This window comes from Malus sylvestris, chromosome 17, assembly GCF_916048215.2.
Source record: "Malus sylvestris chromosome 17, drMalSylv7.2, whole genome shotgun sequence".
NCBI lineage: Eukaryota > Viridiplantae > Streptophyta > Magnoliopsida > Rosales > Rosaceae > Malus > Malus sylvestris.
In genome coordinates, this window is record NC_062276.1 from 15062654 (window position 1) to 15134045 (window position 71392).

Genomic DNA, 71392 nt, shown 5'->3' on the forward strand with positions numbered 1-71392 from the left:
ATTTGAAAAATGAAATGAATCCAATCAGCTACTCAGCCTTTGAATATGTTTACATCTTATAGTGCTTACTTTAAATATGTTAATTTGTCCCCGTTTCTATAAAATTTTGTGCGATGTGAACAAATTCTAAATCTTCAGATGGTGATTATTTGGCAACTTTTGCAAACATGGCTACTCGCCTTTGAAATACATAGCTGAGAAATTTTTCATTGTGATCAGAACATAGGTGGTATACCCAGTGTTTTTATATATACGGTGGGAAATATTTAATTTTTCATCACACATATCTAATCATTTATATAGTGACACATGATGTACCATCCTATATACCAGTTACACTGAAAAATCTCTCGTACGAGGGAGTTTTGGATTCTAGGGATGAGAGCAAATTTAATTGCAGCTGAGCAGAAACGAAAAGAGCCATTGTGAGTCTCTGAATGCGATCCCAGATGTCAACAGGGGTCAGTGGCATAAATGAAATAGAAGATACTAAGTGGGGGAAAAAACAGAACAACAATGTGCTCATAAACAGCGTTTCAGCGTGTTTTCAATTTTAGTGTAGATTGAATTTCTTTGCCTATTAAGAATTAGGGTGAGTTCATTAACAGTCTTCTAGTATGTAGCCGCTATTGCACAGTGTATGGAGACCCTATCAAAGGAAGTAAAAATGAGTTTATTGTGATGATCCAATAAACTAGTACATGCTTTGCCAGAGAAGGGTACATAGAGCCAGCTGTATAATCGACATTGCTGAGGTCCTTTTCCTGAATGTAGCGATTCATACATTCTTGTGAATCATTTGTTTAGAAATGACAGCGAAATCACAAAAAAATATCCAAAGTGTCATCCTAAAATAATTGCCTTGTCATTGTTGTTGACTCCCATCTGAAACTTGAACCATTTCGACGGTCCGGATTCCTTTCTCCTAATCCATTAAGTTCGGGAATCCAGACCATTGAAATTTGATCAATCGGTTAAAGTTATTATAATTTTTAAAGTGAGCTCATGTTTGTAACCGTTAGATATTAAAATTTAATGGTCCGGATCTCCAAACTTAGTAGATTAGGAGGAAGGGATCCGGAGATGATCCATTTTCCATTTCGACTACTTATGTTACTGTTGACCCTAAAAACTACCAAGCCTACGTGGCGCGTAGGCCGAGTAACTAATGAGCTAACTATGTCCTTCAGTTGATGTGGAGCGTGCCAACTCGTCAGCTGAGTTCGGTTGAGGAGTAAAATGTGTTGATGTTGCATTGAGCGCACAGCTGACTTCTCGATCTTGCAACTACGGGCGAGGAAGGAACACGTCTCGGCCTTTGGGTTCTAGAGCCTGAAGACAAGGCTGCTAGTTTTGCGAAGTTCACAAATCGTCAGCACCGAATTCAGTCACAGTGATTATATTTGTAATGGCATAAGCACGCCAAATTGACACTAAAGTATAGGGGCACATATAATCAAAGATATATGTCTTGATGGTAAATATGGTTTGGCCGTCAGAATGCCGAACTCTAAAGCTTAATTACGAGTATCCAATCATAAGACAACTCGGCGTTCAATGTGCCGAGCCCTAATAAACTGCAACACCTCACGTCACTGAAAAGGCTAATGAGATGACATCTGCCAATAAAGACCCGAAAGTCTTTCTCAACCTAGACTTGGATAAATAACCAGTCGGCCTTGACACAATGCTGTTTATCCAAATGAAGGTGTTTCGCGGTCGGCTGGTTCTACAGTGATAGTGCTGTTTATCCAAACTGAAGATGTGTGGCGGAAAAAGAAAATTAAAATCTCGTTGAGAGAGTTTGCGCAGGGCAATTTGTGTGTTGAATTGGAGGGGCTTTTTCGTTGTTTGTAGCCTTGTATTTATAGGGACGAGTATGCGCTAGTTGATAATTAGGTAAAGACTACCATGTTATTAGAACTCTTCTATTGATTTGAGCTTCGGATAAGCCTTACTCCCCCCAAGACTCTAAACTTAGCCAAAAATACAACCAAATACGATCCTTGTGTTTAGTCTTATCAGTTATCATATCGAATCCTCAAATAATCCGCATACTTAGAGATGACAAATATATAGCCACCAATTATTATTTATACCAAATCTGATCCTTGTGTTTAGTCTTATCAGTTATCACATCAAATCCCCAAATAATCCGCATACTTGGAGATGAACAAATAAATAGCCACCAATTATTATTTATACCAAATCTGATCCTTAACAGCCACCAATTACTATTTATACCAAATTTGATCCTTGTGTTTAGTCTTATCAGTTATCACATCGAATCCTCAAATAATCCTCGTACTTGAAGATGAACAATAAATAGCCACCAATTATTTTTTTATATACACACACACACACACACACACACATATATATATATATATATATATAGTTAGCCCAGTCCACACGGCATGACTATATGGCCTAATCCCATCATCAATTCTTATGGCCTTGTACTCAATCCGACAACACCATCACCATGCATTAAAAACCTAGCCTACCTAGGTTTCTCATCTCGTCCTCACATAATCACCAAAAGCCATCATTTCTAATCAAATGCATTTCAAATTCATTTTAAACTTTCAAGTGCGGTCAGACATTCCAAATCAATTTGAACTGTATTGCTTTATTTGAGATATAAATCGTATCCTATTTATCTTGTTTAAGAAGATACCAAGAAGATAATTATTATGATAAAATTCATAATATTATCCTTTAGCAAAAATATCTCCATTTTTCCATCCGACGGTTGAAAACCATACTCACTCAACGGTCTCGATTACTCGGACCAATAGTGTAAAATCAGGTCCAAACAGTTACTCGAAAAGATTCCCCGTATATCACTTTATTTTTTGTCTTTATACTCCCCCTAACAAAAGTAAAATGTTGAGGGAAGTTGGCTTAGCTACCTAGCCAGCTCTCCCTTATTTTATCTTCCAAACGTCCCCTTCATCCAACTGGCTATTACGTCATTTTAGTCTCCAACTCCTCCTTATAAATTTAGAAGTTCTCTTCTAGTCTTTTGCTCACAAAACCTAAACCATATAGAAGTTAACTAGTTAATAAAAAACATGGCGCGAGCAGAGTTCAAGGTGACTATGAGCAAGCAAGAAGTGGTGGCAGCTGCCCTGCCATTGCAAGAGCATTGGCTACCACTCTCCAACCTTGACTTGCTTCTGCCACCTGTGGACGTGGGAGTTTTCTTTTGCTACAAAAATAAGCAAAGCATGAGCTTTGGGTCCATGGTTGGGGTTCTGAAGAAGGCCATGGCTCAAGCTCTTATGACTTTCTACGCCTTCTCCGGTGAGGTAGTGCCGAACTCTGTCGGGGAGCCTGAGATTCTATGCAACAACCGCGGCGTTGATTTCGCTGAAGCCTTTGCAGATGTTGAGCTTAAGGAGCTCAACCTTTATGACCCTGATGAGAGTATTGAGGGGAAGTTGGTGCCCAACAAGAAGCATGGCGTATTGGCTGTCCAGGTCTGTGTCTTATTATCTCATGTCATTTACATGTTACACGTTTCGAACGTTTATACTGTATAGTTGAAATATGTAACTTGTTACGGAATCTAGGTATGAATATGAACTTGTAACACAAGGCATATTTTAAACAAGGAAAAATTAATATCATGTCCTTTGTTACTAATGTTCATTTACTGAAACTTTATTAGTTTTCAGATTTAATCCAAGTTCCTAGGATTAATGTAATAATAAATTTACATGTTAGCTACATTTTTTTAAAATAAAAATTAATAATTGATTTAGAATTTTAATACTCACACTTTTATTAAACTCCTAACTAATTTTTAATTCAAAAAATTTCCAAAATAAATAAAAAAATTAGAAAAAGTTTGTACCCATTAGCTTTTTAAAAAAAATGTTTTCAATTTTTTAATCTTATATGTACCCATTCATGTATATTTTTCAAATTTTTAATCTTAAAATGTACTCATTCTTAAATATACCATTTTGTTACAAATAAAATGTACCATTTTTTTTTTATATAAAATCTATTCAATTTTTTCTAATCCATTTTTTAACTTATATGGGTACATTCTTTTTTATTTATTTATTTGAGAATGTATCTATGTCAAGTTTAATCGAATAAATTTACTAATGTTATTAAGCCTAAAATCTTTTTGTTTTTTTGTTTTTTTTTTTTTTTTGTGTGTGATTTTGAAGAATGTACCCATGTTTATACACACACTGACACACACAATGGTATAATTTATATTTTAATATTTTTACCACAAATTATGATTTTTTATTTAAATTTTCATTAATATAAACAACTATAAATTTCAATTTTTAATTTAAAAAATATAGTAACATACATAGAATAAATTATCACATTAATTTCAAAAACTTCGATTAAAAATTGAAAATCAACAAGGTTTCAGTCAAAGAATATTCATACCTAAGGACCACATCTAAGTCTCCCTTTAAACAAACAGTGCCTGCCACTTAATCTACAGGGCACCCACCAAGTTTTTATTCCCTATGTATGGATGGTTTTTTTTTTAGGAAAACTAATGAAAAGGACTTGAAAACTTTGAGTTTTAACGATAAGGACAAAATAAAGGGTAAAGTGAATAGTATCATGATTGACTTTTTAGTGTAAAAATGTGGTTTTTCGTTGAAGTGAACAGTACCGAAAAATTTTCGTTAAAGTTATCTTCTTCTTTTTTCTCTTTAAAAGGAGACAAACTAGTGGCTAGCCACTGTTATCCACCCCTTCCGGGGGGGCCCTATGTATGGATGGTTTGTTTTGAGAAATATTTTCAACCACAATGTGAGAGGGACAATATTTTATAATTCCTAACATTATGGAAACAAATTAAATTGCAGGCAACTTTGCTTAAGTGTGGTGGGATAGTGGTGGCATGCACATTTGATCATCGCATAGCAGATGCCTACTCAACCAACATGTTTCTGGTGTCATGGGCTGAGATGGCTCAGTCCAAATCCCTCACTATCCAACCAACTTTTCGTCGTTCTTTGCTTAACCCTCGTCGTCCTGGTCACATCGACCCCTCCCTAAACAACATGTACGTGCCCCTCACGGCGTTGCCACCTCCCAGTAAAGGCAGTACTACTGATGATCACGACCATCTCATCAGCCGCATATACTATGTCACATCCGAGCAGCTTGAAAATCTCCAAGACCTAGCTACCTCCAATGGCTGCAAAAGGACCAAGCTCGAGTCTTTCTGTGCATTCTTGTGGAAAATGGTAGCAAAAAGTGAAACTAGTAATGATCGTGCCCAAAAACTATGTAAAATGGGCATTGTGGTTGATGGACGGGCAAGATTAAGTGAGGGAAATTACCAAAACGACCATCCAACATTAATGGCCACATACTTTGGAAATGTGCTGTCTATTCCATTTGGTGGGGAAAAAGTTGAAGACCTAACTGAGAAACCGCTAAATTGGGTAGCTGAGGAAGTCCATAATTTTTTGGAATGTGCTGTGACGAAGGAGCATTTTTTAGGGTTGATAGATTGGGTTGAGGCACATAGGCCAGTGCCAGGCTTGGCCAAAATATACAGCAGCGGAAGCGATGAGGGGCCAGCTTTCGTTGTGTCGTCTGGCCAACGGTTCCCCGCTTCGAAGATGGACTTTGGGTGGGGCTCGCCGGTTTTCGGGTCATACCATTTCCCGTGGGGAGGCAATGCCGGGTATGTGATGCCAATGCCAAGTCCAGTTGGTAATGGTGACTGGATTGTGTACATGCACATGCTGAAAGGGCAGGTGGAGTTGATAGAGAAGGAAGCTGCTGATGTGTTAAAGCCCTTGACTTTTGATTATCTTAGTTAAATTTAGATATAATCAAGTAGTATTGCCTATGGCTACGTCATTATCCCTTACTTGTAATCTAGCTCTTGCTGCAAATATATTGTATCTTGATTGTATCAAAGCATGCAAGAGACTGTTGCTTTATTACGGTTTAGCGTTATTTTTTTATTTGCAAATGTCGCATATAAGATTTGAATCTCTTAGATAACGAGTTTAATACTAATTTATTTCCCTACCTCTTAGTATAAATATATTATCGTCTATAAAAAAAAATAGCATGAACTTAGACTGACTACATAAAAATTGACAATATAAAGCCGCTAACGGTAGTTATGCAGAATAAGGTGGGTAAAGAGTAAAGACTCATAATGAGGTGGGTAAAGGCCGCAAACCTACCCTTAACCACTGATAAGAGTTTACCCACCCCTATTATCGTCTATGAAAAAAAAGTATGAACTTAGACTGACTACATAAAATATTGACAATATAAAGCCGCTAACGGTAGTTATGCAGAATAAGGTGGGTAAAGAGTAAAGACTCATAAGTGGCTAATGAGGTGGGTAAAGGCCGCAAACCTATCCTTAGCCACTGATAAGAGTTTACCCACTCCATCTTGTACAACTAATGTCAGTTAATATGTCAAGTTTTTATGTAGTGACTTGTAATAATATTATAATTTTTACCACACTTTTTCATGCAAAGGTCTTTTGCTTTTAACTAGAAGCGCAAACAGATTGCTTTGGAAAAAAAATATAGAGGGGTAACTACAAAGAAAATCTAAAGAAAACAAGCTTCCACACAAAAATTAGCTAGTCAGTAAATCTGTTGGGAGGGATCGGGTGAGCCACTTTCGTACGTATTACTCGTTTTTAGCAACTGCATGCATGGAGGGTTTGTGCATCATTTTACGAATTATACGCACATGAGATAAATGGGAATGACTTATATATAGTAATAATAATACATGCAATCACTTTCATGTTTAAAATTTGATCCTTGCTGACGCTTTTGTATACCAATGGCCACCACCTTAATTATTATATAATTTTGTTCACGTTATTGTTCATTAGTCATGGCGCCATGAATACCGAAGTTGACATATTCATGCATGCATGTCTATACGGTTTGTCAAGAAAGTTGGCATGGATAGAAAATAAAATATTGGAAAAGAGAGTTCTTTAATTATTGGATATATGTTTAGTTTGGCCGTCACAACAACCTATGGGTTGGTCCGAGCTACCAGAAGAAATATGGGACTGTTTGTGTAAATTAGGGTACATATTATTCATGCACTCAAGAAGGTTAGAATCGCATCATATCACCCAACCCCCATTTTTGTAATGATTTATTAATGGGATTTGATAGAAGTACAAAGTAGTTCAACCTTTACTATATATTGGGTTTAATTTTTCTAAATTAAGAAATCAATCAAGAAATAAATAATGAGCTTAATCTAAGTAGTACGTATTACCCAATAAGATAAATGGGACATTGTGGAGGGGCTAATGAAGTAGTTCACCAAGCTATCATAGTTGGTATGACATTTGTAACACTAGAAAGACCAACCCATCTTACATTAATTAGATCACATATACGTACTAAACTAAAATCCCCTAATAAACCCTAATTTTACAACACCTTCCCAATTTGCCTCAGAAGGTGAAGCAAGCAAGGGTAAAAAATTAAAAAGAAAAGAAAAGAAACGAAAAAGGGAAGTCCCTAAAGTTGTAAGGTGGTGATTTGAGGGTTTGGTTGCTAATATTGTTGAGGGAGGCCAACAGAAGGTATTAAATAAACATATATAATCAGGTTAACAACTCTATAGACCTTTAACTAATTCACAGTTTTACTGAATTGGTGCATTATTCTTTGCGAGTACTAATAAAAAAATAATGTTACTGAATTGGGTCAATAATTGTGAGGATTGAACATAATTAAACAAAACTTATATTTTGATTAGTAAATTAGGAGAAGAAATTAAGTAGCTTTCACTGGTACTATTCCACGTTCGCCATGATTTGTTAATGGTTGTGTCAATACGCCAAATAGAAGAATCTTTCACCGAATAATATGCTATTAAAAGTACAGTGGTGGTAGTAACAACAACACTATTGACTATAGACTAATAATTTCAAAAAATGAATAAATAAATTATGCTGGTTTGGTCACACACACACAAGTGGACCGTCTTATCCAATTGGATGTTGCTTATCTATATTTTTCTACAATTATATTTGTTCAAAATTATACAAGTTTTCCTACGTTTATTCATAATATATCATAGTTCTTATCGAAGGCTTCAACCAACTTCACTACTTCAGTTCAAGTTTGGTCTCAATACCATTAATTGGGCTCTAATTTGTGCAGTTTTTGGAAAATGGTTTGCCGAACATTTCGCGAACTCATAACTTCTCAAAATTGAAATGGCAATTAAATCTTGAAAATAATGATGTTATGTCTCCTTTGGATGTTCCCAAACGACGTTTTCATCATCCATTCTTCGGAAATTTGTATCAATGCGTCGATGAACGTGAAAGATTATGGAATTGAGTTTTTTAGGGTTTGGAAGGAGGGAGGGAGTGAGTCGTGACTGTTGTCCAATAAATGAGGGTTTTGGTGCGAGTGTTGGGCGAGAAGAGCTTTCTGTTTAGTAGTTTTTGTATTGTCCTCATTGTCTTTTCATATGATCGGCACGATTGAAATTAAAAATTTCTTTAAAATTTGTAAGTAGGGCCTCAAGAGATAAAAGTTTGGTGTAACTAGAAACTCCGAAAGCAAAAATGCAAATTTGTTGTAGGCCCCTTGTGAGAGAATAGGGAGAAGGTGCGAAGCATGAAGAGAGAGAGTTGGAGAATTTTTATTATATTCTGGGAGAGAGGGAGTTGGTCAATTTTCATGATGTTCTTTCTCAATATTTTGTGTCTTTATTTATAGTAAACATAGCAGGCCTCTTTGCTCTACAAGTAATACAAGGTCCCATTTGAAAAGATCTAGAACACAATCCTAAATACAATCTACTAAGATGTACATAATCACACTTCTAGTTAAATTAGAACTACAACACTCCCCTTGAGTGTGTAAGTACTGAATTAGTTGGCGCATCAAGTCTTCATAGATGATGCAGAAGCAGTTGATGAAGTTGTCTCATCTAGTCAAACACAAGGGCATAGGTGAAAAGTGAGGTAATGCAATATGTCAACACTTAATGCCTTCAGGACGCAAGTAGAACACACACAAGGGTATGACCAACTTGGAATGAGTGCCTTATCAAAACCTCATTTGGCAACAAAAACCCAATGGGACAAGACAAGGTTCTAAAAGATGTTAAGTGCTAGTCGGGTGGCGGGTCTAACGCCTAAGCAGCTAGGTAGGACGTGGGCGGAGGCCGAGACGAACTAAACGAATTTACGTAAATTTATTGTATATTGTATCAATAAATGCCTATTGATACTTAAAAAACACATAAGTGTATTGGCATACATAAATTGCAAAATAAAATGACATAAAGATTATAAAGTATTAGAACATATTGAAAACATGATGAACAAGCAGATAATGAGTGTTTATCCAAGTATTCAACAAGTCTCTTACATTTTATTGACAAAATAAAATGCAAAAAGAAAATTATTCATTTTCTGTCTATATGAAAGTCGCGACCTAGGCGGGTTTAGACAGGCTAGACGGACGCCTAAGCAGGTATAGACATACTTTCTTATTTTTCAAATGCCTAGAGACTCATTGAGCCGGTGGCTAGCCACTTAGTACTGGGGACCTAGGCGGCGATATGCAGGAATTTTTAGAACACTGGGATGAAATAATCCTGATCATAGGAAAAAAGTACATTAAGGTCACATAAGTATACTTGGGATAGTTCTCCTAAGTTTGACAAAACTTATCAATGAGAATTAGAAGCATTGTAACTCAAACTATTTCCGCATACCAATTCCTTAAACAAGCTTCTGAAATGTGGACTTCAGCAGTGACTTCGTGAAAAGATCATCAAGGTACTTGGGAACGAACCCGTTTGAATTGAATCGTTTAATGCTCTTGCTGCTGTATACAACAAGTTTAGTAAATTTGGGTTACTTCGGAACCTTAGTCCGAGTAGTCAACGTGACTATTAAATAAATGTCATGATCTAAAGATAAAGAATAAAATATTGGGTCACAATATAAGGTGGGTTGTGCCAAAAACATATTGAGGCTGTTGGCCCAACTAAGTTTCTAGACTACACGTTCAGTGGGCACAATAAGCCCAGACCCAATCAATGGCTGACTGTGAAGCAAGGTAGCGTTTGGTACGCAGACGGGACGAGACGGGACGGGACAGAACGGGACGGCCATTTGAAGATTTAACATTAAACACACATTACACACACAATGCCTCAATTCCAAAACATGAAAAACCTCAATTTATCTCTCACAATTTTAGGATTAACATTTCAGATCACTGTGATTATTCAAATCAACAAACGGATAATACAAATTTTAAACCCAGAGAGAAAGAGAGGGGGTGGGGGCTTACGGAGAAGGGGAAAGAGCCATTGAGGAGCAACAGGGGTTGACAGAAGCCATTGGAAGGTGGACGTGGAGCTGCTGCTTTCAGGCTTTCAGCTTCCCGTCGAATGTTAAGAGCTTGATTTCTACGGGCATGCTTGATGGGGTTCCTGTAAAATATGTTTCCTTGGCACGTGAAGTAAGCTCCTGAGCTTCTTGTCCATTTTTGTTCAGTTAAGAGAGAGAGAGCCGGCGAAAGAAATAGAAGAGAAGAGGAAAAGAGAGCCGACTCAGCCCGGAAAGCCCGAAATCGAGCTCGAATTCATCTGGGTTGCTGGGTAACGAAGCTATGTTTGGGCAACGAAGCATTTGGGTTGCTGGGTTTGTGGTGGATGAGGAGGCTACAAGAGAGAGAGAGGGTAACGAAGGTACGGGAAAGGGAGGCTGCGGGAGAGAGAGGGAGGGTAGACAGTGGAATTTTTATGTTCCACATACGTGGAACAACCCGTTCCAGGGGGAGGAGGCGGGACGCAAAAACACCCAATTTATGTCCCGTGGAACAGCGCGTTCCACCCATTTTTGGCGTACCAAACGCGGGACGGAACACCTCGTCCCGTTCTGTCCCGTCCCGCGTACCAAACGCACCCCAAATGAACGCCCAAGCCCAAATTTAGGCTAGGTTTGATGCGGGTCAAGCAAATGAGAAGACCCACGGATTCTCAAGTGGGGCAAGATCAACCCAGCTAAGCTGGGTGGGGGTTTCCGTCGGGAAATCCAACGGCGTTGCTACTGGCGATGGTGATCTCAGGAAGAGAGCGAGCTAGGGTTTGAGAAAAAAAAACATAGAATCACGACGATGAAAATTCTCGACTCAGAGTCACGATGGAAGGGGCAAAACCCTATAAGATTCATTCGAATTTCACGAAATTCGTCAAATTAGACTGTCGAGGCTTCGAAATCAACGACATGCAAGTCGTCAAAGGTCTGTAAAGTGTCACGCGGTGGGTGGTCCACGTCTGCGGGTGTGGGTAGTTCGACTACGGGTCTGGGGGGTTCGAAGCTCAAAACCGTTGGACATTCATTGGGAATCTCGTGTTTCACCATGGAAATTTGAGGTTTATGCATCATAACGAATCTTGCATGCTATAAGGCTAATTATAATATCGAAATTGAAACCCAAAGCCAAAGCCAAAGCCCGAATCCCAAACCAACTCTTTTCGGGATAGGATTCTAAAACCCGAAACCTTTTGGTTTTTCGGTTCGAGATCGGGAATTAATGTAGTCAGATGATATCAACCTAATTTAGGAAGATCGAATGAATGCAGTCCCCAAATAACAAATTTCCAATCCCCTATCCCAAATTTGCAAACAACCCCTCCAAAATCGGACAGTCAAGGATCGAAGAAGTTGTCGATCAAAATTCAAAAGCAGAAAAATACAAAGAAATCAAGCAGTAAATGAAATTAGGGGATTTTCAAAACAAAAATCCTAATTTTAATTCTAAATCCACAAATTGAAAGTTCAAAACCCTAATCCTCAATTTCAGAATCAAAATCGAATCAATGGGCAATAATTTCATGAAGTTTGGCACCTTCAGATTAGAGAAGCTTCGGTTTGGAGGTCGTTAGAGGTGGAACCGTGGAAGTCTGGATCTGGAATATGGGGTAGTGGTCGATGACTCAAGCTCGACGGCCGACGTGTTGAGTCTGTTGACAGAGGGAGTAGGGGGAGAGCAAAGAGTGCAGAGACTCGAGGAATTAGAGAGAGTGTTGAGTCCAAGTATGCTGACATAGCGAAGGATGAGAGGAGAGAGTGCAGAGAGACTCGAGAGGTTAGAGAGAGTGCAGGTCTGTCTGAGGGAGAGAGAGAGGGAGAGAGAGAGAGGGAGCGCAGAGTCATTTGAGAGATAAGAGAGAGGTCTTTTAGCTAACGGTTGAGATTTAATCTCAACAGAATCCAATGCTTACGGTTTATTCAAATATGTGTGTGTGTATCCAGGCCCTTTAACAGAAGGGATCCCTATTTTTAAAACAAAAATATGAACATCCTCTTGACTATTAGATTTGGTTTTGATGAAATTCTGTAGTTGAGATTAAATCACAGGCCACATAATTTCATTAAAATCAAATCTAACAGTTAAGAGGATGTCCCTATTTTTTTTTTTTTTTTGGAAAATGGGGATCTCTTCCCTTAAATGCTTTATATATATATATATATATATATATATTAGTTCGAGATTACTGAACATTTGGCAACCCTAGTCCCAATTCCCGGGAATCGGATCCCCTCCGGATCCATTTGAACTAAGCCCAAGGATCAAATGATTCGGGCCATTGAAATTTGATCCAACGGCTACAATTATTATAACTTTTAAAGGGGCCCCTGTTTGTAGCCGTTGGATCAAATTTCAATGGTCTGGATCATTTGATCCTTAGGCTCAGATTTTTTGAGTCCGGAGGGGATCTGGTTCTCAATTCCCGTACCAAAGTCTCCAGATTTTTTCAGTCGGGTTCGAGTAATTAAGGATTTTTTTCCAACCCTACTTATGAGCTTGGTTGTAGAAGATCCTTCTCCAAATATATAACTCAACATCAAGAGCATGTTAATAACATGTTGTAAGCCTATTTTAATAAGAAAATAGGGAAAAGGTGTGGCACATAGAGAGTTGGGAAATTTCCATGATGTTCTTTCTCACCACTCTTATCTTTATATATAATAAACATAGCATGGTTCATTGCCTACAAGTAATACAAGGTCCACTAGGAAAGGTCTATAACACAATTCTATATACAATTTAAGATTTATACAATCACACTCCTAATTAAATTAGAACTTCAACAAAATTAACTTTTTATAATTTTAATTTATATTTTGTTCAAAATCGGTATTTCACATCTCCTTAAGACTTGTCCATTAAAGAGATTTCTGATCAACAAAAAGTACAAAATGCCTTTCCCAAGACAGTTTGTATCGAGTTATTATCATTAATAGCCAAAATTTAACTCTTAATTTTAAAAATGTCAATTTTTATCAAAACTTTCAAATATACCAAAAAATTCATTTAAATAGATACAATCACCCTCATAATTTAACCTAATTACACCCAAAACCAAAACCCAAAGAGGAAGGAGAAAACAGTGGAGCCACACACCAATTACCAAGCAAACTTCCGAATTCAAAGGTCGTCTTCTCAAAATTACCATGGATACAATTTATCAAGCGATGCTTTGCCCACATTTATTGAATTGTCTTCAACTTCTCTCTCTCAAAATTCCTATTTATTTATTTTTTTCAATTGTAATTATTTTTACTGATAATATCCTCTTAATCAAGATCATCGGTTCCCCTTTTATAAACATGCATCTCTACCTTTCTCTTTGAAAGCACAGAAGTGAAAAGTCAAAAAGTCAATTTCATCCCAAGACATCAAACACTATTTTGATTTGAGCAACACCCATGAAGAACTTTTCATCTGATAAACAAATCCATATCCTTTTCACAATTTTGGCTCAACTGTAGTTTGTATTTTAACCGTTCTTGAAAATAAATAAGAAATATTATGAATCCTACAAGGTTCTGGGTTTTTGTTTTGGCATGAAGTTCTTCCCTGGATAGTAGAACAATGGCTTTGCATTCAATGACACAACAGAGATAGCAGCTTCTGCATTTGAGGGTCAAATTTTGAGGGTATTTGGGTACTTTTGCATGAGTGTTGTGTCATATTTGAAATTTTTTATAAAACCTAACATTTATGAAAATGGAGGTCAAGTTTTGGCTATTAATGATAAAATCTTGTTTGCATCTCCCATCGAACCTCTTCTGAAGGAGGGGAGGAGCTCATTTGACAGGACAAATACAGACGGGTGCTTAAGAATGGCATGAAAAAGACATACGAAATGATCTCCTTGAATCATCATCATCCTATCAAAAATCCAACTTAGCTTTCCATCCTCAAACATCTTAAGCAAACCTGGGCAGTTGTGTGTCTTAACGCATCACATAACATTGTAAACCAACTCTACACAAGAACTTGAACAACCAAAATCCCTCTCAAGGCTTATGATTCATATGTAACGTGGGAACCGGATGTATTACATTTAAGCAATGAACATTATACCGTCTCTTATTTTTGCAATCGTAGAATACAAGCAAATACAGACGTCAGTCACCTACAAACGTTGTATCTCAACTCCTGTTAACTTATCCATGAACAAAATGTACAGCACCCTATTGAGGGTATATATGAGGTCTCTGAGCTGAAAGACCCTAACTGCCACCGTATTGTCAACTAATCCGATCTTTTATATCATCACACCATATAGGGCGTCAAGCTAATCCCAGGTATTTAACTAGCAGTACAGTATAACGGGATCATAAAGGAATTTTGTCAGGCAGGAAGAGGTACCGGAAGTGCGAATCAAATGGAAGAATCCCACAGTTACGTGAACCAAGAAGTTTTTGTCGCCTCTGTGATATGCATTGTTCAACAAAGGCAGCTTGGTGGGGCTGAAGGTAATGTGATATCCACACAGCTAAATTTGAATCATCCACAATGCCCTTGGCAAAGCAGTGCACCATTTTTGGCACCAACAACCTCCCCCTGCTGCTAACCCCAACCGAAGCTCGAACAAAATCACGCTGGGCTTCCTGAAGCTCTTCCCTCACATTTTTAGCAGTGTACATTCTTACCTGCATTTATGTATTTCATGTCAAAACATAAAAATACAGCTCGAGTCCTCGACTTCCGAGAGGAAACAAAAATTAAGCCTTCAGCACACAGAAGAAGTGTAAAGATTACCGCTGGTGAAGAGTACATTCCACAGCTCAAAGCAAACGTTGCAAGTGGTTCATAGGTATCGATTGCAGACTTCCGTTGCTCATCTGACACCTTCAGCTTGTGAAGGGCAAGAAGCAAAGCCTGATATATTTCACTACAATTGTCAGTCAGGGAATGAAGTATATTAATGGACTAAAATCAAAATTAGTTCATAGCGATCATTAGGCAAAAGTTCATACAATTTGTGGTCTATGGAGTGGTGGCTTCATCTTCAGAATTGCATACTCAATAGCAGCTGCATTGAAAGAATGACCACCAACAGTATAAGCTGCCTGCAAAAGTACGACACCAATCAATACACTTGGCTGGTAATTCTTTGTCAAGCAACCAAAATTTGGCATTATTTTTCCACTGTCATCCAGAACTTAAGAAATGCAAAATTATAGAGAGAACTATCAAAGAAATCGGACCTTTTGCATCAAAGAGAAGAGCTTCAAGTCACTTCTAGGGACTCCATAAGCCAAGTAAGCCTGTTCAAAGTAGTAAACATTTAACTCCACAAGTTTTGCATGGATGCTTTGCAAAGTTGACCAATGTGACATATACTACACATTTAAGAAAATGAAGGAAACTTACATGCATAATCAGTGCATTGTACAAGTTAATCCAGAAAGCTAGCTTCTCATTGTAACTCAGATGGATGGGGTTTACTTTTGCCAATTGCTCGACAAGTACTCTGTTCAGTTTCGGGAAAAAAGAAAGGAAGAAAAGAAAAAGTTTTATGATGAGCTTTATATTCAAACAACAATTTTAGAAATTCCAAGACAAACGGTAAGAATTTAAATGTGCAACAATAGTTTATACTTGTCTGACCTATTTTACAAAATGATAGGCTTAGATGCCCACATCGTGTAAGTAAACTATTTTGCAATTACGAACCAACATATTTATTACTTCATATTTACATGTAAACTCTTTTGAGAGTTAGATGGAATCTATCAACAACTTCGGTATTGTTCCAAATTAAGACTTTATCCAATCAAAGGGAAAACAACAAAGTAAAGAAAAAGGCACGATGAGTTAAAGGCTGCAAAATTCCTAGAAGATTTTTTGAATTCAGACTGTTTGTAGTATATTTTATATTTTTCACAAGAGAATTTTCTTGATGCACAACATCAAGTATAGTTTGCCAAAGAGAGACAAAACAAGAGTATTACCTGAACCTCCTCAAGGCCCCTGCAGCATATTCTAATTGCTTCTTCCCAACTGACATCCAAGAAACTTCAGTCGCTAATCCATAGTTCCCAATGTCCGCCCAACTCAGTTTTCCTCGAACTTTGTAGGGATCACAGGCATTCTCTGAAGCTAATACTTCAGAGTTACTCTGTATATCAACCTGTGGGCTCTGCACCCATGATGAAATCATCGACCGTTCAGATGATGACCACCAAGAGGAATTGGAAAGATGTCCACGGGGAGACATAGACGAGCATTGGCTCTCTTGTGCTGAAGATTTTGATGGTGTAGCTGAATCAGCCAAAGATATGAATATATTTTTCATACATCTAACCATCTCCTCTGACAGTTGGTTTGGATGATCCCAGAGGCCCTTGGGGCGCATCCCTTTAGGAAGCTTCCCGAACTCAGCAGGTTGAAAAGATTCAGAATCCATCTTCCTAGACATTTTCATATCATGGTGAATTGCAATGGAGTCCACTGCATTCTGATAATGAGTCCAAAAAAAAAATGTTATCCCATGGGTTACCGCTTAAGCTTGCTGAACATTACTCCGCAAATAATCAATCGAGAGAGAGCAATATCTGAGCATGAAAAACTAACAGATACCTCAGTTAATTGTTGATCCTTTGGCTCCTGATATGAGTCATCTTCAGAGGAATGATGTAATTTACGATTGGTGTGCTCTGAAGTCCTCAAAGAAGATGAAATCTGGATGAGGTTAAAAGAAGTTAAATACACTACAACGAATTTGGTAAAGACTATATGTTATGCCATCACTTATTAATTCAGGTTACCAGCTGCCTGAAACAAAAAGCTTCTAAAGGGTGTTTGATCACCCAGATATATCTTATAGAAAAAAATTTCTGGTGTTTAAAAAAAATGAACCTGCAAATGGCCCATAGAGTTCACCTTTTCCAACCATCATTTCAGGAATTGGAAATAGCTCTACCCTTTACTTATCTTATTAGAACAAAATATATAAAATAGTAAAAACCGTTTCAAGTCATTGACATCAGCAACATTTTCAGTTTTCACTCTACTTTCAAGACACTAAAAAAATATTGAAACAATTTAATAAGACATCAAAAGAAAACAAGGGCATGGAGTAATGACAAAGACAGCATACCGTTAGTTTCATAATGTCAGAGGAGTGAGGAGACATGGACTGAGGAGATGGATGCCTCAGACGATATTCAGCAAGCCTTCGTTCATTTCTTTCTTGACTAAGTTGGAATTGCAAAGCAACCAACTCTTGTTCAAGTTTTGAAACTGTAACCTCCAGCGCAGAAATATTGCTCAGGAGCTCTTGAGCCTGTATAAATGGGACAGAAGACTACATCACTGCCTAAAATCCCAATTTGAAACCTGGATGATAGTTAATATGGGAGCAGAGGTGGAATATGGAAAAGAATAGTTAAGGAAAGCGTTCTAACTCAAGGGAAAACTAACGCAAGGTTCAACTTAATGGGTTACAATCTTTCAAACATTCAGTGTAAATCCTAAACGCTCAAAAGCCGTGCCATAATATGGAATATGAGTTTGATGTTGCCCCTTTCCAATACACTGCTTTCATGACAATCTTGGGGACCTTATAGAAGTTATCAGAGCCATGACTAGGCAGCAGACAAATCAATAGTATATAGAATAGAGGAAATGTAGTTTGCATTAAACTAGCCTGAACTCCATGATCGAAATGTCTCGCAGAAGTTAATTTAGAACTATCACAAGGATGCCCAGATAATGATTTATGAAGGGATGAAGTTAATTATGAAAACAAAATAAACAAAACAAGATAAAGGAAAACATACATAGTAAGGGAGGCATGAAGGGCTGGAAAATTTAACAGCATTTTTCTCAATTGCATTTTCCAGGATAGTATGCAGTTCTACTTCTTGCCGCAGCTGCAGTTGCAACCTTTGTACCTATTGCGGAAGCACTTACATAGGTCAATTGTAATTTGTGACAATGACAAATATGTCCTTTAATAAACATATGTATTAGCTCTTAAGACTCTGTTGCAGGAGTTTTGAACAATGAGATGGTCCCTAGCATGTCCCAGGAAATACCTTTACCATTATACTGGAACTATGACATGTTATCTAGCATAACCCAAACTAGGAATTTAGCAAGATTTGAACAGAAGCTGTTTACTGCAGTTAAAAGGAAATCCCTTGAGATCAAAACAGACATAGAGAATGGATGATGAAGCATCCAGGAAATGACAAGCAAATTTACAGCATGCTCTCTGGTTGACAATGCTATACCAATGGCTGCTAAGTCAGAAGTATTATTCAAAGTTGAAAACAAATTTTCTGTTAACTTCTACAATCCCCCAACTTTTGGAAAGAAAGAAGATGCATACGTATAGTATTACAGACACACAAATAGCTGCTTCTTGTTTTCAGGTAGGAAGGAAACTTACATCCTGTTCAAGCTGGAATCTGTAATGGTAAGTATCACTACCTTTAGAGCATGACCCAAATCTTCCAATACCTTCATCGGGATTGGTCACCTAAAGATAAACAAATTATCAGAATTACAATCAATAGGAAGTGACTTAACCACCACATAAACAACAGACAGTAATCTCTATATTCAATAAAATATTAAAATGTTATGTAGTTATTGATTTGAACCACATAAACAACACTCTTTTTTGACCCGAATGAATTCATAAGTTGTAAAGATTTCAATTTATACTTTGTTTGTGCAAAGATTTCAATTTATATTACAAAGCTAACCTGGGAGTGTTATCATTCTTAAAGAGAGGGAAGTGTAATGTAGGAAATAATGAACTCTGGATTCTGTGGATTCTGCAATTTGATACTTTGTTCCTAAATGTACGAAATAATCTATTTGATTCCAAATGCAGCATTGGATCAGAAAAACAATAAATTTGAAGGCATTTGCAATCAAACCTATCTAAAAAATCAATTTAAGAGACGAAAATATATTTTCCTTGCATAATCAAGCATCTCCTAGCCTAAATATTTACCGTTGGGCTGGTTCCTAAGTATTTTCATTACAAACATAGTATTGAACTTAATTCACAGATTTGATAAAGATCAGAAAATTATACCTCTAACAGTCATTGAAACATGAATATGAAACAAGTGACTTCAACCATAGAGCATAACTCGAAAGGAAAAGGAGAAACTGAGGTGGGGAATCTAACAGCATAAATTCAACTAATATAGTTTTTGAAAAGGTCTAAATTTGCTGAAACACAAATCAAGTTTATGGAAGATTTTCTTACCTGTGAAAATGAGCTCTCACTCTGAAGTTCTTTTGCAGAAAATGACTGAATTTCCGAATTACTAGTGATGCTAGAATGCGAATATTTACAAAACGAAACGCTTCTGGAAATTGCAACCAAACAAAACAAGAAATCATTATCAATGAAATATCTTAAAGACCCACTTCATATACCAAAAAACCGTGGAGTAACAACAAAGAACATGAATGCACACTCACTGGCTCAAGGCAGTTTGCACAAACGGTGAGTCACACATCTTGCGATCATGGAGTTTGGATTTTATCCCTTAAAGCACATCCTGAAATCACCGAAAACAGCTTGGTTTCGGGTACTAGAAGCTATGCCTTCCCAGTTCCCACACATACAAACAAGCATCACAACATCCTGCAAATCCCACTTCAAATGTAAAACACCTGTCTTTTTTCCAATTTTTAATGAAGAGTTTCAGGATGTTTTGTGGAAGACAACCTCAGTATATCTCAGAAACAAGCGTGAATGAGATGTATAAATTAGAAACAAGGCACTGGGCACCTGTGAACCATATGAGGACAAACAAACTCATGAATGCCACAGCTACCAGTCATTTTCAACACAACCATACAAACATTATCAGGACCAGATTCGTTAACCCAAATTCGGTTTCGAATTAAGGCACAACCACCTCAAATCATTGCAATAATAAAAGGGAAATTTGGCAAACTACCTTCTGCACTTCCATCATACAGCAATCAATTACAAATTTACTGTTCACATTCCATCAAATTTAGGGCTTCCAAAAAAAGCAGTCAATTTGGAAAAATCATGAGGTTATGATATTCTACAAAAAGGAAAAGACAGAATGATTAGGTTTTAGATTATCAGAGTAAAGGGTTTTTTGCACAGTGGGTGGTAGGACACCAAATGCAAAAACACAAAATTGCTAAAGAACAAAAGTGGGGGCACTTCCTAAACCCTCGTGGGAGCCAAAAGTAATTCCATGGTGAATTAATAGGACTGCAATCATCAAACCTACCCTCTGAGAGTCTTCCAAAGTTCTTTTGGAGAGGAAATTGGTTGCTTTTTGCCCCCATTACCTTCATTTCCATAGAATTTTAGAAGATAATAAATAAAAAATTGATAGAAGCGGGAGAAAAATCGTTACCGTGGCATCTTAGACTAATAATGCAACGACAAACTCAGCGAGATTTCACTTATACCATAGTCTGACTGAGATTCAAAAGTGCAGGTCAATAAAGGCCAAGGCGTTTACTTTGCCTTGCAAAAGCTTCCAATCTATACGTCATGAACTAGATTACTCAAAGAAATAAGCAGCACAAGATACAAATCCAGAGGACGGATCTCAGTGGTCCCCCATTAGCCCAAAAGACCCTATCAATTTTTCACAACCGACCTATAAAAAATTAAAAGATGCCTCCCTTTCTGAGTGGTCAGTAAGACTACAAGCACAACAAAACAAGAACATGCAGATGCAAATTGAAATCAAAAACCAAAAAATAGGACCGGAAATTAAAAGGGGTTGTTACTTGATACTTGTTAGCTCAAAAAAAATAAGCAGAAAAGCAGAAAGATGCATACATATAACCTAGAGCAAGATTTCACCAACTGACCCAAATTTCCTGCAGCTGTAAAGACCCCAACTTTCAACTCAAATGCTTCTCTCTCACTCTCTCTCTCTCTCTCTCTCTCTCTCTCTCTCTCTCTAGAACTTCAACCAATTCTCCCTCCTGAAACTCAAAGCTTTGTGCACCTCAAAAGTGACAAGGATGCGGCTGGGCAGATTAAGACTTGATAAGTAACAAGGATTTTGTGCAAATATAGAAACAAAATGTTTGGAGAACGGAGAAAAATACCTCCAAACAGCAAAACACTAAAATAGTAGCTGCCCTTTGACTAACAGTGGAGCCAAGGGTTTGACACTTCGGTTCAATTTGATCTTGCAAAAAATTTGCTTTTTTCAGAAGTGCTTTTGAAATTTGAAATTTCTAGGAGAAACCCAGTTGCCAGAAAACGATGCTGATTATGTTACATGGCCACATGTGTACATGGGCTGGTTGTGTTAAATGAAATCGCATCCTCCATCTGGAGATGTGTGAAGTAAAAGCATTTATTTGATACTTGACAGCAGTAACAGTTTTGCAGTCACGGTTACCACAGCACCAAGAATATAATAAAGGGGAGGCATGGGCATAATGGGTAATTAAAATTAGAAGTTTTGGGCTGAATTTTTTTAGTGGTGTTATTTTTGTGACACGGCATTTTTAATACGATTTTTATGGTGAAAATAAACTTTTATGCTGAGCTCGGTTAGCAATTGAAGTTCAAATACAAATTTTTGTTAGTCTTTCGTTAAACAAACACAGTTGATTATAACGTGAACGGGGTCAAATTTGTTGTTTCAATCTTAATTACATTTTTTTTTTGTCAAAATAGGAACAACTGGTGGCAAACCATGATTATCTACCATTTTGGGTCTAGAAATGTTATGGGAAATTTTCACCATGTCAGTGATCACTGTTAAACAGATTCACCAACTCGAAGCATCAAATCCATAATCTCACATATTTTTGTGTTTATTAGAGGCCGCAATTTTACCGTTAAGCCATTAGTTGTGGTTAATTACATACAACTTATGTTGATGTGATGATTGATTCCTTAAAAATTTGGTGGACGACCCATATCTTCTCCACCTTCACTTGGCGATGGATCCCACAGGACACTTGTATCTCCTAGATTTAAACATGTAATTCAGTTTTTTCTTTTTTAATATTAAAATAAGTTTCATTGGTGGAGCAAATTTTTTCATTTTTAGGAAATACACTTTCCTTTTACTAAAGTATAAAACGACACCTTCATTTTCTATACAAACACATTCACCATTTGAATACTCAATATTTCAACTTCAAGAGCAGAAGGAAGCAACCATCGCCAGGTGATGGAGGAGAAAAAAGAGGTCATCAACCAAATTTTCACGGGATCAATCACCAAATCAAACATAAGATGTAATTTGAATTGAATGATGAATTTGATCCCTCTACATACTAGTCACGTGAGTTTGTTTAATAAAAGACTAACCGAAGTTTGGGTTTGGACTTCAATCCTTAAGAAGACTCACCACAGGAGTTTAGTTAACAATTTTTTTCACCATAAGGGTCACATTGAAAGCGTCATGCCATCAAAAGGAACACGAAAAAAATTTGTCAAGTATTTATGTTTTGACTTAAGCATCGTTTGGCAGCTCGTATAAGACACCAGATAGTATTAATCATTGTGTATTTATGTGTAAAATAGCCACCAGATTGAGTAAGGAAATACCCTAACCGCATGAGCGCTTTCTCTTTGGTTTTCTAAACATTGCAAACACCCTTGCCACCTGCCCTAGCCTTAGGCTTGGGTGCCCGTGGTTACCCCCCCCCCCCCTCTAACCTCTTTGTTCTCACTCTTTCCATCCTTCTCCTTTTCCCATTCTCTTTTTTTCAATTTTGCCCGAAGTTTTATCTCAAATTCCTTAGGCTTTGTCTTATATTTTCTCCTGAGCTTGTCTCAGATTTGGGCTTCATGTCCTTTCTCTCATTCCATCCCTCTCACCCTTCCAAACCCAAAAATCCATCTCCTATTTGCTTTTTCCTTTTGCCTTTCTTCCTCATAATCCATCCCCACACTCATCCTTTGCTCTAATTTGCGGGCTCAGGTGAAAGTGGTTGCCAAATTCATTACCCTCCCTCACTTTCCCTCCCTTTACTGGCATGCCAAAATTCCCTCGAGGCCAAATGTTCTGCAGCTTCAGCCAAAGTAAAGGTATTTTACTATGTATATATTTCAGGGATTGGTGAATGGGATTTGGATTCAGTGACTATCTCTTGGTTAGGCGTTTTAGGTGACAAAATCTAGATGTGAGTGCTTTTGGTTGCATGTTTGTTATTTTTGTGCTGCGACATCTTGGTCGAATTGACCACTTAGTTGTTTTCTCTAGTGTAATTGCCTGGGTGGCTGCTGGCAAGACTTTTGTGGCAGTGACAGCGGTAGGCGTTGCTTTTTGCGGTTGGAGATTAGTGATTAAGGGTTTTGTTTTTGTTTATTTGATTCAGCAGGGCTGTTGTGTATCTGTTTCCCCAATGTATTTGGGTTATTTTGCCTTCCTTTAAGATATTACTTTTCAACCAAAAAAATAAAAATAAAAATAGTTACCGAATAAAATAATATTGGCCTACAAATCTAATACAGCTCACACGTGCTTACTTATCCTTTCCAAAACGTTTGTATAATTAGTCGGGTTCTCACCCTCACTCGGGCTCTCCATGACTGGAGAAGAACCAACCGGCCCTGGACTTGCCCTAACAAAACACACGCTCGCTCGCACTCTCCATCCCTCTCTCGCGAATCTGGTCATTCTTTGCAGATCTCCTTCACGTGGCCGTCGTTCAGCCGTTGTCTCAACCCCAGGTATTACCATCGCTCCCCCTCTTCTTCCCCAAAGTCCCAAACCCATCTCAACATACTCGCAATCACCATAGCAACCCTTCTCCAGTGACCCCAACTCAATTGTTACCACTACCCTCCCCTTCCCAAATCCCAGTCTGCAATCTACATAAGAACAAAAAAAGGGTTTTTTCCATTCCAACAACCAGAGAGCAAAAAGAAATTCAAAAATTAACGGAGAAACATATGAAGAAGGAGAAGAGGGGATGATTTTGGTTAAAGATTGGCATCGCCATGGTGTTGGCGAGATGCTCCATTACTCTGATTCTTCTTCTTTTTCTGATCTTCTCTTATCTGGTACATACAAAACACAGGATAAAATAATTTGGTATTTAATCTAACACAGTACTAAACACCTGACTATCTAGTCAATGCTATCTAATGCCCAAATTAGTCTATCGGACTGAAATAGTCTGTACACTCCAATGTGTGTACCAAACGTGGCCTTAAGGTTTTTCTGACTTTTAACTAATTACCTAATACAATTGTAAATTATGACTTTGATCGCTTGGTAAATAAAGTCCAGGATTAGACAAGATTGTGTGAGAAGCTAAAAGTGATGAGTGTGTATTGTTTTTCTTGATACATACTAATGCCCTCATTCAACAGAATACTTGGCAGCTTGTTCGTCTTCCAGAACACAAGAATCTTGTAGGGTGTAAGTGGATCTACAAGATTAAAAATAAATGCACGTGGTTCAGTTACTCGATACAAAGCTCGTTTAGTTGCTAAAGGGTTTTCTCAAGAAGCTGGGCTGGACTATTGTGAAGTCTTTAGTCCTGTAGTGAAAACAACTACCGTCAGGATAGTTTTGTCATTAATTGTTACACATGGCTGGAAACTTAAACAATTGGACGTCAAAATTGCTTTTTTGCATCGTTTTCTTGAAGATGAAGTGTATATGTCCCAGCCTCAAGGATTTGTTGATTCTACACATCTAGATTATGTGTGCAGATTGAAAGTATCATTATATGGCTTAAAGCAGGCTCTTCGAGCCTGGAATGAACTTTTTTCAAAATTTCTTCTTCACTTGGGTTTCAAAACATCATATGATGATCCTTCTCTATTTGTTAAGTCTAGTGGCACATCAATTGTTGTCCTGTTGTTGTATGTGGACGATCTAATCTTGACTGGGGATACCAATAATGCTATACAATCTGTGATTACTCAATTGACACAAGAGTTTGACATCAAAGATCTGGGCATTCTATATTTTTTTTCCTTGGGTTACCAATTGAATATCAACCTCAGGGTTGTTTTGTTCATCAAACCAAGTATGTCAAGGAGTTGCTCCAATAGGCTAATATGGTTGATTGTAAACCATGTCTAACTCCCTTCCATCCTAATCAAAAACTGTTCAACCATGGGAGTCCTCCAGTCTCAGATCCAGTTGCTTATCGAAGTCTTGTACGAGCTTTACAATATCTTACTTTCACACGGCCAGACATTGGTTTTTTTTGTTAATCAGGTATGCCAATTTATGCATTGTCCTATGGAAACTCACTTTGTTGCTGTCAAGCGAATCCTAAGGTATCTTAAAGGTTCCTTAACTCTTGGTTTGTGCTTTAGACATGGACCTGTACATTTGAGAGCTTATATAGATGTTGATTGGGCTGGTGATCCCAATGATAGACGATCCACGACTGGTTTTGTTGTGTCTCTTGGCTCCAACCCTATCTCTTAGAGTTCTAAGAAGCAATATGCAGTTAGCAGGTCTTCCATCGAGGCAGAATATAGGGCTATGGCTACCAGCATTGGAGAGGTTGTGTTGGCTGCAACAATTACTCAAAGATTAACAGTTGTCTTGTTGAGACATTCCTTTGCTTCATTGTGACAATATCTCAGCGATGGCTCTTGCCACCAATCCTGTTTTCCACTCTAAATCCAAACATAATGAAATAGATTGTCATTTTGTGAGAGAGCGTGTTCAGCAAGGGACAATTTTATTGTAGTTTGTGAATTCTGCTGATCAAGTTGCTGATATGTTTACAAAAGGGTTATGTTCTCCAGAGTTTAGATTCAATTGTTCCAGCCTCATGCTTGGTAGTGCCCAGCATGAGTTTGAGGGAGGATGGATAGTGTGTATTGCTAGGATCATGACAAGTGTCACTAGCTTAGAGTGAAGCTGTCTTAAGGTTGTTATAAGGTGCTAGCTATAAATACTTGGTTGTGAGATTATTACATTCATTAAGGTGAAATACAGAAAACAATTATTCCATCTCTGTCTCTCTAAACTCTGTGCTCTCTACATTTACTTATCTCACAAGAATATGCATACAGTTGACAGAATGAACTGAAAAGATGATCTCTTCATTACTAATTTTCTGTCAAGAGATACAAATCAAGCAATATTAATTCAATTGCTAGTTTTAGCTACAAAAAGCTGGGAAGTTCTATACATGATACAAACAATGGACTTGAGACCTCCGAGGTGGAGTAGGTGTTGTGGAAGCAGTTATAATTGAGGATTTTCGACCACACCCTCATCCGGTCTCTCTTCAAGACGGGGCTTTTTGGTGCACGTCGGCGGCTCAGAGGCACTACAGTCAGTAGCTTTATGCTTCAGTGATTGAGGCGATGATGAGTCGGACACGGCAGGTTGTGGGGGTGATACACAGGTTGATGAAGGCGGTTGTGCGGACACATGAGCGGAATTAGTCGTCTGTGATGACAAAGCTTGCGGAGAAAGTAAAGCACCGCCGGCTTTCTGCTGATTCTCCAAGATCTTCCGCAAGTATTTTGCGTGTTCCTCTATGCGTAGCTGAAGGACCCTTTGAACCTATGTTTGCAATCCAGAATTATACAAGATCAAAACCTAGACTTTCTTAAATGACTCAAGATCTGACCTACCATGAAACCGATGTGCAGCCAAAAGAACAGAAGGAAACATCAACTGTGATCTATTTCAAATGAATTCTCACCTCAAGCTGCTCATGCAGTTGCTTCTGAACTTCCATTTGCATGCGCAGAGCCTCGGTGATGTGAATGCTCCTGAGACAAGAAAAATGAAGTTTCACAAATTAAACAAAATAATATCCAAACATTTGCTGAGAAAACTAGATATGTATGAGAAGCAATACTGACCCTTTTCTACGTCCATCGCTTTCGTTAATGGTTGAAGTTGCTTTCTTTTCTTCAGAGCTAGAGGCCTTCTTATCTAAGGAGTGAGGGAGAGTGCAGGTCAACAATTTGTAAAAACATTCAACCATGTACATTACGGAAAACAGATCTAATCTTCTTTTTAGCTGAAAAACCATCATGTCAAACTATCTAGTGACATTGGATAAACATGATCATCGACGGCCCAAACTGAAACTATCAACCAAGATCACTTTCTAACTCGCTCAAGCCAAGATAAACCTAAAACTATGCCCTTCAAGAAACGAAGGTTTCAAACCAACCGTATGATCATATCCAGGCCTGGTTAGTTCAGTTCTCGTGTCGCAGCCAACTAGCAAATAAATTGTACTTGTGAAACAAAACTCAATAGCTGATATTACGACTTCACAAAAGCTACGATTTACTTTCAAAATCTGTTCCTACCTTCCTTTTTCTCTGGCATATACCTGGCAAGTCGGTATTTCTGCAGATAACAAGAAATTAGCAACATAGGTCAAATAGCTACATTACGTACCAGATTTGACTCTTATATCACTGAAAACTTAAAGATGAGTACCTGTAAGTGGCTTTTCACATGATAAATGGTTAAGCCCTCAACATTCATAGCCTTTAATACACCTTTCGGAGTGGCCTCTGCATGTCAAAGTACACTCATGAGCTCTTCGTAAAAATCGAAATAATGTTGGTAACTTCTGTAAACATCAGCTTAACTAGATTAAGTAATAAAATGAGAAAACTGCTAATTTTATCACTAGACTAACTTATACAAATAGGGCTCCCCACATTGAAACGGAACAAAACCCCAGTTTAAAGTAGAATACAAGGTGTGGTACTTACTTTCAGCCCCATCAAGCCTGTTAACGGCCTCTATAAAACGCTCATGGAGCTCAGGCGTCCATCGCATTCTTGGCCTATGTGCAGAGGCTGGCCCGGGAGAGGGGTGACTTGTAAGAGCATCAACGAGCGGTGTTGTCAAGCGACAACCCTCACTACATGTTGTCAGTCCTATAGCCGGTTTTGGTGAGGGTTGAGGAATCTCATAAATTTCCTATAAAACCGACATCATGGAAAGCAATAGTTACTTGTAAATATATGACAAGAAAATATCACCAAGAAATTTGAAACTGATTAAAAAACAAGTCATTTACAGTTCATCCAAATCTAAAACTTATGTGGTTAAAACTAGAATCGAGTAACATGTATAATTTTTTAGCAAATAGTATTTGATGACTATAATTTACTTACGTCAAGCCCAGGATTCTCTCCATTGTCCGTGATAGCTATGTCAAGTTGATCTGACAAAAATTGTAACTCTAATTGTTCTGTAAGTGCTAGAGTGTCACTTCCATAACTAATACCATGGAAGTTTCCGTGTGAGGAATCTCCATGCAAATTAAGAAAGTCTTTCATGAGATCCTCCGATTGTTCGTCATCATATTGATTGCTTTTATCCTCGCTAAAAAGCAATGGAGATTTTGAATCAACAGCAGAAATGGACTGGCCATATGTTGGAGGATGTGGAAGAAATGGCAAATTCCCAAGCTGACGAGAGGTTTCGGAGCTCGATGAAGAAGACTGATGCAAACTGGTACAGAAAACAGAAGAACGTGAAAACGCGCTCTTGGAATGCTGAACAGGGGATCCTTGCATATTAGTAGGAGATCCAAAAGATTTTTCCCGTATGAAAGGAGACACACGTGGAGATGAACAATCACTGGCTGTGACACTCCTGCCTTGTGATTCACTACCCAAAAAATCATGGATTGGGGAAGGGGAATTACAGTATGACGGTTTGACTCCTTTTGTAGTCTCACTTTGTGCTACACAGATGACACCATGGTGACTCATGATTGCAGACGAAAGCTCAGCCTTCTTCAATCTATCAAATACGTGGTGCAATATACCGACTTCTACTGGTGGAAATCTATATATCTAGATTGAGAATGGATACACCGAATTAGAATTGAAGCTTCAACTCGATGAGCAAAATTGAAATATGGTAAGCAAAATTTATTTTCATATTCCACCCGAGGGGCCAGCAGAACTAAGAAGCTACATTTCCACAGATAAAGTATATTCCCACACCAGATGCTAATTTCTTAAATATAAAAAAAAAAAAAAAACCCTGAACCAGTAATTCGGGTACACCAAATTATAGGGCGAAGATCTGCAGAAAAGACCACCGAAACAGGTGATCAGCATTATTTCACGGCATCTAATAACAATACGAAAGGGATAACAAGCAAATACAGCCATTCTGGTCATTGATGACGCACTCGTCGTACCCAGTGCACAAGGCTCTCGCTTTACGCAGGGTCTGTGAGAGGTGAATGTCGGCTAGCCTTACCCCCATTTATGGAGAGGCTGCTCCCAAGTCTCGAACCCGAGACCTCCCGCTTTACGCAAGGTCATTGATGACGCACTAACGTAACAAAACCAGAAAACCGTTCACAAACACCTCTACAATGTTCCCGGATTCAAACAGTTCTCAAAAGGTTATTTCCCCCATTTCTCACTCACAATTTAAACATTTCAAATATTAGTGCCACAACTTCATTTTGTTGTCAAATGCCCTCCACATGATTCTTAACAGCTAACACTGACACCATCTTCTCCAATATATGGAGGTAAAAAATTGCATTCATCAGTCACAAAAGGAGTTTCAATTTTGCTACTTCAATATCAAAAACTATGCCATAGAGTTCACCATGTAACTCCGGTTAGGATTTCTCTAACCTCGGCCGATGATTCAAATAACGACTTAAACCAGTAAAATTCAAACAGAAAATGGACTCCTCAACTGAGGATTACTAATAGCTTATGAAAAAATGTTCTGCTTTGGTCACCTGTAGAAAGTTAAAACTGTCCAACAGGGTCAACAGTTAAAGATTGAACTCAACAGCCTATCTACAATCATGGGATAGCATGATTCACTTCACCCGACTATCAAGTCTTTCCAGAATGGGAAAGTTTTCGTTCTACTTTATATTTTCGAAAATCAAGTTCATAATTATTTTGAGTAATTTGGAGCTCTACGCTCTTCGACTCACATTTCTTTTCTACTGAATTTCCACCATAAATAAAACCATAAAAAAACTCGTCAAAAATCAAAAGAAATGAAAACAGTATAGCACGGCAAAAGGTTGTTAGTAATTTGAAAATCTTCCCTCATATTATAAATAATTAAACAGAAAAAAGCCATATGACTCACCACAGAAAAAATGAAAATTTACAAAATTTACAAAAACCCAAGTTGGAAAAGATCCCCACAAAGAAAATCTTACAGAAAAAACCAGACATATACATATAAACACACAGATATACATATACGAAGGAAACAGAACAGAGATAACAATCGAGAGAGAGAGAGAGAGGGATTGGATAAGAAAATATACTGACCTGGAGGAGGCGAGAGATCTTTGTACATCCAAAGATTCAGGAACAGAGCAAATGAAATGCTGACTCACAGAGACACAGATATAAATGTCCCGTGATGTAAAACCAACAACGTTAACATGTAAAAAAAATGTTTTCAGAAACGTCTCTCTCTCTCTCTCTCTCTCTAAATAAAAGGATGAAGCTTTAACTTCTAAACTAATGGCCTTGAGGCTCTCTCCTGTTTGGCTGCGCGCAAATGATTGAGTTTATGCTTGTGAGGACAAGATGATGAACAAGATGGTGAACTTGGCTCACGCGCTTTTTGAGGGGGAGATCAGTCCACGCGCCAATGGGATGTGTCAGGTGATGTCTTTTTAAATTTTAGCTAGCCTTTCATTTGTCACAGTTGTCTAGTGGTTGTTTGTCCCTTGCAACAATTTGATGTCGTCACCTTCGATTTATTCCCTTTTTGTAATAATTACAAAAGCACCAACCTAATCTAATAAGAGAAGACTTGATTAATCATTTTCATCAGCTTTTTAAAACTCTTTTCTTTTCTTAGACTTATTTTTGTAACTTACTCTTTGTTAATAAAAAAAAGATAAAAAGATAAATTAATCTTCTATTACACCAAAAAAAATGATGGGCAATTTCACAGTTCCAAATTTTATTATTTTTTATTGAAATCTCACCTACAAGTAATGTTAAAATATCTCCAATATTTATAAAAATAAATAAATAAATAAAACCAAAAACAAAAACCTCCAACTTCCCCACCTTCTCTCTCTCCCTCTCTCCTTCTCATTTTCTAAAAATATGTGTTCATACACATAAAATGTGTAGGTAAATCCTAATACTCTTTTAAATTAATCCTATTTTAATAGCTGACGGTAGCCTTCATTATTCTTTTGCTCTTATCAGCTTACAATAAAAAGGGTTTGTACATGTTAGACTGTCAACAGAATTGGATAAGGATACATTTTCAAGGCAAGGCAATGGAATTTTGACACGTAAGCTAGTTTATTTACGTATTATTCTAGGATACGTAAGTCTAAGTGGGATTTGTTGGCGTGTGTCAAATATATATTGAGTGATTCATTTTATATTTGGGATTCTTATTTTTAAAATTATAGGACCTCTTGTATAACTATATATATACCTTCAAGAGAGAAGAATAAAGCATACGATTAAACCCTAAACATATATACCAAGTTGGAGACAATACCATGTTGTTGGAAGTGAGTGAGAAATGTAGAATAAGATTTTTAAAGTACTAATAACAATTTCCTTTTAAAAATAAAAAAGAAACACCTTTTGTCTTTTGATGCGTCAAAAGATTAGTAATACTAGTACGATTGAGCTTGAAATACCCCATCAATTGCAGTTATATCTTCTTCTTTTTTAAGGGGACAACGAGTGACAAGTCACTGTTATCCACTCATTCTGAAGGTTGGGAGGACTCACAGAAATATTTCAATCTCCCTCCTAAGCACAACTCTGACTTCCAGACCAACATTGGGTTTCGAACCCGAAACCTAGCGCTTTACCAAAGATCCCATAAAAATGTTACCACCATGTAGATTCTCTAAGCCAATTAGACGGCAGTTTGAAATTAATTGTAGTGTGAACATAACAAGAAGATGAATTAATTATTTAATCAGTATATGATTAAAAATAAGGAAGTGGGGCTTCTCATACGCATCTTGGTGAATAACTATTCTTGTTTCTTCAACCCCAAACCTCCATCCAAACATCCAATTCCAATACCCATGGTGTACTTGCTATCTCAATCAATCTATCACCCTTTATATCGTCATCAACTTGTTTATTTTAATTTGTGTCCCCTCCTCTTTCTGTCGGTCTCACTTTCACAATTATTTTAATATTAAAAACAATATTTTACATTAAACTACACTAAAAAAATGAAGATTTGATATGGAGTACAAAAGAATCAAGGAGTAAGCTTTATTGTCACTTACGTGCAAAATATGAATTAGATATGCATGCATATTTACGCACATTTCTTTTATGTGCAACATTGGTTCTTTTGCATCATGCATGCGAAAACGAACAAGTGCATTGTTTTTTATGTAATTCACGTATTGCGTATAGCATTAGGAATTTTTTTAATAGGAGCATAGGAAGGCTATTAGATGCCAAAATGATCGTTACTTTCTTTATCCAAATGCCAAACTTGGTACCGTGGGACTAAATCAATGTTTTAGAAGATAAAAATTAGCACGTGGGTCTAGAAGACTCCGCATATAATTTTGACTGTATCTTCTATGATGTATCCAACGTTGAGACATGTCAAGAAAACTATCTCAATAGTAGGACTTGTTGACAATCAGTTTAACATTTGATGGAATGAGAGATTTTGCATGAGCTTATAAGTAAGTTGGATTACTCCTCATATTGCCAATTAGTTTTATGGTGGAATCTCAACTTTCTTTATGGTATCAGAGCAGGTTGTCTCACGTGTGAAGCCAAACCGCCACACGCACTCCACGTCACCTCGTTGTGTTGTCTATGTGTTAGACTTGAAAATTCATCACACGTGAGGGGCATGTTGAGAATGAATCTCACATTGATGAGAGGAGGGACCTTGCATGGGCTTATAAGTGGTTGGGCTACTCTCCATATAGCCAATTGATTTTATGGTGGAACTTTAATTTTATTAATGGTATCAGAACAGGTTGTCCCACATGTGAAGCACAACAACTACATGTGCTCCACATCACTCCATTGTGTTGTCCACGTTTTAAGCTTGAAAATTCGTCACATGTGAGGGAGCATGTTGAGAAAGAGTCTTACATTTGATGAGATGAGAGACTTTGCATGAGCTTATAAGCAAGTTGGGTTGCTTCTCATATTGTCAATTGGTAGTTTCACTTTTGAGAGAGTTTCCTTAGCATTCACTACTACAAAATTAACTTTAGGTGTCAGATGATGGTGGCCATTTAATAAGTCATTATGTCAGATAAAACATATCCAACACTAAGAGCGGGCGTGTTGAGAAAAAACAATTTTGGCACTCGTCTTTTGACCATTATGTGCTCCAAACTGGATTGCAAGTTTTGCAACATTTATCTCTAATTTGGATCTGTCTTTCCGCAATTTAAGTTAATAATTAAGATTAGAGTAAATTGTAGATATGGTCCCTTAACTTTAACTCAATTGGAGCAATGGTCCCTCAACTAAAAATTCATTACCATTGGTCCCTCAACTCATCAAAACATGCAGTTATGGCCCCTCAACTAAAAATCCATTACCATTGGTACCTCAACTTTAATTCAACTGAAGAAATGGTCCCTTAACTTTAACAAAATTGTAGCAATGGTCCTTCCAACATAACTCGTTTTGACAAAAATTTTGACGTAGTTGACGAAAATGACCATGATTACACACTTTGATGAGTTGAGAGATCCTAATTATAGAAATGATTATTCCAACATAATTTATTTTGACAAAATTTTGACGAAATTGATGAAAATGACTATAGCTACACATTTTCATAAGTTGAGGGATCAATGGTAATGAATTTTTAGTTGAGGGACCATTGCTCTAATTTGATTAAAGTTGAAGGACCATTGCTACAATTTACTCTTAAGATTATCGCTTGATAAAAAAAAATGTATTAAAATCACTACATTTCAAGCAACAGATGTGTTGATCGTTCAAAGATTTTTCTAACATCGAAGGAAACAATTCACATGAATTTTCACCAAAACTAGTATTTTAGTCAAACCATTTACGGCAGCAGATTAATGCCTAATCCATCGCTTCGATTCAATCTTGAGAAATGCTAAGAATACTCTCAGTGACTCTTCATTGATTCTTTGTTAACTCACATTTTAATGTTAATTTTTATATTAATATTAGAAAATTTTATACTAAAAACATGAGATGACAAATAATTCATAAAGAATATCACTTTAATATAATTTTGTTAGCATTTCTCTTCAATCTTTCTGATATACTACCATAAGAAGACCGACAAAGTGACAAGCTACTTGAAAATAACAGTCAACCTGCCAACCAATAAAAACCACCAAAATAGTTAAAGATGTTGCATGATCACTGGTTCATTTATATTCCACTTTCAGCTAATTGGCTTCCTCGACAGCATACTGTAATTAGTGGTCTAATAACCAAATGCATGAATAGACTTGAGATTTTGGCTGTTGCAATTATTTTATTTCTACGTCACTAACAGTCCCCACTTTGCGTTATACTTAGTGGTACTAGTGGCATAGCTTGTCAAACATGATCTAACAAAATAAAAATTACAAAATTTATGCAATACATCAGTGTATAAGATGCACCGATTTATTAGACAGTTAAATTTTTACAACCTTAATTTAGCCGTTTAGATACCGATGTATGAACAAAAATCTTAAAAAGTGATTTAGATTGCATTAGATTGTTCAAACTTCGAAACATTAGACAGTTTAATTTGTAAATATATATTGAACCCATACTTGCATGCGTGACAAATATAGTGTCCCAAACGATAATCAGTATTACTTGATATTTGCTTTGTCTTGTACTCTCCGAGCATCATAGCATTAGAGCAATGCCATGGATATTGCAAATTGGGATAGCATTAGAGAGCAATGCCATGAATATTGCAAATTGGACTAGATTTGCGAATAGTGTAAGAAGAAAAGGTTAAAGGGGGAGGAGGAAGTTTGTATAGCTTGACTGCCTAAGAATAGTTTTTGCCTTATGGAGCTTAGTATTGGCTATTCATATATATAAAAAGGGCAATAGTTCACTTTCTTGTAATTTTTTCTATGGTCGGATGTGTGGTCACTTAGATGGGTCTCAGTCTATAGCTTTTTTTTCTGGTACTGCATGATTCCTCAGTTCCTTGTCCTACATGTAAGCATGCCAAATGTCCTTGGGCCTAGATGGGGACACAAAGTTGATTACTGTTTTTAGAAGCAAATTGATTTTTCATTTTTTTTTTTTGGTTGAAATAATTTATAGGAGGAGATAGAGAATGTCATGGTAACAGGAGGGCAGACAATCTGCCTCCTTCACCCCTCCACCTCTACGGCTCCATCCAGCCAGCACCCAACAATCACTACTTCAGAAACAAAACACATTAAAAAATGTTTATTTTGTCGCAACTTCAGCATGAAGTATCAAGGAAAGAACACCCTACCTCATGTGCTTTTTCAATGTCCTCTCTCTCTTTCTCTCTCTCTCTCCATTTCTACTTTTTATGTATTCGCTTCTTTTTTTCTCCTCCAAATAGACACGCATCGAGGAAATGGATTGTAAATTTGTAATGGTGAGTGGTTGATCTACGGTCCTGGTAGTGGTGGAAGAACGCTGACGCCGGCGATAAGAAGCTTAAGCTCGTCGAAGACGCAACACCTGAAGCCGACGGGGAGATCCTGCCATTGGAAGCGGTGTTGAACCTTCTCGGCTCAGTGGAAATCTCGAGGTTTCCCAGGAATTAGTTTCCGGCGAACTGGGGACATGGATTCGGTTGCTAGCAGTTATAAGGTTTACAAAAAAATCTTGCCTGAAATAAATTGAAACAAAACAATGGAGCTGACTTCGGCCGGATATGGAAGCAATTGAAAAGGAATGATTGAAAAGGTCAAAGTATTTGAGGTTGGGGAGGTCGGGTAGGGCGCTGGTGTGGAGGTTCTCGACAAGCACTAAAGAAGGAAGATGGGTTTTGGGGAGAAGAGGAGAGATATTTTTTAATTGTTTTAATTATTAAATAAAAACTTCATAATTTATTATTTATTCAATTTATTTTAATTATTAAATTATTAAAAACTAATTAATTTTTTATTCATGTTGGCAAAGATGTGGGCCCCGTTCTTACCATGTCATCATTTAATTGCTAAATTGATAGAAAATATATTGGAGGTCTGAAATTACAACGAATTTATAAGTTGAGGTATGACATTGCAATATTTAAAACATGAGATTGTGATTCGACCTATAATTAATGTAGTTTTATGTAATTTATCTTATTTTTTAGGTCTTTTAGGTCTTTTTCAAAGAGGTATATTTGTCAGTAAAAGTTTTAATAAAAAAGGGTTGGGAAAATAGGGTTGAGGGGTGAGCATAAAAGTACCCTTAAAAATATGATAAATTCTTCTATACTAAAACTCAGTTACTAAGAATTGTTCAATAACAATGAAATGACCAAAGTGACCTTCAGTTGCTATGCATGCTTTTTTTAGGGAGTTTTAATGAAAAAAGCTTGGGCCAACAAATATTTAACCAAAAACCATCCAAAAATGTTATTTAACCAAAAGGGCTCAAAGTTTAATAAAAAATCATCCTCTTCTCACCCTTTTCTGGCTTAAGCGATGCAAGCTTCGCACAGCACTTGGGTTTTTTCAACTTCTCCAACAATGGCGACCCCAACAACAACATCTTCGATGTCGAGTTTGATGTCTTCGAAAACCAAGAGTTCTAGGATCCTGAGGGAAAATAGGGTTGAGGGGTGAGCATAAAAGTACCCCTTAAAAATATGATAAATTCTTCTATACTAAAACTCAGTTACTAAGAATTGTTCAACAACAATGAAATGACCAAAGTGCCCTTCAGTTGCTCTGCATGCCTTGTTTTTTTTTAAGCTTGGTAGTTGGTACAATGAAATGAAGCTTCTGCCCATGTTGTCCACGCATATCATCGTGGATGGCAGCTGAATTGGGTCTTCTTCGAGTACAAACGCACCTATTTTGCTTTCATTTCGGCTTCTCTCTCTCAAAACCTCACGTTCTCTTTCTTAGAATTGAACAACAATAGCACTATCTTGCTTAAAAAAACACCAACTCAGCAGAAATATCTTTAGACTTCGAAGAGGGTTTTCTGTGCAATTTTTTGTTTTTGTTTTTTGGGTTTTGAACTTATGTGAATCGGAATTTGTGTAGAACTTCGCGTTTGGAGTTGTTTCCTGTGTTGGTTATAAATTTTAGGGCAAAAGACTGTTTACTACTCTCATGTTTCATGGTTTTCAACATTTAGTACATCAATTTTTTTCGTCCTAAAGTCATACCTAAAGTGTAAATTTTGGGACAGTTTCATACATCCGTTAGTCAAACTGTTAATTCTCTCGTTAAGTGATGACGTGGCGCCTATGTGGACAATGACTGGGCGCCACGTGTCATTAAAAATATTAAAATATTATTATTATTATAAAATATATATATATATATATATAAAATATAAAAAAAACCTGTCGTCTTCCCCACCCCGACCCCTCATCCCTTCTCTCTCCAACCCCCAACGTCTGCACCTTCCCCCACCCAGAAACTGGACTCGACAAAATACCCTTCTCTTCTTTGCACCTACCCAACCTCAACCTCTGTACATTCCCCCACCCCGAAACTGGACTTAACAAAATGCAAGATCCAGCCAACCCGAATCCGGATCTGAGCTCCAGCTCTCAAGACACATGGCGCAGCCGTTGCCAGACGCAACTCCGAGCGCCCCGTTCCGGGGCTTCTACCACCGTCGAACCCAATCCGAGATCCATTTTCTGATCCCGACGACCTGGATCTGCTTTAGGACCCGTTCGAAGCCCGTCCTGCAGCTTTGAGGAGTTGGGTGGCTCTGAGGACAAAATCTTCGGCACCTGCTGGACATGGAGAAGCTCGGATCCAAACTTGATGATGGACCCTCCAATCAACTGTGCTTGGGAAAGAGAGGTGAAGAGGGAGGAATGAGGGGGATCAGGGAAGAGGGACAGGGGGTGGGGTTGGGTTGGGGTGCAGGATAATGAGGAGGAAGAGGGGGTAGGGTTAGGAGAGGAATGGTGGAGGAGGTGGTGGTTGCGGAGAAGGGGGGATAAAAATAGGGGAGAGAAAAGAGGGAGCCGAAGAGAATGTTGCAGAGGGAAGAAGGAAGGGAGGTGGAAGACGGGTTAATTTACTTGGTTTGGATGTGCAGTGGGGGAATATAGGGGGTGGGGGAAGGTGCAGAGGTTGGGGGTTGGGTAGGTGCAGAGAAGAGAAGGGAGAGAGAAGGGAGGGGGGTCGGGGTGGGGAAGACGATAGGTTTTTTTTTTTTTTTTTTTAATAATAATATTTTAATATTTTTAATGACACGTGGCGCCCAGTCATCGTCCACATGGGCGCCACGTCATCACTTAACGGGAGAATTAACAGTTTGACTAACAGATGTATGAAACTGTCCCAAAATTTACACTTTAGGTATGACTCTGAGACGAAAAAAAATTGATGTACTAAATGTTGAAAACCATGAAACATGAGGGTAGTAAACAGTCTTTTACCCTAAATTTTAGGTAACTAAATTGGTAGTTTCATATATTAAATTCTATTCTTACAAAGTAGATTTTTTTTCTTGGTTTTGTAAAAGTGTGAATTGACTGAACTAAGCGTGCTGTGTGTATGGAATTCGATATCAAGCACATGTTCTTGTATAGACTGACAAATGTATCTCATACGTGATGCCTCTTATAAAATGGCAACTTAAAATATGTTTTCTGTAATTATTGGTCCTGCCTCACTTTTATAATATAAATAATTTTCGGTGTGTATTAGTAGAAGCTAAGTCATATTCTTAGGAGTACCTAACAGCCATGGAACTTTTCTAACTATGTCTTTTCTAACTTTCATTGGTAATTTAGCCGCTGTTAATCAATCTTACTTTTGGTGCTTGGTACTTTGGTCTTGTTAAATTTTGACATTACTGATTTCTTCTATGTTTATATATAATGTGATAAGTTCGTATATAATTGTAGGCTTTTGAAGAAGTTGAGCTCCCCAGAATAAAGGAAGACAAACTAAGCCTTGCTCACAATTAATACAAAGGCACAATATGGAATATGGGATACTCCTCTAAATCAGATTCAATTTTGTTTCGGATATGCGTACAATCATTACTTATGAGATAATTAGTTGCAACTCGGGCTTTTAGTTATATATTATATATGGTTGTTGTTTGAATATGTCCAATTTCGAATTTAAACGTGAGTCAAGAGTTTTGAAATTGAATTGGGATTAAAAACAAAGAACTTGGTTTTGGACAAGTGCTCATATGATATTATCTTGAAGTTCCTTTTTGTTACAATATTTGGATTATGATAGGAGCTCTGTGTATATGTTTTTTGTAGTAATGCTTTACCTGATAGCCATTGCTAATATAATAAATAATAATAAAAAATTAAAAAAAATAAAAAAACTTAGAGCTAACCTGATTGAACTAAGCATGATTTATTTATTTATTAATTTCAATTTAGTTTTTGAAAACAATAGTTCCATTCAACTCATGTGTGACAAATTGTTAGTTATTTCAATGTTGATTTTGAGCTTTGTATAATAATCATAGGTTGAATTCAATACAAGAATTCAAGGACAAACTGAGAAATTTGAGTTCTTGGGATACTTCATACACTAAAATTTGTTTATCAAATGATATGTTAGTCGGTCATTCATTTTAATATGAATCTAATTTAAAACTTAGGTTTTCTAAAAGTTTGAGTTTTTTTTAAAATAACTATTTTAAAGGGGACTCTCCATGAACTATCTGTCAGTTCACAGTTTAATGTCAATCTCGTGCCAACATTATAAAAAATGTCTCTTCGAATAGTCTTATTACGGTCACATTGAAAAAAAAAATCATTTAAAGAAAACATAAGGTTGTCAAAATATGGATTAAGCATTGAGAAACAATTAAGATAAGTGATTTTACAAATAGGTGATGGACAAATAGTAATACAAATACTGTAAATAATTCAAATGATAGAGATACATCTTTCATTGAAATACCTTAAGACTTAATAATTCATTCTTCTACAAATCCTATTTACTCAATGTTTTGTACAACTTACCCCAGTTTTAAATTTTGTTTTTGACAATTTTGTATATTTAAGAGAACGAGCTATTATGACACCTCGGAACACAACTATTACAAATATAAATAAGGGAGACTTTGGATGCGGTCCCTAGTTATGAATAATCTTTGACTGAAACTTTGTTAGTTTTCAATTTTTGATCCAAGTCCCTAAAATTAATTGATAATTTATTTCTATGTACGTTACTATATTTTTTAAATTAAAAATTAAAATTTATAGTTGTTTATAGTAATGAGATTTTAAATAAAAAACATAATTTGTGGGATTAAAAATATTAAAATATAAATATACTATTGTGTGTGTGTGTGTAAACATGGGTACATTCATAAAAAATAACCAAAAAATTATTGTATCAAAACATGGGTACATTCTTCAAAATGGGTACATTTAGCAAAAATAAAAATGGGTACAAATAAATAAAAAAATATGGGTACAATACAAATAAAACTTTAAAAAATATGGGCACAAAAAGAAATTAATATATGGGTACAAATTAAAATTGAAAGGAAAATTGGTACAAATTAAAAAAGGGTTGCAAATTAAAAATGGGTACAAACTAAAAATAAAAATATATGATAAAAAATTTAGCCATAAATATAAATATACTAATTGTAACATTTTTAATATTAAATGAATATATTTAGAAATAAAAAATATTTTATTATTGAAATAATTAATGATATTATTAATACAAAGGACCTTGATCAAAAATTGAAAAGTAATAAGGTTTTAATCAATAGAGTAGTAAAAATAAGGATGAAAACCTAATTACTCCTATAAATAATTATATAATGGGCAAATTACATTTTACCTTCTCAGGTTTGTAGTCGATTTCAATTCCTTACAATATCTTTAAAACATTTCAATTTCATACATTTACTTATCATTTTATTTCAATTTCATACATCCGATAGAAAATCTGTTGGAATGAGGCACCTATTTTTGGAATGAGGCACTTCTTGGGCAAATCTTTTGTTAAGAAGAGATCAATCTCATCCTAAGTATTCCGTTGAGTCTCCGAGACGTTGGTGATAGGGTTATTTGGCATTTCGAAAGGGAGAGAAGATTTTCAGTTCGGGGTGCATATCATTTTGCTAGGAGCGAGCTGGTTTCGAATAGTGAAGGTGCGGAGGCTCGCGTCAAATAGTCAGGTGGAATTTTTTTGGAGGACGTTATGGAAAGCTTGCATACTAGGCAAGGTCAAAATCTGTGTATGGCGGAGCTGTTATGATGCTCTTCTGACCCATACCAATTTGTTGAAGAGGAAAGTCATACAGGAGGATGGGTGTATCAGTTGTGGGCAAGGTCTTAAATGCCGATAATATCGACGAAATATCGCCAATATTATCGGTTTTTCGCGTTATCGATATTTTAATAGGTATCTAATTAGTTTTCGTCAAAATATTGCGATATTATTGATAATATCGCTCTCTCTCCGTCGTTGGAACGGCGGTCGAGCTCCGTCGTCGTAGCTGCCAAGATTTGCGCCTCTCCCTGCCAAGATCTGCGCCTCTCACAGGTGGTGATGGTGCTCGTCGGAGTGTGCGCCACTGTGGTGGAGGTCACGGTGGGGTGGGTGTGGTGTGTCTCCCCTCCGCTCGCTCGCTCCCTATCTGTTCTTTCTACGATGGTGAACGAAGGGCAGTGCAGCAGATCGAACTAATCTGAGCTTCACACTAACATGGAGAGAGAGATCCAAGACTTACCTAACCGGAAAATCAAAGAAGACTCGCCGGAAAGTTATGGGCTCCGCCATTCTCGCATAGGCGGGAGAGAGAAGACTGATGATGTGTTCCTCGATTTGCTCAAGTCGAGCAGATGGTGCTGCTGCGTGTGTGTGTGTGGTCACGGCAAGAGAGGGAGAGAGGTAAGAGGGTTTCGAGAGAAAGAGACAGTGCATAGAAGAGAGAGAGAGAGAGAGTCAAAGTGAGTGAGAAGGAAATGGGGTCTCGGGGTAGGGGAGAGACCCACGTAGTGGGTTCTTTGTATTTTAAAAAGTTGTCCAAGTTTGAGATCCACCCACACTACGTGGGTGTTTTATAATTTTAAAAGTTTGAGATATATTTTATATATATATAAAGGTTATATAAATATAAATTATGAATTATTTAGTTGAAAGGCAGGAGAAAACAAAAGAAAAAAAGGAAAAGGAAAAGAAAATAAGAAAGAAAAAAAAAAACACCAAGGGGATTCAAATCCCCCCCTTTGTCAACCACACACCTAGACATTATCCAACTCGCTATAGATGTGTTTGTAATTACATATTCAGCCTGTAATATTTATATGGTTGTTAAGATGTCTGCAAGGCTTGCAAGCTAATATTTATTATCTAGGAAAAATTTCTATATTTAAAAAAACACCAAGGGGATTCGAACCCCTCCCATTTTACTCCTTCAACACCTTGACCACCATATCACTTATGTTTTTGTGAAAATATGCTAAAATACACTTACTCTACACATAGAGATGACGAAGATAGTGAAAATTTTGAACCTCATAGGAACTCTATTTGGTACTAAGTCACTCGTGTATCTTACCATGCAATGTATAAAGTGTAAAATATTGTACTAATTCATTATATATAAATGATTATGGTGTGTTTAAACTTCTTTCATTAATTACTACATATTTTCTATACTCACAATGTTTGCCAGCTCGCTATATAATCAACTTAAATCAGTTACAGCATCATGCAATGCATTTCCTTCCAATTTTTTGTGATAAATTAATAGATAATTGATTAAATAAACATCCTGCAAAGTTTCAATAAAAATTTCCAAGTTTTTCTTACAATTTCCGTGGTTTCCATATTATTTTTATCGACATCGATAATATTTCGATATTTCTATCGATATTTCCGTGTTTTTGGATTACCGATATTTTCGATATCATCGATATTTAATACCTTGATTGTGGGAGAAGGGGGGGCGGGGGTGGGAATATGTAGACCATTAAGCATGTTCTGAGGGACTGCAGTATGGCAGCGGCAGTATGGTTCTCAAGCTTGGGTTTCAGAGTCCAAGAGTTTAGAAGGCTCAGTTTGTAGGATTGGCTTATTCATTTGGTTCAAAACTCATCCCCACAAACTTTTGATTTGTCTCGTATTATTTGGACTCTTTGGAGGACAAGGAATGAGTTATTTTGGGATAAGACAAAGCTGCCACAGAGGGAGGTAGGAATTCGAGCAAAAGGTTGGTTGTTGGAATATAAGAAGTGGCACTCACCACAAGTGAAGAAACTTGATCGGACTAAGCAACGATCGAATAAACCTGAAGATGGCTGGGTTAAATGCAATTTTGACGGAGCGTGGGACAAGAGATCTAAACATGGCAGTGTGGGAGTGATAATCAGATCAGGGAGGGTTTTTTCATTGCTGCCTTTTCAGGACCAGCAAGGGTAGCGACGTCAGCACCGCAGATGGAGCTCCTTGCTGCGAGATGTGCAGTTCTTTTGGTCTAGCAGGTTTGTCCTGGAGAGATGAAGTCTTTGAAAAGGATTCATTAATCACCATTGCCACTATGAATAATCAAGGAAATCAAACTGATGATGTTTCATTGATGGGTCCTCTAATCAATGATATCCGTGTGTTTCTTAAAGATGTTTCCCAAATGAAGTTGAGTCATACTAGAAGGGAGGCCAATCAGATTGCCCATTGACTTGCTTGTGCGGGGATTAATTCGAGCCAAGAGTTAATATGGCGGGGGGAACCTCCAAGTTTAATCATGGATGCACTTTTTGTAGATATGTCTATTTAATTATACTATTGATTTGGTATATGAGGAAAGAAAACTCTTAGTTGATTGTTAGGTGCGGGACGCTTTTTTTTTCTTAGACCGGGTTGAAAGCCCTGACAAAGTTTTTATCGAAGCCTATGTATGCAACGTATTCCTTCTATTTGTACGTTTCATTCTGTTTAATGAATATCGTACCTTATTTAAAAAAAAAAAAAAGGGTAGTCAACTACACTAAGTGATCAGGTTTAGCTTTAGACAAATTTACCACTTAAGATTCTCTCCTTGTTTTTTTTTAATAATGTATTTAGTGATTGATGAATTCATTAATCTGGCATAGATATATATATTTTTTATTTTTTTTATTTTATCTAAGCATGAGTAATGAAATGTTAAGACGATATATAGTATGTTGGGTAGGTAATCTTTACCATTATTACGAATTGAGGTGTTTCTAATTTACATTAGTTGAAGCACTCAAAATTAATGTTTGTATGTTTGTTTTCTACCATTTCCTATATTGTTCTGTTGTTTTAGGCTGATCAAGTGTAAAGTGAATTAGGTCTGCTTGAGAATATAAGGATAAACCTATGAGTGTTAACTTGGCGTTTAGATTGTTTCTCGATGTTTACATCTGTAAAATTATTATTTAATATATTAATTAATGTTTTTATTTTTTTATTAGTGATACATCATTTAAATTTAAGTAAAACTAATGAAAATGACTTGAAAATTTTGAATTTTGATAAGGGATAAAATGAATAATACCATAATTAACTTCTTAATGTAAAACTATAATTTTCCGTTAAAATAAACAGTACAAAAATAACCTTTCGTTAAAGCTCCCTTCAATTTAACTACAAATTTAGCTCGTAACTCAAAAGGTCAAGAGAGAGAGAGCAGCAGAGTTGATGGAAGCGGGAAGCCGAAGAAATCGTCAGACCCCACAACACCGGAAAATCAAAACATCGTGAAAGAATCAAAGATCGATCCTTCGCTCGTTGTTCCTCTCAATTTTGCGTTTTGTAGATTGCCCAAATCATTGATTTCTCAGAATTTCACACAAAAATAAAAACTTGGGGAAATCTAGAATTCAGCCGATTCAATAGAGAAAGTCCCTTCCTCAAGCTTTTGACTTTGATTGCTTTCTGTCATTTCCCAAATCCCAGTTTCCGATCCCAACAACAGAAACTGTAAGATCTTTCTTTCTACATTGCAGGTTAGTTTTTTAATTTCTTAGTTTCCCTTCCATTTGCTTTAATTTAATATTGTTACATTGTTTTGGGATTGTTTGGATCCATAATTGACTTTATATTTCTTCTAAATAGTAGATACCCCTATTACAAAGTGATCATTTTTTTTTCCTTAAAAAAAAAAAAGAATGAAAACAAGAACGATAGAGTTAGATTAGAGCTTCAGAAACTTGTTTAAGATTATATTCTGCAATTATAATTCAGTATTTTTTTTCCAATACAAGCTATAGTGGGGGAGGGGGGAATTGAACTCGGGTCCTCGGGTGCAATGCTATGAACTAACCGAGCTACAAGCTCCTTGCATAATTCTTTATGTATTGGATTTAAAAAAATTTAATAGGCTGGAGTGGGTAGAGTTTGTGTGTTCCCAAATGTGGGGATGCTCAAAGAAGTAATTTGAGTCGAAAAACTTTACGGAATAGGAACATTGAAGTGCCTTACTACTTTATGCAACCAATGTTAACACAGTTTCTTGATGTTAGGCTTCAACATCACCAGCTTGTCTCATGTTTCCTTGTAGTGAAGTTAGTATCTTTTGCCTTCAGAATGAGAAATTTACATTCAACTGAGACTCCAAAGGTGGCGTTATTCCAAACCTATCATGTGTCTCCATGTGTTTTAACATTCCCACATGTCGTTGGTTTAGGATGATTACACCTTGGTGTCCCGGTTGAATGCAAGTTCTCCCTCAAAGTTGTTTTTCCATGTGAACATTTTTCACGCTGTCTCATTAGATGTCATGGTTTTAGAATATGAATAGTTGCTACAACTGTTTATGGCTCATCAATAACTACCTTGGAAGATGTAAATTTCTGGTAGTTGTTCGTTAAAAACTATCATTTCTGATACGATCATATGGCACTAAGAATTCTGCATGTTATTCTAGTCGGTGAAATAGTTTTGTTGTCTCAAACCTATAGATGGGAGATGGAGGCCAGGAATACACTGTCGATGAGGCTCTTGTGGCCATGGGGTTTGGAAAATTCCAAATTCTTGTGCTTGCTTATGCTGGCATGGGTTGGGTCTCAGAAGCCATGGAGATGATGTTACTTTCTTTTGTTGGACCAGCAGTTCAGTCTGCTTGGGGTCTTTCTTCTAAACAAGAAAGTTTTATAACTAGTGTGGTTTTTGCTGGAATGCTAGTCGGAGCATACTCATGGGGCATCGTTTCTGATAAACATGGACGTAGGTGGGCCTTTTTTTGTTTCTTTATTTCTCTTCTCTTTGATTAATTCAAACAGTCTAAATCGTTTTTGGAATCCTGTCTTATATCTTGGGACTAAAGAGGTGCCTACTAATATTATATCTTTATCATCAATATATTTGATTTAATTCCCGTGCTTCTCTTATGTAACAAATTGATGATTTTAATTCTCCTTAGTTGATCTTATTTATCGATAGTCTCCGGTGTTATGCAAATTTATAAGATAATGCTATGCGAATATATGAACAATAAAGTAAACACGCCACACACAAACACAATGAATTTAGCAAGGTTCGGTGAAATTTGCCTATCCCTTGTGTGATCTCTTGGGAAATCACCTGCACTATGGAGAATAACAACTCGGTTACAAGAACTTTTTGAAAACCCTTATGCTAAACCCCAAAACCTTGTTTTAGATCTCTCTACCACTCTTGGCTCTCTACCCTTGTATCCTCTCTTTTATTTGTGTGAATAATCAACTCCCAACAAGCCTAATTATAGTACATAAACCGATGGTTACATGCCTTACAAGTATAGGATTCGTAAATCCTTTTAGAGTAGATTTGGCATTATAAAGAAAACCCTATTTCCCAATTCTTATGGGAAATAATCAGTACACATTCCTTTTCTCCTTTCCCAACACCTATTGAAAACCTAAACCTATTTTGCCTTTGTATTTTGACTGGCCAAATCACAACACAAATGACTTAGATGATTCCATAGAGATGTGCATTTGACTATATAAATTAATTATGGACACAAGGATGACTAAAACTGTTTATGTCTGGATGTTAGTGATTCAAACTGTGGTACAATCTTTTGATTATGGTTTATTCCCCTAAGACTAACGGATTTACATTATTGAGATACCTTGTATTGCACACACATAACCTGCATCATTTAGTAGTGAAAAAAATGATATTTCTTTGGCACATGATATCCAATTGAGCAATGTACTTGAACCACAACTGTAAATGACATGATCTTCTTCTGCCAGTACTGATCACTCCTCCTCGGGTTTGCTATCTACAGAATCTGCTTGCCATTTCTGCATTTTGTTTTCTGTCTATGCACCTGCACATTTCTGCATTGGATGCAGATTTGGTTCTTTTTGCCTTTGCGATCTTGAATGCACCATTTTCCGAGTTAACAATTCTACTGGTTCTTATTTTGTTGTTAAAACTTCTATTCCTCCAGGAAAGGATTCCTCATTACAGCCACAATTACTTGTGGCGCTGGTTTTCTGAGTGCTCTTTCCCCTAATTATGCATCCTTGCTCGTTCTTCGTTGCTTGGTTGGTGTTGGTTTGGGAGGTGGCCCTGTACTCTCATCCTGGTTTCTGGAGTTCATTCCTGCTCCTAACAGAGGCAAGTGGATGGTTATTTTTTCAGCATTTTGGACTCTTGGAACAATTCTTGAGGCTTCACTTGCGTGGGTATGTTTAGAGTACTTTATTAGTATTCGTTTGATTTTCCAGTGTTTTTTCTTGATTTGATTCCGTGCCTCTGATTTTTGGTGTGTATATTTTGTTAGTCTTTTATCTTTAGATATTGGAAGTAAAGGAATTTTGGGATCAATAATAACCAGTTTTTAGCAGTTGTGTCAACTGGATATGATGAACACAACAAACATGTCACTTCCTTATTAAGCGTACATATCCAACTGCAGATAATTTTAATTCTCTTGTTTTGCGTTTCTAGTGGAATATGTGTGATGAGAATATAAGATTGGTCCTTTCATATATGTATGTTGTGTTCTTTGCAGTTTGTCATGCCAAACTTTGGTTGGAGGTGGCTACTTGCCCTGTCTTCACTCCCTTCATCGCTTCTCCTCATATTCTATTGGGTTGCACCTGAATCACCAAGATATTTGTGCTTAAAAGGTCGAACAACCGAGGCAATCAATATTTTGGAGAAAGTAGCAAGAATGAATGGAATGAAACTCCCTGCTGGGAATCTTGTTTCTGATTTGAAAATAGAGTTATCTGAAGAGATTACTCCATCAGAAGATACACATTTGATCTCACCGACAGATAATAAAGATCCAATTCCTACGGAGATGGATTCCAATATGGGTGGCATCTCTTCACTGTTAACACTTCTTTCCCCAAAATTAGTCCGATCTACTTTGCTCTTATGGGTAGTATTCTTTGGGAATGCTTTTTCATATTACGGCCTGGTGCTTCTGACAACTGAGTTGAACAGTGGACATAGTAAATGTACGCCAGAACAAATACAGTCAGACAAAGCGCCAGATACTAGCTATAGGCATGTTTTCATCGCTAGTTTTGCAGGTACATTCATCTATTTATTTCAGTATTTGTCATTTAATAACTTGAAAAAAAAGTGTGTTTGTACTTCTAAGAATTTGTTAACTGACATTTAACCTTGTTTGGAATGAAGAGTTTCCTGGGCTCCTCTTATCTGCTGCCATGGTCGACAAACTGGGTCGTAAGCTTTCAATGTCAGCCATGTTCTTCATATGTTGCATTTTTCTACTCCCCTTGGTTGTCCATCAGTCTCAGGGCCTGACCACTAGTCTTCTGTTTGGAGCTCGCATATGCATCACAGCGACCTTCACGATAGTCTACATATATGCCCCAGAGGTAATTTGTTAATGCATTCATCAATTTGAGAGACCACAAACAAGAAAATTGATTTTTAAGCCCACAACTAGTCCGTGCTTTCGTTCAATTCAAAATTGTCCTCAATATTTATGTCTTCGGTGGATTTCTTTATTATACAATTGAACTCAGATGTCGTTTGACACTCAGCACATGCACGTAACCTCTAATTTCTCCATCACATTCATAAGCGTTAATACAAGATGAACTCATTGTTCAGCGTAGAAGAAATCATTTTGTGAAGAACATTGTTTGAAGATTCACATTATTATTCTTCTGGTTGTATGAATTTGTGTCTATGAAAATCATTTAGAAATTGTGCCAGGGTTTTGATCTTTTATTTATTTGGTTTGAACTGCAGATATACCCAACCTCAATCCGAACAACTGGCGTTGGAATCGCAAGTTCAATGGGAAGAATTGGCGGAATGATCTGCCCTCTTGTGGCAGTAGGTTTGGTACATGGATGCCATCAAACAGCATCGATTTTGCTGTTTGAGATTGTAATTTTTCTTTCGGGGGTATGCGTGTTGCTCTTTCCGTTTGAAACAAAGGGCCGTGAATTGAGCGATAGTCTATCGGATTCAAAGGATCAAATCAAAACCAGTAAATGAATTTGTATGAACATACCACATATGGTAGATGTTTTATACAGTCGATGCGATAAACGCGAAAGACAATTGGGCAAGGATTCTCTTGTTCCTTACCAAATGCAGCTTGCGAAAATTTAGCAGCAGCAGCAGCAGTAACTTTTTCTTTCCTTGAAGCAAACTATGTTCCTTAAGGATGATAAAGTGATTGTAGTGCATTTCTAATTTAAAAACTGAAAGGTTGGGCAGAGGATGTCAATTCTTAGTTCAGAAACTTGGAGAGCGACTTCCCTAAGCCCTTCGGGGTGCCACCATGGCGTTTAGGACACCACTGTGGCATCTCGAGAGTGAGTGAATGTAAGTCAACTTGTCATACGAGATTTTGAAAAGGCTTAAGTCTGTCTATTGAGGCATTTTCTACCCAACAACTCATATCTGAATCATTTTGGAATCTCCAATTTCTCACAAGTTGATAGAGAGTTAGTTTTTTCAGACTCGAGAAGTTTAAACACTAGGCAAGTAATTCTTCGAAAACGACGCTACATGGACTAAACATCGATTTCACATGAGAATCTCACCAGCAAGAGGACGCCAGGTGTACCCATTTTGTCCTTGGTTCGCATCAATTGACGGATTGGGAGTAATTGAAGGGAAAGAGACCACAGCTCCCTGCTTGTTTGTGGAACATGGTTAAACAGCTTTCTGGGATCTCATGCGTGCCAAATCATAAGGGCCACTTTGGGAACAACCAACGCATTTGGAAGAATGCCTCACACGTTTTGTTTTTCCACAGGTTGGGTGACAGCACACAGAGATGGAAACAGTCAAGTCGTTCTCCTTAATTTTAAATTATTCGTCTTAATTCAGTGATATTTCTATTTCACACGCTAGAGCTATCTCAAAGTTTGACTCGCAACACATTTTCTTTCATGTTTGAAATTCACCGGAACACTGAAAACTAACTTTGTAATGTTATTCGTACATTTCACTTTGCGACAGAGTTTCTATTTTTCCATTTTCCTCTCATGATATTTCTTTTTCCATTTTTTCTAATTAGGAAGACCTAAATTCATTTTTCATTTTTCCACTTTGAGACAGAGTTTCTAGTTACCAAATGCTTGACCCACACGTGCAGCGGCTAGCACGGACACAAAAGTAATGATCCATTTGCAGATGTCAGGCACTCAAAATTTAAAAAATAGTCACAAAAGTGATTGCAATTTTCACAAAAAATCATTATAAAAATAATTGAAATAGTTGCAAATTACACTTTAATGGTTGAAATGATCAAAATTCAATAACGATATCATAATGATCAAATACCTACGACATAATAGTCAATTGTGAATTACATAGTAATTCAATGTCGAACAATTATTTTGAATAACTCTTCAAAGAAAATTTGACTGATTTGATTAAAAAATAAATAACAATTGCTCAATTAATCCAAACTAAATATATTGATCAATTATCAAAGACACGTCCATAAAAATTTGACTAAATAACGATAAAAAACGACGTTATACTAAAAATTCATTTCGATAATTGAGAATTGAAAAAAACAAAAATAAAAAATAAAAAAACGAAAGCGAAAAACTTCTTGTTTCTCCAGGAAAAATATGGCGTACGTTATAAAACAAATAGAGTATAATTTTTAATAATAATAGTAATAATAATGTTTTTATTTCTTATAACTAGATCGAGAGAGAGAGAGTAGAGAGAGGTAATATATATATACACACACACATACATACATGTATAGGTAGATACTCTGCCTCCTGTATAGATTCTCGTGGGTGGTGGTGTTTCTGTGGAAATTGAAGGTCTTTACTTGAGATTCATGGCGGCAAACCAACCGCAGGCTCCAGATCATACTTCCGGTACGTCAATCTACAGCATTCTCATTTCATGAATAATCTCCCTTTTTTTTTCTCTTTGATTAATTCCGACTCATGAATTTTAATCATTTTATTATTTTTAAAATCTGGGTTTTGTTTGTTGATCGTTTCCTCAGATGGGTTTGTTTTCTTGGCTTTGCTTTGTATGTACAGTCAATGAACTGGTGAAATTTTTGGTGTGTGTATTGGGGATTTCGGGTTTTAGTGATTTCTGTAGTGGGAACTTTGGCATCTGTGATTGCCTTGCTGTGTGGAACTTTATCCTGATCTGGCTTGGAGGAGTGTGGAAATGGTGATTTAGTAGATTCTGGGTATTGTCTTTCTGACGGAATTGTTGTAAGATTTGGTTGTTCATATTCTGTTTTCGTGTTTCGGTTTTGTGTTTGAGGTCATTTTTTGAATGATGTGCTTGATCGTGTGAATGTGTTGCATCGAGCTCAGTCATAGTTTAGTTCCAATAGTTGATACTCGGATACGGAATCATGGATCAATGTATTCATGCATGTATGCAGTGAAGATACAAGTTTAGTAATCATTTTCGGGCTGTAGGAATTGCTTCGGCATTCATTGCTGTCAACAAAAAGTATACTAGAGACTATATAGTGGTTGTGCAATCGAATTAATGTATCGTGTGCATAAACTACTTTCAGACTCGGGTCTTGTGTTTGAAGAAGCCTGTCTTTGATATGGCACAAAATGTCAACTTTCCCTGAACTAGAATTATATAGGTAATAGAGCATCACACTTCTGTTCGTTGTAGTCTTTATATGTGTATCGTCATGGTCTGGTTTACTGAGGACTGGGGGGAGGCAGTTTGAAACGGAAAGCTGTTGTTCCTAGTCTAGTAGGAGGTGGATGAATTGGAAAAGTTCAAGATTTTTATAGGATGAAAGAAAATGAGGCCTTTTAGTCCAAGATCTTCTGTTTATTTTTCTTTTCCTTGTAAAATTTGTGAAAAATTTATTTTTAGTTCTTTCTGCAATTTGGGTTGTCGCTAGAATCTCTTTCTGGGTTATTGCTAGAAGCTCTCTTGATAAAATTACAGCTGGACATCATGGTTCATTGTGTATCCAAAAACATTTCTTGTTCCATGAATATCATTGTTTATAGTTTGAGCGGTTAGGTTCATATCTATGACAGCTTTTGTGAAGTTCGGACCTTTATCTCTATTTTTGTTTTTTACCTTTTTCTATACTAATTTGGGAGCAGCCTCTCCATAAATGGGGGTAAGGCTAGCCGACATTCACCTCTCCCAGACCCTGCGTAAAGCGGGAGCCTTGTGCACTGGGTACGACGACGACCTTTTTCTATACTAATGGGTAGCTCAAAATTTCATGTTTTTTTATTTGAACACATTGATGTAGACATGACCACGAAATATATTCATGTACTTCTATTTATCGTGTGTGGGTAGGTGTGCATGCGTGGATATGTGCGCACATATTCATAGCTTCAAGTTTTCCTATCCCCACATTTTGCTTTGGTTGGTCAATAATTTGTACTCCCTATGTTTCTAAGACTACTAAATCACTGAGCATACTGACCATGGATGCAGAAGAGAAACCTGCTGAACCAGATAGCATGAAGGAGCAGGTAGTTGTGAGTCCAGTACAATGCTCTTCTGATCCATTGCCAGTTTTGTGTAATATTAAATTTCAATTCTTTTTCTTTACTCCCTGCTGTGCATTACGACTTTCATTTGTTTATCTGTTATCAGCCCCATGTCGCAAAAAATGAGAGGTCAGTTTCTCCTAATCCTTCTCCGGATGCTGCCACTATAGGTCTTCCAAGGGAGGCAGCAGGTCAATCAGGTCCTTTTGGTTCAGGTGGAGATCACACTGTTTTTCCACCTAATGTATATGCCCCTCAGGCCCAGGCCTTCTACTATAGAGGTTAGTCTTTTATTCCTCTGGGTCTGGATGTGCAGCCATGGAAATGGGCCATTCACAGCTGGATTGAGTCTGAAAATACGCTTCAGAGTTAGTTGGCCGCTTCACTGTTTGTTGGCCTTATCAACATTACAGTGATTCACCTCATCAGGAAGGATTTTTTTTACTCTTTTTCGTGTTTAGTAATCCAATCAAAATCTGGTTTACATTGTGAGGTTGGAATATAAATTCCGAAGTTTGTACATTTGTAGCTGACCTAGTATTTTTTTTTCCTTTGGTCAGTACTCGGTACTGCCTTGGAGGCTAATATTCATAAATGGATTTTTAACTATAATTCTTGAGAGAATGATAGTTTTTGACATATGTCGTGTAAGGAAAATAATTGTTAAATTAGTCCTTTGAAATTTTGGTTATGTTTTGTGTTGCTCTCACTTATAGAATGTAAGTATAGATACAATGTAATCATCTGTGATGTAGGTTATGAAAATGGAACTGCTGAGTGGGACGAATATTCTCCATACATCAACACTGAAGGATTGGAGATTAATTCTCCTGTGAGTGTATCTTTATGCATTGTCATTCATATATAAACATTTCTTTCTTTCAGGTTAACTAATTGTAATTTTCGTTAATTTTCAATCTTGATTAGGGTGTCTACAATGAGAATCCTTCTTTAGTCTTTCATTCTGGATATGGCTACAATCCACAAATGCCGTACGGGCCTTACTCCCCGGTTACAACACCAATGCCGTCCGTAGGTGGAGATGCACAGTTATATTCTCCCCAGCAATACCCATTTTCGGGACCGCCATATTATCAGCAGCTTGGTCATCCTAGCATGCAATATATTACCTCACCTACCACAGTGTCACAACCAGAGCTCACCACCTTAGTTAATATCGACCAACAAGGTGACAATATGCTTTTTGGACCAAGGCCTGGTTATCATCCTTCAGTGGGATCTTTTGGTAGAGGCAATTATCCTGGAAATCCTGGTAGTCAGGGTTTTCATGACTTGCAGCAAGGATTTGATGGATTTAGATCTGGAGGCCTTTGGTCAGACTGGCCGAAACCCTCAGATAGGCACAGGTCTTTGACTCCCTTTTCGCCATCAGTATCTCCACAGCCAATTGGCCCACTGGGCTCATTTGGGCAGAATATTGGAATGGTATGTTCTCATGCCTGTGCATGTCTTCAAACTACGATCTTTTGAAATCTCATTTGTTCTTTTTTCTCTCCTCTCCTGTTTCAACAATGCTTTTGAAACTGATTTCTGGTTTCTTCTCTTCCTTCAAATCTTGGAGGACTTGTATATATTTTGCACAAAATGTTATCTTAGATACTTTTGCTCAAAATATATTTGCACTCGGTCATAATTTCCGTATGGAAGTCCTTAAAGTTTTGCAGGAAGTATACATTCTACTCACTCCTTTCCTCCCTCACCTCCCGCTTTCCTTTTAACAGTTTCTTCAAGCTGCTTTTGACTCTTACTGTCACATGTGCTGCCCTGTTGACCCCTGTTCTCAAGTCATTTACCCTCTGCTTCTTCTTATTGATGCATCGAGATTTTGTATTTTTGTAAATCATGGTTATTAAGATATTAGTCTTTGCAATGCACCGTAACTAGAATCTTTGTTGTTGGTATTTCTATGTATTGCAAGGAAAACTGATTGCAACAGTGCAATATTTTTTAGTAAAATACTGTACACTAGACTCAAAGTCCATCATAGGATTCAATGTTATCCAAATCAAGACATTGAAATTTATATCAATGGCAATGAAGAATGTAGTATAGTTTATTGAGTTGGTTAAATATCTATATTAAGAAATCGTTGGATTTAATAACTACGGGTATCTACCAATATTGGTGTTCAGGTGTAGATCCTTAGGTCACTGTCATCTTCCATTTTTGGTGTGATGCAACTTTGGCTTATCTTTTATGAATGCAATATCTTGACAATGATGCCAGTCTATATATCGCAGTGATGTGAATTGATTGTCATTGACACCATCATCTGGAACTTGCTGAATTTTGATTAGACTCATGGATTCTAGTATTATTGAATAGTCGTTTTTCGGCAGGCTTCTCAAGAACAAAGGTCGATGTATGGGTTTGGGTCTGGTTCAAACTCTTATAACAGAGGCTACATGCCCAGTGGTTTTAATCAGGGATCTGGCCTTGGAAGTTCACCATTTTCTAGCTTTGGAGCTAACAATCGTGGCTTTCTATCATTAGGAAATAGCAAGCGGCATGTGAGGGGCAGCGATCCTATATGCAGTTGCAATGCCCCCCTTGATATTCTTTGTGAGCAGAATCGAGGCCCGAGGGCCTCAAAGCCAAAGAGTCAAATCATGGCTGATAGCTGTGTGGAGAACACCAAACATAACGCTTCTACAACCAAGGTCCTTGATGAATTATTCAACAGGCCTGATTTTGTAACAGACTACAAAGATGCTAAGTTCTTCATTATCAAGTCATATAGTGAAGATAATGTTCACAAGAGCATCAAATATGGTGTCTGGGCCAGCACGCCAAATGGTAACAGAAAGTTGGATGCTGCATATCGTGAAGCTAAGGAGATGCATGATGGCTGCACCGTTTTTCTCTTCTTTTCGGTACGTAATTGTACAATCTTTTCTTCAGATACAATTGTTTTTGGTGATGTTCACAAGATAAGTAACGTATGCTACATGATTTCTTCCATTTCCATTTCTTGTTCTTTGTATTTTGTCCTTGCTGCCCAGTTTACCCTTACATTGCTGTACTTCATAATATCAGGTGAATGCTAGTGCTCAGTTCTGTGGGGTGGCTGAAATGATTGGACCTGTTGATTTTGACAAGAGTCTGGATTACTGGCAGCAAGACAAATGGAGTGGCCAGTTTCCTGTGAAGTGGCATATGATTAAAGACGTTCCCAACAGTCAGTTTCGTCACATCATTCTTGAAAATAATGACAACAAGCCTGTAACTAACAGCCGAGATACTCAAGAGGTGACATTTTGTGAACAAGCCTTTTTTTTTTCTTTTTCTACAATGTAGGATATATATTGCATGCAGTTCGTAAAAGCAATATCCTTACTAGGCGAAATCTAGATATTTAGGTTTTTTTTTAAGAATACTTATAGTAGCTTGACTGAGCTTCTGTCTGTTGTCGATCTTTCTGTCATTGCCTGTTTATGGACTATTAACTATCCCAGCTTAGGTAGATGTTATCTTTATTGTGGAAGCTCTTGGTATTTCTCAGGCTCGAATGCCTCCGAAAATACTGTGTGAAATGTACCTCCGACGCTTTTGGTGTAAATTCTGATGCTAATCATGCTATAGAGTCTGAATTTTTATCTTGTTTTACTTGCTTAATACAAATATATTCGAATTCTGATTCTTAGGTCCTACATACCCTAAGCCTCAAAGATTTTGAATCATTTGTAGGCTTTGTCCTCCTGTTTCCCCTTTTATAGTTTTACTTGTCCTATGTAAAGGAGATGACCGTACGGAGGTTATTCTAGTGCACAGCATGTGATATATGTTATTCATTTGAATTTGATGGAAAACTAGGTTTTAAATTGTAGAGTAGAAATCTTGAAGCGCGTTGTATTTTGGTTAGTCTTGTACTTTTTCCTTACAACTCCTGGTTTTGCTCCCATATGTGTGCAGGTAAAATTGGAGCAGGGAATTGAGTTGTTGAATATCTTCAAGAACTATGAAACAGAGATGTCGATTCTAGATGATTTTGAATTTTATGAAGACCGGCAGAAAGCAATGCAAGAGCGGAAGGCCAGACAGCAAGCCAGCCTGATTGCTGTCGGTGTAGTCGGAGAAAATGAGCACAAAAGTACTGTTCAAATTCCCAGTGATTTCATCAAGCACATGTCCAAGAGTTTTGCTCAAGTCGTCCGCTTGGATGAGGGCAGTAAAGAGCCTACTACCCTTTCCGAAAGAGCTAGTCCTGCTTCCGACGGCTCCATTGGTGCCAGAGTAAAACTTGAAGATGCGATGCCAGCTCCCGTGCCTTCCGCTCAGACCGGTTAGGAAGACATGGATTTCTCCCGGTTTGTATGTGACACAAACTTCAATACTACTTTCAGTTTTTTGTTAACATGTGATTAGGTTGCCTGATGTCTCTCATATTCATAAAGAGCGCATCGGTATCTGAATGAAAAAGGGTTTTGTTTTTACCGGTTCCACGAAGCCGATGACGGGCTTCATGTATCATATGCGTCGTGGGTGCGACTTTCCGATTGTAGTCATTAGTTTCATAAGGTTTTGAGTGAGAGAGTAGTTCTCTTGAAAGATATTGGTTCTTGTTTTTGCCTTTGTAATGTTTCCCATTTTCGCAGGCAGTTCAATAAAAAGTATGCAGCAAAAAGACCTTGAGGAAAAAAACCTACTATATTATATGTTTTATATCGTGCAACTAGCTTTCGTTATGTACTGTTTGTGTTTAATTTTAAATAAAAAAATTCAAAATAATTTCTAGATGCATGGTGTATGATGAACATTGTGAGGATTCTTATTATCCTCTCAACATAATTGACTAACTAAGAATTTTACAACGCACCGGTGTCCGGTGTATTAGACGGCTGGATTTGCATGGCTAAGGGTTCAAACCCTTGGCTATCAACGGCTTTTTGTTTCTTGAAGTCAACAGTTGAAGATTACTAACTCACGCACTCCAAGACTTTTATTATTTATGTTTGGTCTGATTTTTCCTTAGTGAATCCTCTAATTTTTTTTTAGTATTTATTTTATTTAGCCCACTCAATCAACTAAAAAATAAAAGGCAATCAAGGTTCTTTCACTGGTTATGCCAGCTAGCAAATCAATAGTACTGGGTTAGATGAGATATATATATATTTTTACTAAAATCGATATTTTTAATGCTAAGGTTTTATTTATTTATTATATATTAATTTATTTTGGTACTTAATAATACGGTCTAATGAAATTCTTCTTCACTTATAAATGAGAGGTTTTAGGTTCAAATTTTAGAAATTTTTGCAACTAATTTATTCACCATCCCATTAGTGTAATTATGATTTTGTATAAAAGAATGACATTAAAATGCATGGGGATAATAATGAAAATTTTCTCAAAAACATGAAAATTTATAATTAAATTTTAAGGAATATTGTATTAAACCATAACACATTTATTAATCAAGAATTAATGATTAATTACTATATAACATGTCCTTTTTTTTTTCACTGGAAAGAGAATCGTTGTCACAGCCCATCCCGAATTACTTTTATTGATGGCGTGAAATGTCGATTTTGCCTTAGAGCGTTGGGTCATGAGTGTGAAACGAGCCAATCATTTTAAATCCTAATTGTTTGGACCCAATTAGAACTTAGATTTTTCCTTTGTTTTTGGTTGGTGACCCAAAATCTAGACCCCACACACACACCCACATCATTGCCGTTGACCTCTCTTTCTCTTCTTCTCTCGGAATTCATCCATTTTCTGTCACCACCCGATTCCGACATACGTCCAAGATCGACATGTGACGTCCCCAAATGCATGTAACTCAACATGATGCATAAAATATAATTCAAGATCTAGATGCATAATAATTTTGCGTATACTTTATGGCTGTATCTAACCTCTTCGTTAGACTGTCTACGTACCCTCAATAAGGATCAAGCCATTCGTAATTCAACTTTTCACTACACTCGCATATTCATCACATAAACTGCCATATTTCAACATAATACACAATTCAGAATGTGCAACATCTCAAGGAACAATCGACGAGGCGCAAAAATAATCTATAGCCATATTGGTCAACGGTATATCATAATCTTAACAATTACATCCAACAGCATCCAATAATCACACCAAATAATAACCCATACAACACACTGACATGCAGGGTTAGAGCGGCACAATTCGGCGGAAGCCTACATTTCTGAAGCTGAAATCAAATTCAAGGAACCAAGTCACCAAAGGGATTCCGGACCACTCAACGGAATCAAACTCAGGATATGATTCCAGACCATCACTCAACGGAATTGGAGAGTACCATGCATATAGAACCACCCAATGGAATACAAGTTGGATACAATTCCAGACCATCACTCAACGGAATCGCAGAATAGAAATGATTCTGGACCATCACTCAACAAAATCCGAGCCAGGGTACGATTCCGGACCATCACTCAACAGAATCTGAACCAGGATACGATTCTGGACCATCACTCAACGGAATTGAGTGGAAGACCAAGGGACACAACAACGGCTTGAAGAAACAATACAAGAACCAAGTACGTAATTTAAAAGGGCTGAATGACACAAAAAGTGAAATAAGGAAACAAGATGTGAAACAAGTGTCTAAGTAACAAACCCCATGACAATGGATTAATGGTACACTACTAGCCCTCACATTTCATCACATTAATCCAATCATACAATACAACCCATATTTCCAAAGCACAAGTCAAATCATACTTAATGAAAATAGATCGATGACCAGAAATAAAAATAACACTTCAATAGAATTCACATTCAATAACCATAGGTCTATGGTATGTGTGTGTGTGTGTGTGTATATATATATAAAATTTACATTTCAATAGAATTTCATTTATAACCCATATCATATTCACATATGATATTAATATAAAAAATCAAGGTAATAGCTATATCACATATATTCAAGTCACTATCATACCAATGTGATCCCACTAGATTTTATTTAGCCTTCCATAGTACTAATTTTATTATTCAGAACGTTTAGAGACATGTTGACCAAAAGTCAATTCTCGATCAACAGTAGGATCCACAATGCTACATCATTTGATCCAGTAGATTCGCACATTAGATTTTGGATCTGTAACTTCCTAAGGTCCACATTATGCTCAAAGAATAACATACTAAAATCTCAACATGATCCGACAGTCGGATCTCCGCCAATTACTAGAATTGGGTGGCAGTTAACAATTAATTTTACTAATTTAGAAATCTAATTTGGGAAGATCCGTACGTCGGATTTCTGATCCGTCAGTTCCAGTTGTCTTTAAATATTACATACTATAATGTATTAAAGTTTAGTGACAATCCAACGGTTGGATCATCGATTCATATTTTGATCAAGTAATGTCTCATATTGAAAATTAGGTTCAAACTATCAAACCACGTCATACGAATATTAATTAAAAAATCAGGACATCTAGTTGAACTTAGAAAGGCATCGTTGGCCCACTGGCTACGCGCCACCATATGCGCCGCCACGAGTGGCGGTTTTCGACGAACGAAAACCCAATTTTTCGACTAACTCCAAAAATTACCAAATTTCACAAAAATGTAGATATCAATGAGTAGAGCAATTTTCATACCTGTGGCCAAGTCCAATTTGGCCAGGAAAAGCTCCAAAATCGCCGAAAACCCTAAGATGGGTGTTCTTCGATTTGACTTCCTCGATGTTCCAATGCCCCTACAACTGATTGGGTCTTGTTCTTGGGTCCAAGGGGAGTTGATTAAGGGTGGTGGTAGGTGGTGTAACTTGTCGGAACGGCGGAATCGCCGTCGAGCACCTCTGGTGCTCCGGTGAAATTCTACATGAAATTGGACCTTAAACCTTTCGAAATGGAAGATAGGAAGTTACTGAGAGTTTTGCAGGTGTTTGATGGTGGTGATTCAACGAAAAAATGGCGGAATCCCTGAAATTAAGCCGGGTGGAAACAGGGTTAAATGGGTCATGGGAAATGAGGGGGGAATTCCCTTCCCTCCCTTTGTCTGATCCTCTCCTTTTTTTTTTCTTTCCTTTCTCTCGCCACTCCCGTGGCTTTTTTTTTTTTTTTTTTTTCTTTCAGCCACTCCCGTGGCTTTTTCTTATCTTTTCAAATTTTTATTTTTTTTGGCAATAACTTCAAACGTCAGTAACTATACAGTTATAATATAGACTCGCAAACGGCTTTCGCCTATATCGTTATAATCTATTCAACAATATAAATTGTGACCTCGAATGGTCTACGGATCTTAAATAATTAATTTGCTAAAAAATAATATAAAATCTCTATAATACCAATACGTAGATTATAATAATAAAATCCAGGAACGAAATTTCACATTTTCCGTACACTTTGTATGGAAAACCCTCAAACCCTTCAACCAGTCATAGATCGAAGACTTGAAGGTTGGTTTTGTGTTCCTTGTAAGCCCAGGAACACATTGGTACCCTTAGTTGATTGAAAGGACGTCGGGATCGTGAGAACCAAGAACCTCTGATTTGATGCATTGTTCATGAACATGTAAATGTGAAGGTTTCAGTGGATTTTAAGCTCACATGGAGCTTTAGAAGGTCTTCACGAAGCTCGGGGTAGCTCGCTGGGTAGTTTTGGACGTCGGGATTGTGAGTTTCAAGTTTGGTCGGTTTCTCTCAAATTTCTCATGCGAGATCCCCGTGATCTTTGGGGCTTTAAACAGGTAAGGAAATGTTCTACAAGGTAAGATTTTCAATTTGGTATTGGTTTCATGAAATTTGGATGAAAAATGACTGAGATATCAAGGTTTAAACATTTTCCAGTTTTCCAGCGACGGCGATGGCCGACGAGGTCCACCGGAGAAGACAGAAGAATATTCTGTCAAAGTTGACGGAATATTCTTAACGGAGAGTAATGGCGTCAAGTAAAGTTGACAAAATATTTCTTTATTTTGACGGAATATTCCTAACGACAGTTAGGGTTCCCTGCGCGTATTGCCATGCCCTTGCCGGCGCGTGGGTGGTCGGAAAATTATTTTTAAAATATGGGGATGTTCGTGGAGTTGTGTAGATCACATTGGTATATTCAAACATCCCTTTTGAGCAATGTATAAGAAGTTATTAGGTAGTATTGGTTATGTACTTTAAATTAACGTTTTTATAGTTGTTTCTCATATAGGGGAGACTTATCCCGAGGACGAGCGCAGTCAAGGGCGACTCGGGGGCTACAACCCTTCGACATACCAGTGAGTGGGCTTTTGGTTTTCAGTATATACTTATATACTTGATATTTTCCCAGAAAATACGTTTAAATGAAAGTATGCCTTGAAATGCCATGCATATAAATTTAGGTTCAGTATATGAATTAGTATATGATGCATAATATATAATTGTGGTGCTGTGGACGCTCAGGTAAGCCCAGGTGAGTTCATGAATTGTGAATGTGAATAATGGTTGTGATTAATTGAAAAACATTGAGCTCATAAACTTGCACCTAGGGTGATTGTGATTTAGCCAGAGATATGGCACATGCCTGTTTGTAATGTCACCTCCCGCACCATATGCTCATATTGGATCCAATTTAGGTGCAGAGTCTTGTCGTACAAACTATCATAGGTGGTTCCAACTCGTAGGTGACTAATGATTTATCGCCCAACTATCATGAAAGCGTAGTATTGAGCATAATTATATTACACCCAGTCTTGTCGTACATACCCTTTTAGTGGTTCCGACTCATGTGCAGTGTAGTGCTGTATAGGTCATTGTAATGACTCCGGCTAGATTGACTAATGAGCTATGAATTCAATGGTACAAACTTATGTAGGGGTTCTGGCCAATATGTTATTTTCCATGAATTTATTCTCACCTGAATTACTTATTCTATTTTATGTTTTGGCATGGCATACTTATGAATATGGTTATGTGAAGTATGATTTGAATTGAGATAATTATATATACATTTATGCATATGTTTATATTCTATTTATGGGAAAATTATACATGTTTTACGGCGAGGGGTTAGAGCATTTTAATGATGAAATGGTTTTGAAAAACATTTGTCTTTGCCCACTCATGTTTTATGTTTTACGCTCTTCCAGGTTTTAGGTTGGCTTGCTGTTGGCGGCGTTTGAGGATTTCGGCCGTTCTGACAAATTATATTTTTAGTAGGACATCTTCTGGTACTGTATAATTAGTACTTGTCCTACTGGACTGCACCTAGATTTTCTATGCTCTGATTAGGAGTAATTACACTTGTATCTCACTCTTAGCACTTCCCGTTTATTAGTGCTCATTAGTAGCTTTTGGTCTTTATTTATTTGTATATTTCTTATATTGATTGCTTCTGCACTGTGCACATGACTACGTCACCCTCACGTGACGGCCAGCATGCCTCGATTTCGGTCGGGATGTGTCAATCATCCTTATCCCACTATTCTTTTTTCTTTTGTTGAATCTTTTTCCATTGGTCTACAATTGAAATATTCTTAAAATAATACATAACTTAGTTCAAACGTGAACAATCTCAACAGAAAAGCCAACACATTTAATTAGCTGATTATATAAATTAATGTTAATATAAAGGGAGATGACGATTAAGATATTAAATAAATAAACAAACATATTAAAATATTTGAAATTCTAGGTCAGTAATACATATACGTTTTGGAGATAGAGGTGAGCGATCAAGATGGAGAGACCAAGTGCCAACTCGGGTGAGTATATCAAATCATTCAGATTTAGTCGAAGATAGAGACAAATGTCTCAACAAATTTCAAAAGTTCAAAATCTACAATGAGTTCCGGCGAAATTATCATAGTAGATCGGTAAATATCATCGATATTCATAGGATTTTCTGATATCTCGGTCGATATAGGGTGAAGTTTGTATTTCACCCCCGTTTCCATATCGATCCTTGATTTTGCGAATATGGTGGTACTATCTGCACACCCATTTACCTCTCACATACCCCTATCTGTGAGGACCCGTCCCTAGATTATTTATGTAATTTCTTCCCGACTATGTGAATTGTCTATTATGCCCTTGTAGGCAAGTGACGTGGAGGTGTTTATATCGCTTTTATTTTATTTCTCATTATCGCATTTATATTGTACACGTTGTTGCGAGAGTACGAGAATTTTTATTAGTGTGAAAACACTAGTTCAGATAGATTTTCGATTCTCTTTTGTGTACAAAATCTAAACCATATCCTTGGTCTTTAAAGCCAACCCGTGCACTCCCCATTATTTCACTCCCTCACCAATCAACTCCCTCAAATCTCTCACCAATCCCATCCATTCCCTCCTCACGGCACCCAATCAAAAAAAACAAAAGAAAAAGCTTTCTCTCCCCCTTTCGAAATCTTTCTTTCTTTGCAACTGCAATGAACGAGCACCAGAGCTTGTAGATCGAGCTTAAAAACCTCACCATTACATTCATCTCATCTTCACGATCACAACCATACCCAGTTTGGACATGTTTTGACTCATTAACTCGGGAGGTCCGAATTGGACGAGTTTGAGTTTGACGTGTTTTCGACTGAGTTAGGAAGTTTTGAAGCTCGGGGAAGCTCGTACGCAACTCCATGAAGCTTCTAGTACAATTTGGAAGAAGCTTGGACATCGAAACAACCGAGTTTCGAGGGGCTCAGTCTCGGCCGGATCTTTTGAGACATTTTCCGACCACCTCCGTCCACTTTTTTAAATCCAAAGAGGTATAATACGATTATACTCTTTATAAGCTTCAAATCCATATAAAGTAGGGAAAAAATGATTGAGAAATGAAGAAGTTATGCAAGGTTAAAATTTTCTAGAAAACCAACGAGATTCGAGTTGCAGACGGTGACACCGGCGATAGAGGATGGTGGCGGATGACGGAGCTCGCCGGAGAAGATAGGGAATATTCTGTCAAAGTTGACGGAATATTCTAACGGCATCAGGTAACTCCATTAACCTCTGTTAAGCTTTTAACGGAATATTCCTAACGACATCAGTCACACGGACGGCACGTGCCTGCGCATGGTGGTGCATCTGGCCGTGCCTTGGCTGGTGTGAGGGCGTGTGCGGTGTCCAAAAATTTATCTGAAAATTTGTGTAGGTCCGTGACATCGAGTAGATCGATTTCATGTATTTAAACCCTAGGTTTGAGCAAACTATGAGGGTTTTATTTAAGTTTCCGTATATGTGCTTTAATTAATTCTATTATAGTTGTTTCACATATAGGGGAAATATATCCCGAGGACTTGAGGGGCCAGGCAAGGCTCAGGGGTTACGAACCAACAACATACTTGTGAGTGGACAATTTATTTTCTATATATATATATATATATATATATATATATATATATATATGTGGCTTATAGTTTCCACAAAATGCATTTAAATGATTTATGCCTATATTGCCAATTTTAGTTTAATTTGGTAAATGTGCTTTGTGCTTGGAATCATAAAATGGTTATGTCATGTTCATACGTATATTTACCTACTTATAATTATGGTATTGTGGTAGAATACTAAAATGATTCTACAGGACACGTAGGTAAATTCAGGTGAGTTTAGTATATTGATTTGAATTGTGTAGCATACCTATATTCATATAGTTAGCTTATCATTACTACACACAGGTGTTAGTGCTCCTGCCCGGGGCCAGGGCCAGCCTTCACATGTATGTTCACCTCCCGCATTGTATGCTCGTCTTGTATCTAAGTTAAGTGCTAGCCTATCGTACATGTCACATTAGGTGACTTCGACTTGTAGGTGATTGCGCTTAGCGCAAGCTTCACGTGATTGTAGCACCAGAGCGTATATTATTACACCTAACTTGTCGTACATGTCACATTAGGTGACTCCGACTCGTGTGTTAGTATAGACTGATGTTAGTATATACTTGCGTGTTAGTATATTGTCAAACACATGCCTATATTTCTATTGTGGCTAAATTATTCATGTTGTGGCACATTTCTGAGATATATATATATATATATATATTGTTGGCATGCGCTTGATTCTTCATACTTATATTGTAGTATGTTTGGTTTTAAGGAAACTATACTTGTTTTACGGCGAGGGGTTGGTATATTCGAAAATAAAGGTTATCTTATAAGCATTGTTTTGCTGACCCACTCAACTTTGTTTTTCGCCCCTCCAGAACCTAGATAGCTAATTTCTTCGTGGCACTCGAGGAACCTTTGACAGTTTTGACATTATCTTCGATTTAGACGTACGAACTTATCACTGTTATGTAATAAGTGTACTAGCTGCTTTGACTACTCTTTGGTAGTCGTACTGTCTTTTAAGCTTTGAATAATTGTAGTGGGTTATTCCCACGATTGCGCACTCTTTCACTGTTTAGTATAATTAGTTCTAGTTTAGCTTTAATTTATTCACTTTTTTTTTTCTCATCACTTTACGTCATTTCACGGTGACGGCCAACATGCTTCGACCTTCCTAGGTCGGGGTGTGTCACTATCAATCTGCGGCCGTCGGATTAGATCTAATGAATTAAAGAAGTTCAATGGAAAAAAAAAATTAACAAGAGTGTGTGAGAAGTAAAAAGGGATGTGTAAATAACACTACCCTTCAAATATTTTGACGAAAATATCGATAATTTGGTCGCTATTTTAAACAATGTAAACTTTTACCAAATCAGATAGATTTCATAAAACCATTGATTAGATAGAATCCTGATAATCTTTTCCTTAAAGAGATTAACTAAATATGATATGGATCTCACCCATTTTCTTTAATAGACAATCAGGATCTCACCCATTTTCTTTAGAGTAAATTGTAGCAATGGTCCCTCAACTTTAATTAAATCAATAGTCCCTCAACTAAAAATTCATTACCATTGGTCCCTCAACTCATCAAAAAGTGTAGCTATGGTCATTTTCGTCAACTTCGTCGAAATTTTGTCAAAATGAGTTATGTTGGAAGGACCATTGCTACAATTGGGATCCCTCAATTCATCAAAATGTGTAGCTATGGTTATTTTTGTCAGAATTTTGTCAAAATGAGTTATGTTGGAATGACCATTGCTACAATTGGGTTAAAGTTGATAGATCATTTCTCCAATTGGGTTAAAGTTGAGGAATCATTTCTCCAATTGAGTTAAAGTAGAGGGACCATTTCTCTAGTTGGATAAAGTTGAGGGACCAATGGTAATGGATTTTTAGTTGAGGGACCATAGCTGCACGTTTTGATGAGTTGAGGGACCAATAGTAATGAATTTTTAGTTAGGGATCATTAATCCAATTGAGTTAAAGTTAAGGGACCATTACTACAATTTACTATTTTCTTAAAGGGACAATCTCACGCATAAATTCTACTAAATGTGCCACCAACTAAAGGGAAGAGAGTGACAAAATCCCAAATCAAAACTATGGAAACTAGTAGATATTTGTGCTCACTATCCTAAAGTGAAGAAATTATAGTGTTGTACAGTAGCACGTGGCAATGCCTAGTGGTGAACCCGCTAATCATATTTAGACACGTGGAAGAGTAAATGACCAATTGAGTCCTTGACTTTTCTTCCTCTTTGGAAAACAAAAAAAATCCAGCAAAGGCTTAAAAATCCACACCGGAAGCTGTACTGGTGATGATGGCAAGCAGAGGAATCCATTTCTTCTTTGAAAATTTGTGGCTATCCGACGAATCTATATTTCAAGGGGTTTTAGGAGTCAAATTAGGGTAGGGTTCGCGCGAGATTCTGATTTGAATCACTGAGCTTGAAGATCTCGAGTCCATTCAAGATTGCTCGTGTTTCTAGTTTTGTTCTTCCCCATCACAAAGGGTGAAGCTATGAAGGCTAAGAACAGGGTTGGCAATCATCGAGTGGAAGGTGGGAGGTGGTTAGAGCACTTCCACTGTGTGCTCTAGCTTGAGGGACAGGCATAGGAACAGGGCCAAAGAGCCCAAGTGATGAAGCCCATCGTGTGCTGGCGAGCTAGCTCGAGCAGGCCTAAGGGAGAGGTCCAGCACGAGTCGCCGACCCTAGCGCCCGAAGGCAATATGATGTGGGTTAACGTCAGGACGACATCAGCCACATTTTTTTATATTTTTTACGTCAGGCGCGTGGGTTTCAAGCGCGCGTCATCCGACAGAATTTCAAGCTTGGGGCCCACGGCAAACTCGAAAATGTTGCCGTTGGGGAGGCCACGTGGCTACCCCACTTCCGTTGGATCTGAGATCAACAGTCCACGTTATTCGCCTTTATAAATTAAAAAAAAAAAGAAAAAACAGTTTAAAAATCGGAAATCTTATTGTTGTGCCACATGGCACAATCTGGAATGTTGGAATTCAAGTTTTTAAAAATCCAACGGTAGAGATTAATTATGTCACAGCCCGTCCCGAAAGATATTCTTTGCGGTGTGAAATGTCTAAATTACCCTTGGACGTCGAGTACGTTGTGTAGTGGTGTGGTTTAAGCTTAATATTTTGACCAATTATTTCCTTTCCTAAAGATTTGGAACTTAAGTTTTAGTTGTTTTTAGTTTGGTTGGCCAAACCTGGACCATACACACACACCAATCAATCTCGTTAACCCTCTCTCTCTCTCCCTTTCGATTTCTTCCGTTGTTCGTACAATACATACGGCCAACCTTCAAACCTAACTCACTAATCACGGATTGAGGTTTTAGAAGCCATCTTCATGTTCTTTGTGAGCCCAGGAACACATCCATACCATTTTTAGAACGTGAATCCTGCGAAAACCCAAGAACCCAGATTTCCCGATTTGAGTTACTGTTCATGCAGTCGTAATTGTGGACTTTTCAGAGAGTTTTAAGGTCATAGGAAGCCTTAAAACATCTTCATGAAGCTCGGGGAGTAACATTGGAGTGTTTTGGACGTTGGGAAGCTCGGGTTCGACGAGTTGCAGAGGTAGACAGATTATCGTGCCTTTTTCTGGCAAGATCCCATGGATTTTAAGGCTTGAAATTGGTAAGGTTTTGTTCTACTCATTGTAAGCTTCATTGTGGTATAAAATGCATGAATTTTGGTTGAGAATCGAAGAAGATATGAAGGTTTAAACTTTTTCCCAGTTTCCGGCGACGACGACGGTCTCCGGCGATTTAAGGAAGACGAAGGAGAATATTATGTCAAGTCTGATGGAATATTCTAACGGCGTCAGGTAACGCCGTCAAATTTTATTAAGGTTATAACGGAATATTTGTAACGGCCGTTAGACTCAGTTAATGTTTGACTGCGCGTGGGGGGTCGGAAAATTTTTCTAAAAATATGAGGATGTTCGTGGTGTTGAGTAGATCACGTTGGTATATTCAAATACCCCATTTGAGCATTGTATGAGAAGTTAATTCCTAATTTTGTGTATGTGCTTTAAATAACGTTTATTTAGTTATTTCGCATATAGGTGAGACATATCTAGAGGACGAGTGTCATTAATCGAGGCTCGGGGGCTATAACCCTTCGATATATCAGTGAGTGGGCTTTTGGTTTTCCATATATACCTATATACTTGAGATTTTTCCTAGAAAATGAATTTGAATGATTATACGTTTTAAAATGCCATGCAAAGTATCTGCTTATTTTAATTATGCATTAGTAGTTGCATATATTTATGATTGGTGTTGCAGACGCATAGGTAAGTACCAGGTAAGTTCATAAATTAAAGATATGAGATTGCTTTAGTCATGCGAGATATGATGTGATCTATTGAGAGCTCATAAATCTGAACCCCGGTGTTAGTGCTCCTGCCCAAAGTTAGGGCACAGTCTTTCATGTGATGTTCACCTCCGGCACCATATGCTCACCTTAGATCCAAGTTAGGTGCACAGGCTTGTCGTACATACCACTTTAGGTGGTTTCGACTCGTAGGTGACCCACGATCATTCGCACAGCCTTCACATGATCGTAGCACTAGAGCATATTTATTTTACACCTAGTCTTGTCGTATAAACCACTTTAGGTGGTTACGACTCGTGTGCAGGATTTGATATGGTTGAGATTGGTTATGAGCTATAGACTTAGCCGTACATATTAAGTTAGGGGGATCTGGCTGATATGATATCAGGCATTGATATATTTTAACTGGATTACTTATAGCATTTCATTGAGATACTTTGGCATGGTATATTTCTATGGATTTTCATCATGAGCATGATTTATGATATAGCATATATTATATTTCTGGGAAATTATACAAGTTTTACGGCGAGAGGTTAAAACTTTTGAGAAATGACATGATTTTGAAAAGCTTTGTTTTTGCCCACTCACACTTTCTGTTTTGTGCCCCTCCAGGTTTTAGGTAGAAGTGCTTTGGTGGATCACAGGGATTTCGTCGGTGGTTTTGACAGAACATCACAAATGTAGGATCACCTTTAGGTGTTGTACAATTAGTACTGGTTCCATCGGACTGCACTTAGGCTATTTATGCTCTGATTGTGCATTTCACACTTAATCTCGCACTCGCACCTTATCTTATCTAGTACTCTAGTTGATTTGGTTTTTTGTTTATTCGCATTTCCTTATATATTTATTACTTCCACACTGTGTACATGACTACGTCGCTCTCACGTGATGACCAGCACGCCCTGATTTTTGTTGGGATGTGTCAAATTAGGTGAATAAAAAAAAAAAAAAGTAAAAAATTAAATAAAATCCGAAAAAAAAATTTGAAAAAAAAAAGGATTTTACTTTTCTATAAATATCTTTTCATTATCCTCTATCTTACACTACAATTTCATATTTTCTCAACTACTTTCAACCACATTCCTATCTTTCTCTCAAAGTTTCAATCCAATTTTTTTTCCAACAAAATGATTACTGATGCAGGTACGAATTGGACGATGAAATGTGTGTCAAATAATAAAATAATTTTTTTTCCAACAAAATGACTACTGATGCAGGTACGAGTGGAAATATCATATGTTGATGTGGTAGTACTGTACTACTTAATAATTTCTTTCTAAAGTGATAGTGATGCTCATTACCTCATCGATTACCATTAGATGAATTTGATATCATTTATCTACTATACAAATATCAAAATTTAAATTAGTTTAAGAACAATTAAGAGGGAGATAAGCATCACCACTTTAAAATGGAGAGCAAAAATACACTCCATCTTTGAACTATGACCTCCTGGGACTCCTCGAAATA

General features: G+C 37.2%; 5 protein-coding genes across 22 annotated transcripts; 3 read left to right on the plus strand and 2 right to left on the minus strand.

Moving 5' to 3' along the window:
* The first annotated feature begins 3018 nt into the window (after positions 1–3018).
* On the plus strand, positions 3019–6036 carry LOC126611649 (coniferyl alcohol acyltransferase-like). Its single transcript, XM_050280021.1, has 2 exons — positions 3019–3485; positions 4854–6036. Exons 1-2 carry the CDS (start codon positions 3078–3080, stop codon positions 5820–5822), a joined length of 1377 nt encoding a protein of 458 aa, XP_050135978.1. The 5' UTR covers positions 3019–3077; the 3' UTR covers positions 5823–6036.
* An 8291-nt stretch (positions 6037–14327) lies between these two features.
* LOC126612106 (uncharacterized) lies at positions 14328–21652 on the minus strand. 6 transcript variants are annotated; one of them, XM_050280414.1, is made up of 15 exons: positions 21420–21652; positions 21177–21338; positions 20038–20100; positions 19788–19953; positions 19570–19672; positions 18736–18825; positions 18122–18235; positions 17440–17625; positions 16920–17021; positions 16292–16797; positions 15711–15810; positions 15545–15604; positions 15314–15406; positions 15096–15215; positions 14328–14986 (listed from the first exon to the last, which is right to left on the minus strand). In XM_050280414.1, the coding sequence occupies exons 4-15, from the start codon at positions 19823–19825 to the stop codon at positions 14669–14671; spliced, it is 1830 nt and encodes a 609-aa protein (XP_050136371.1). In that variant the 5' UTR covers positions 19826–19953; positions 20038–20100; positions 21177–21338; positions 21420–21652; the 3' UTR covers positions 14328–14668. The 6 variants fall into 6 exon arrangements, with proteins under 6 accessions (XP_050136371.1, XP_050136369.1, XP_050136373.1 ...); XM_050280412.1 differs by lacking the exon at positions 20038–20100; XM_050280416.1 differs by lacking the exon at positions 20038–20100 and having other exon boundaries at positions 21145–21338.
* Positions 21653–26334: 4682 nt separating this feature from the next.
* LOC126609698 (myb family transcription factor PHL6-like) lies at positions 26335–30808 on the minus strand. 4 transcript variants are annotated; one of them, XM_050277569.1, is made up of 8 exons: positions 30565–30808; positions 28411–29097; positions 28003–28213; positions 27722–27798; positions 27589–27628; positions 27130–27202; positions 26967–27036; positions 26335–26824 (listed from the first exon to the last, which is right to left on the minus strand). In XM_050277569.1, the coding sequence occupies exons 2-8, from the start codon at positions 29011–29013 to the stop codon at positions 26501–26503; spliced, it is 1398 nt and encodes a 465-aa protein (XP_050133526.1). In that variant the 5' UTR covers positions 29014–29097; positions 30565–30808; the 3' UTR covers positions 26335–26500. The 4 variants fall into 4 exon arrangements, with proteins under 4 accessions (XP_050133526.1, XP_050133527.1, XP_050133525.1 ...); XM_050277570.1 differs by having other exon boundaries at positions 28411–29332; XM_050277568.1 differs by lacking the exon at positions 30565–30808 and adding an exon at positions 29513–30528.
* A 14187-nt stretch (positions 30809–44995) lies between these two features.
* LOC126612136 (organic cation/carnitine transporter 7-like) lies at positions 44996–49917 on the plus strand. 2 transcript variants are annotated; one of them, XM_050280453.1, is made up of 6 exons: positions 44996–45320; positions 46301–46569; positions 47782–48019; positions 48349–48877; positions 48987–49189; positions 49569–49917. In XM_050280453.1, exons 2-6 carry the CDS (start codon positions 46301–46303, stop codon positions 49818–49820), a joined length of 1491 nt encoding a protein of 496 aa, XP_050136410.1. In that variant the 5' UTR covers positions 44996–45320; the 3' UTR covers positions 49821–49917. The 2 variants fall into 2 exon arrangements, with proteins under 2 accessions (XP_050136410.1, XP_050136409.1); XM_050280452.1 differs by having other exon boundaries at positions 44997–45346.
* Positions 49918–51496: 1579 nt separating this feature from the next.
* Positions 51497–58060, plus strand: LOC126610955 (YTH domain-containing protein ECT4-like). Of its 9 annotated transcripts, none has more exons than XM_050279127.1 (8): positions 51497–51676; positions 53109–53293; positions 53412–53586; positions 54061–54137; positions 54233–54751; positions 55666–56199; positions 56363–56575; positions 57239–58060. In XM_050279127.1, exons 1-8 carry the CDS (start codon positions 51637–51639, stop codon positions 57611–57613), a joined length of 2118 nt encoding a protein of 705 aa, XP_050135084.1. In that variant the 5' UTR covers positions 51497–51636; the 3' UTR covers positions 57614–58060. The 9 variants fall into 9 exon arrangements, with proteins under 9 accessions (XP_050135084.1, XP_050135085.1, XP_050135086.1 ...); XM_050279128.1 differs by having other exon boundaries at positions 53109–53287; XM_050279129.1 differs by having other exon boundaries at positions 51499–51676; positions 53250–53293.
* Positions 58061–71392: the final 13332 nt, after the last annotated feature.

Excerpts from the sequence above, each read along its gene's own strand:
- LOC126612106 (XM_050280412.1), bottom strand. The coding sequence starts at position 19,825 with ATGTGTGACTCACCGTTTGTGCAAACTGCCTTGAGCCA. Across the intron at positions 19,673-19,787 it reads GTGCAAACTGCCTTGAGCCA|AAGCGTTTCGTTTTGTAAAT; the intron begins GTGAGTGTGCAT and ends TGCAATTTCCAG. Across the intron at positions 15,216-15,313 it reads CACTCCATAGACCACAAATT|GCTTTGCTTCTTGCCCTTCA; the intron begins GTATGAACTTTT and ends GAAATATATCAG.
- LOC126609698 (XM_050277568.1), bottom strand. Across the intron at positions 27,629-27,721 it reads ATGTGAAAAGCCACTTACAG|AAATACCGACTTGCCAGGTA; the intron begins GTACTCATCTTT and ends TGTTATCTGCAG. Across the intron at positions 27,037-27,129 it reads AGCGATGGACGTAGAAAAGG|GAGCATTCACATCACCGAGG; the intron begins GTCAGTATTGCT and ends TTCTTGTCTCAG.
- LOC126612136 (XM_050280453.1), top strand. The coding sequence starts at position 46,301 with ATGGGAGATGGAGGCCAGGAATACACTGTCGATGAGGCTCTTGTGGCC. Across the intron at positions 48,020-48,348 it reads TTGAGGCTTCACTTGCGTGG|TTTGTCATGCCAAACTTTGG; the intron begins GTATGTTTAGAG and ends TGTTCTTTGCAG. Across the intron at positions 48,878-48,986 it reads TTTCATCGCTAGTTTTGCAG|AGTTTCCTGGGCTCCTCTTA; the intron begins GTACATTCATCT and ends TTTGGAATGAAG.
- LOC126610955 (XM_050279127.1), top strand. The coding sequence starts at position 51,637 with ATGGCGGCAAACCAACCGCAGGCTCCAGATCATACTTCCG. Across the intron at positions 54,752-55,665 it reads TTGGGCAGAATATTGGAATG|GCTTCTCAAGAACAAAGGTC; the intron begins GTATGTTCTCAT and ends GTTTTTCGGCAG. Across the intron at positions 56,576-57,238 it reads ACAGCCGAGATACTCAAGAG|GTAAAATTGGAGCAGGGAAT; the intron begins GTGACATTTTGT and ends ATATGTGTGCAG.
- LOC126611649 (XM_050280021.1), top strand. The coding sequence starts at position 3,078 with ATGGCGCGAGCAGAGTTCAAGGTGACTATGAGCAAGCAAGAAGTGGTG. Across the intron at positions 3,486-4,853 it reads ATGGCGTATTGGCTGTCCAG|GCAACTTTGCTTAAGTGTGG; the intron begins GTCTGTGTCTTA and ends ATTAAATTGCAG.